The 72,089-nt window shown below is 33.9% G+C and overlaps 4 protein-coding genes across 4 annotated transcripts; all 4 read left to right on the top strand.

Annotated features, from left to right (window-relative positions):
- Nucleotides 1–18,584: 18,584 nt before the first annotated feature.
- DEFB112 (defensin beta 112) lies at nucleotides 18,585–25,679 on the top strand. The gene is given in 2 exon segments (XM_039465147.1): nucleotides 18,585–18,642; nucleotides 25,453–25,679. Coding segments are annotated over 2 exon segments (285 nt in total).
- A 10,737-nt stretch (nucleotides 25,680–36,416) lies between these two features.
- Nucleotides 36,417–39,666, top strand: LOC101031633 (beta-defensin 110). The gene is made up of 2 exons (XM_003923106.2): nucleotides 36,417–36,531; nucleotides 39,396–39,666. The coding sequence occupies exons 1-2, from the start codon at nucleotides 36,477–36,479 to the stop codon at nucleotides 39,542–39,544; spliced, it is 204 nt and encodes a 67-aa protein (XP_003923155.1). The 5' UTR covers nucleotides 36,417–36,476; the 3' UTR covers nucleotides 39,545–39,666.
- LOC141579935 (beta-defensin 110-like) lies at nucleotides 39,547–49,089 on the top strand. The gene is made up of 2 exons (XM_074397097.1): nucleotides 39,547–39,591; nucleotides 48,928–49,089. The coding sequence occupies exons 1-2, from the start codon at nucleotides 39,547–39,549 to the stop codon at nucleotides 49,087–49,089; spliced, it is 207 nt and encodes a 68-aa protein (XP_074253198.1).
- Nucleotides 49,090–66,605: 17,516 nt separating this feature from the next.
- On the top strand, nucleotides 66,606–67,590 carry DEFB113 (defensin beta 113). The gene is given in 3 exon segments (XM_039465766.1): nucleotides 66,606–66,663; nucleotides 67,365–67,534; nucleotides 67,537–67,590. Coding segments are annotated over 3 exon segments (282 nt in total).
- Nucleotides 67,591–72,089: the final 4,499 nt, after the last annotated feature.

Below are 72,089 nucleotides of genomic sequence, written 5' to 3'. Positions count from 1 at the left end.
TCTTTCTTCAGCCTCTGGGAAATACATCTTGCTGCCTCTAAGACACCGCTGGTTCTATATCCCAATGGCAGATTATGCACAATGTACCAAAATTCTCCATTCTCCTGAATCTCTTGTCTTTGTGTTTTCCTAAACCCAGTAACTTGGATTTTAACTCACTCAATTGTCCAAGTCAAAATGCTAGCAGCACTTTCTTCACCTATACTTTTATCTACCATCTTAACTCAAAGCACTATTTTCTTTCAATGAAATGATAGTAGCCTCCTAACTCATCTAATTTACATTACTTCTATGACCCATTCTCACAGTGTAGTAATAAATTATCTCTAGAAAGTGAAAATTATCATGCTAACTACACTCTTAAAAACTTCAATGGCTCTCAGTTGTCCATCCACTAGGTAAAGTTTAAAGTTCAAAACATAGCTACCAGGAAGTCCTAGCTAGAGCAATCAGAAAAGAGAAATAAATAAAGGGCATCTAAATTGGAAAGGAAAAAGTCAAATTATTACTGTTTGCAGATGATATGATCTTATATTTAAAATAAACAAAAGGTTTCACCAAAAAACAAACAAACAAACAAACAAACAAAAACGATTAGAACAGATAAACTCAGTAAAGTTGCAGGAATACAAAATCAACATACAAAAATCAGTAGCATGTCTACATGCCAACAGTGACCAATCTGAAAAAGAAATCAGGAAAGTAATCCTATTGACAATAGCTACAAATAAAATAAAATAAAATACTTAGGAATGCAGTTAACCAAAGAGGGGGAAAAGCTCTACAATGAAAACTGTAAAACATTGATGCAAGTAATTGAAGAGGACACACACTCAGAAAAAAAATATATGTATATATATTTCATGTTCATGGACTGGAAGAATCAATGTTATTAAAATGTTCAACTACCCAAAGTAATCTATAGATGTAATATAAGACCTATCAAAATACCAATGACATTCTTCACAGAAATAGAAAAAATAAACATAAAATTTATACAGTACAACAAAAGACCCAGAGTAGCCTAAGCTATCTTAAACAAAAATAAAAAACTGGAGAAAACACATTACATGACTTCAAATTAAGCTACAGAGCTTTGTCAAAAAAGCCTGGTACTACTCCCATATTTACTGTATTACTATTCACAATAGCCAAAATGTGGAAACAAACTAAATGTTTATCAACAGACCAATGGAAAAATAAAATGTAGTACATATACACAATGGAGTACTATTCAGCCATTAAAAAGAATAAGACTCTGTCATTTGCAACAATATTGCTGGAGCTGGAGGAATTTATGTTAAGTGAAATAAGCCAGGCACCGAAAGACAAAATTCACATGTTCTCTCACTTATTTGTTGGAGCTAAAAAAATTAAGACAATTGAACTCATGGAGAACGGAGAGTAGAATGATGGTTTCCAGAGGCAAGGAAAAGTAGTGAAGGTAGAAAGTGGGAATAGTTAATGGATACAAAATATAGTTAGATAGAATCTAGTACTTGATAGAACAACAGGGTGGTTTCAGTGCATAACAATTTATTGTATACTTAAAAATAACTAAAAGTGGCTGGGCGCGGTGGCTAACGCCTGTAATCCCAGCACTTTGGGAGGCCGAGGCGGGTGGATCACAAGGTCAAGAAATCGAGACCATCCTGGTCAACATGGTGAAACCCTTTCTCTACTAAAAATACAAAAAAATTAGCTGGACATGGTGGCGTGTGCCTGTAATCCCAGCTACTCAGGAGGCTGAGGCAGGAGAATTGCCTGAACCCAGGAGGCAGAGGTTGCGGTGAGCTGAGATCGCGCCATTGCACTCCAGCCTGGGTAACAAGAACGAAACTCTGTATCAAAAAATAAAATAAAATAAAATAAAATAAAAAACCAAAAGCGTATAATTGGATTGTTTGTAACACAAAGAAAGAATAAATCCTTGAGGTGATGGATACCCCATCTACCCTGATGTGAAATATTATGCGTTGTATGCCTGTATCAAAATATCCCATGTGCCCAAATAAATATATACACCAACTGTGTACCACAATGAATTACTTATAATTTTGTCACTAGCATCCTGCAGTCTTAGTTTTATAGATTCACACATATCTTTCTTCTGCCTAGGATAGCTTTTTCCTCTGGGCATATTTCTGCATGTTAAAGGCCTGGATCAAGTATTTTAGGAAAGTATTTTATATTTGATTTACAACTTAAGTATATGTGTTTTTGCACATATATGTGTGTGGGCACATGTATATTACATTATGTAATGTATATATGTTATGTATCATATATACATCTTACATGTTGTACTGTTTTACTCTTCGCAATCTTAAATTCTTAAGTTAAAATTTTAAATGGTCATATGGAATTACAGAGTTATATAAACTCAAGTTATCTTTCTTCATCTTTAAATTTATTGTGTTAATATTGTTTGTTGTTTATACACAGGAATATCTTGCACATTGGAGTTGAAGGCAGTGACTGAGTTTGAAACAAGCTCAGAAGATTCAGAACTGTTATAAACTTACTCTTGAAATGAAAGTGTATAATTGAGTTGAAGTGTGTACACACTGGCATTTCTCCACATTAATCTTTATATAGAATAAATTGTTTATTGAAGGACAAGTTTTAAATTAGATGAGGAGAAACCTAAATATAATTTGAAACTCAACAGAATCTGTAGCAATTGCTTAGAAAGTAGATCAAAAGGAAGGGCACAGGTGGCTCAAGCCTGTAATGCCAGCACTTTGGGAGACTGAGGCGGGCGGATCACGAGGTCAAGAGATCGAGACCATCCTGGCCAACACGGTGAAACCCCATCTCTACTAAAAAATACAAAAATTAGCTGGGTGTGGTGGTGCACACCTGTAGTCCCAGCTACTTGGGAGGCTGAAGCAGGAGCATTGCTTGAACCCAGGAGGTGGAGGTTGCAGTGAGCCGAGATCATGCCACTGCACTCCAGCCTGGTGCCTGGCAACAGAGCAAGACTCTTCCTCAAAAAAAAAGAAAGAAAGAAAGAAAGAAAGAAAGAAAGAAAGAAAGAAAGAAAGAAAGAAAGAAAGAAAGAAAAAGAAAAGAAAGAAAGAAAGAAAAGAAAAGAAGGTAGATCAAAAAAGATTTTTCCAGTAGGGATATTTTATCACTAACATTGTTTAGAATTATTGGTGTATGGTGATAATAACAGTTGAACTTTGTTGTTTTAAAAATTGTTTTTAAATAATCTACAGGCAATGTATCCTTTCATGGACTGAATTATTTTAAATAATCATTACCACCTCTACATACTTGGCATTCTACACTGCCACTCAGTCTTTCTCTCTTCATGCATAATTCTATTACCTAACTTTTAGATTATTTCCGCTGTAGCTAACTTCTACCAGTTTTTCATATCACTACTACTTCTTATGGAATTTTTCCCTAAATTGAACTCCCTGAATAATACTGAATTAGATGCCTGATATTACAAGCTCCCAGATTCTGGCATACTCTAAATTTACATTACAAGTCATCCAGCCTCTATGTAATCATCCATTTCTTAGTGTATTTTTTTCCACAACAGTACAAATTCTATAAAGACGAGGACTATACATTTTTCTCAGAATTAGACAATCACTAAAGAGTGCTGAATAACTAAACTTCAATTCTACTTCTTTGTCAAGTAGCCCAGATCCTAACAAGTATGGACTGACTGGCTAGTTTTCCTCAAGCACATCATCAGGATATATCTTTTATACTCTTTTTATGAAAAGCCCATTGAAGCCATATTATGCCCACTTTTTGTGATTAGGCCATCCAACATAAGGTTGGGTCATCATGAGTAATACTAATCAATACCTATGTGTCTATACCTGAGACCAATCCCAGAACACAGCAGAGGGAAAACTTGGGGCATCCACGCTAAGAAAAAAACTTTTCTTAATGTGCCCTATTCAGTCAGTAACATGTTCCCTCTTTTCTTCAGCTGATTAAAAATTGTTCATATGAGAAGCTTTAGGTAAACTGTCTTCACCTACAAGACATATTTTAAGACTCTCCCTCATATTCCTTGTCCCTCCTGAGTATTCTCAAAATATTATTTGCCCACCCCTGTTAAAACTCTTACCGCATTTTATTAAAATCACTAGATTTTTTTTTCATATTTCTCTCACTATATCATACTCTCTTTCAGGGCAAGGATCTATTTTTAATTCATGTTTGAATTATAATCCTCTATTCAATATCTTTTCATAAGATTTGCTGAATATATGACCAATGAATTTGAAAAAGCAGAGTGGAAGATCATCCATCTATAATGTTACTTGAAGTGACCCACAGTGCACACTGGACTATTAGGTAGGCAGTCATCAAACTATTTTCTTTTCATGTCTATAGCTCTCTCATCAAGGCATACCCCTGGAATACCTTTCTTAAGACAACATTACTTTCAATAAACTCTTCTTTCATTTGCTTAAATTTCTTCCTCCCTGAATTTGTATTCCATATGCACAATGGAGTACTATTCAGCCATTTAAAAGAATGTGATTCTGTAATTGCACCAACATGGATGGAACTGGGGACATAGTCCGTAGCAGGAAATTCTGTCGAACTTGGTCACTGAGGTCTTGAGTTTTAAGAAGATGACTCTTGCAAAATGAAGACAAACAATATCCCAGAATAAATAAACTTCTTTTTAGATAATACTTGTATTCATGGTGGCCTCTTCCTACATCTATGATCAAAATTCTTGTCTCAAGATGCCATAATTATCTATCTAAGAAGACAATATCTTTTCAGTTCTCTAAGTATCCTGTAGAATGGGCATAGCATTTCTTATTTTCTTTCTTACAAAACATTCTTACATAGAGCTCGATATGTACCTCCTTATTTCATTCACAGCAGGGGGTCTGCTCCATGCTGGTAGCTGACTGAATGAAAGCAGACAACACTTTGAAACTAATTCTTGAAGTTGATGGACGACTCCAGAGCCATTTCCACTGGTGAAATAGTGTTATGTTTTGCAGGTGTTTTCTTCTTTTTAAATTAAATGCTCTGAGACACTTGACCTTTCTGACAAGAGAAAAAAGTCCACATTTCTTTATAATTCATAGAAAATAATTCTTTTACTTTTGGAGCCATAAAATACTTCCCAGCAAGTTCAACATATCTTTGAGCTTAATTTTATATAGGAGACTCTCTGTTCTCTGTGTGTGAGTTGACCCATAACATTGAGATGCTATTGAACATTTTCTGGTTAGTCTCCTGTACATTTTGGAGGTTATCACTTATCTGGATCTGGATTTTTCTCCCCCAGCAAAGAAACAAACATACTTTCTCACTGACTGACTATCATGAGTAGGTTCTGTATCTGCCATGAGCACATCCTAAAGCGATGGACTATTTATTTTATCATTTGCAAACTCAAATGATATCTTGGGTAGAAAGCATTTATTTCATTTATTTTTTAGCAGAATCCAAAACAGTGTGAAAAACAATGGTTATCACTATGTTTAGCATCTACTGAACATTTGGAATGTGAAGGCGCTACACTACATGCTTTCTATATAGACATTCCACAGCATGATGTAGATGAGAACACTGAGGCACAGAAATGTGCAGCAAGAGCGACGATACCTTGTTGAAACTCAGTTGTACTCCAGAGCTTACCTAATATGCCTCCAACTCTGCAGTGTCCTCTTCAGGATATGTTATATTTCTACAAGGTAAATGTAACTTTCTGAATAGTAATGACCACATTTTTGCTTCCATGTCCCCCATGACGTGCTTTGCACAGGCCCCATGATTTTTATTTTATTTTTATATCATAGCTGAAAGGATTAATTATAAGTTTTTAAGGCAAAATTTGTCATATATTAGTACCTTGCCTATTGCAAGACAGAGCCAACAACAACAAAAAAATAGATTTCTTTAAGCTTATTGAAACAAGCTGTTAAGAGAAAAACATTTTAAAGAGGGCACTTATCGTCAACGACAACTTCAGAAAGAATGGTATACTCATATGGGACCACAGAAAGAATGACATAAAGATAAATAACATTTTCTAAATACCTAATATGAGCCAGAATATCCATGGATTTTCCCATGTAATCATTGCAGTAACTCTCAGAAGCCATTTCTACAATGATTCCCATTGTCATCGATGGTAAACTGCATTTTAGAGTTGCTAGGTATCTTTCCAGTTTACATAGCTTTCAGGTAGTAGAGGCAGCGTTGAACCTAAACTATCTATTGTCAGAGTCTGTATTCTTCATCACTTATTGTGATACAACGCTGAGAAATGCCTTTCCTCTCTTCAGTAAGTAATTCTTTTTTTTCATGACTTATGATTTGTTTTCTATACTCTATAAATTTGATACATTCTTATGGACCAGGTTCATAAAGGCGTGATTCTGGCCCTTCTTTGGCACTCAATGTGCACGCTTTCTGTCGACCACAAGAGGGCGACGGTCACGTTTTTAGGGCAGGCTAATTCCAACCAGTAATGCTGACTGCAAAATAAAGTCAGGCAAGCACTTTTAATGTTGAAATAAAATGTTTAATTATTTACTGATTCCGCATATATTTGTGTGCCACATTGAGAACAAAGATAGAGACATTCTACTTCAGGAGTTTATATTTGGGAAGAACTATGAATATGTAACAAATCTAAGTAAGTAGTGGGGTCAATAAGACTTACAGATTTAAAAGAAAACCTTACAAACTAAAAAATAATATTGCATGATTACAGGGCACTTTAAAAATTTCAAACCCATTGTTTCTACTTACAGGATTCTTACACCTTTATATGAGAATGTGTAGTTATCTCTACCTCACAGATGAGAAACTCGAGACGAAATTTACGGACTTGCCTCAGTCGTTGGTTTGCTATTAGCTCTGCTGAAACTTTCACTTGCACTGTCAAACCTACTTCCGAACTATTGCTTTTTTTAATTCTCGCAGGAACTCAATGTGTGATGATAAAAATGGATCATCTCCACCAACTTAGTGATTTGGTAAATTGTTCTTTTCCCCAATTATTTTCATATATCTACAGATAGTGTATTTTTTGTTGTCATTTGCAGAGTTAAAGTATAAAATGGCTGAACAGATCAAACATATATGTGTGTTTTTAATTTCAGTAAAAAAATTTAAAAACCCACAACAGCTCAGTTATATGCCTCAGACCTTGTTTGTCAAGTTTCTACAAGGAGAGAATTTTTATGGTCAAATTATAAAACCCTGAAAATAGGACTTCATAATGGAAATGCTGATACAACCGTAACCATGGTATTGCAATTGCATCACTATAAGAAAATTGGTTTAGATAATATACCCTTCTGGAATGAATGCCATTCTAAATGATTCTGCATCTCCATAAATCTAAGCTAACTCAGTAATTCAAAATTACTAAGATTTAAGTTTAGTACCAATAAACAATAAACTTATGGCTACTGCTATAATAACTGTTGGTCGCTACCCCCTTATTTCACAGCAGGTGGTCTGCTCCATGCTGGTAGCTGACTGAATGAAAACAGACAACACTTTGAAACTAATTCTTGAAGTTGATGGAAGACTCCAGAGCCATTTCCACTGGTGAAATAGTGTTGTGTTTAGCAGATATATTTTTTTAAAATTAAATGCTCTGAGACACTTGACCTTTCTGACAAAGGAAGGGCATACACAGCTTTAACTCTCATTTTATGTCACAATTATGAGTCTCTAGATATTTAAAATTGTCTTGAGCAGATTGTTTTTAGTTCATAAGCTATTATTATTACTACTCCCATTAATAAGGGAAAATAATTCACGTCAGTAAATAGATTTCTTTGAGTCAAAAATGTAAGAGAGAGCTTTATTTTGTTCATCTGTATTTGACTCTAGATGAGCAGTCCAATAAGTCTTCTTCTCTTATTTCTAATATCTTTACAAAACTGCATAATTTGTTTAAAATGTATGATCAGGTCTTGCAAATTAAAATGTCCAGTTTTCAATGATAAGTAACATTTGGAAAAGGCTTTCTTTGCAGTTTTTTTAAATATGGGAAATTCTGTACTTCCTTATCTAGAATAGTCACTAAATACATCTTTTTCTCATTTCCTTACTTTGATGAAAATGGGGTACACTGAAAAGAGAAAGTAGCATTAAATATAAAAGAGGGTAGATTGGTGAAACCAAAATATGATGGCAATTACTGGAAATAGCGAAGAGCATAGGTTAAAACACCCAAAGAAAATACAATATTGAATAGGAAATAAAAATAAATTATTTAAGTGTCATGGATTCTCACAAAACAATTAGTATATGAAATAATTTTACAGAAAGTTCAGTTGAAAATAATATTCTCTTTAGCTAAGATTTTTCACTTTAACTATAAACAATTAAATATTTAAATTAATTTTAATATAAAAATAAAGTATATAATTCCCATATTCTTGGACAAGGAAGCATATTTTTATTTTTTGAAATTTGTTATCAGTATTTTGAATTTAATAATCATAGTAGATTCTAACATGTGGAATAACAAAGATTTTTAGGCTGTGTTGATAACAAGGAACTTTCTGGAAGGTTTACCAGTTTCTGAGCTTTGATAGTTCACTGAGATGCATTTGTTATTGTCATATAAAGTCACACATTAGCTCACATTGCACTAAGATATATAAATAAATTATATTTTCTTTATATTTCACATAGCATATGTAAGAAGTATCATTCTACTTAATGGGGAGCTCTATTCTCTGCCACTCCTTTTGGGTAACTCAGCCCTTCATAATAATTTAGAACATCTCAGTAGGAAAATGCTTAGCCTTTCAGAGTGATACTCTTTTCTTCTGCTCAATACAAAGATTATATCTGGCTGCATGGAGAAAAAGGGTTCATGTGACCATATTCTAGAAAAGTAGTGGCTCTGAGATTCACAGTACCATCTTCTTGTCCCTCTGGCCTCCATAGTGATGTTCTACACCTACCTGGTCTATTTGCCCTCCTGGACTTTGAGTCTTAATTTTACAACTATTATATTAGTGGTTTATTTTTCTTATTTGTGGCTAAGTGGTCCTTCCCACTTCCTAGGGCCAACCTCAGGTCTCATTGTCACTATAGACCTTTGCAAATATAACTGCAACTCTCTTTAACTTCAAGATCTTACAGCCAGTGAATTCAGGATCAGTTTTCTTCTACAAGAGTCATATTTTTCTGGCAGCATTGCATTCAGAGTATTAGCTACTTCTGTGTCCCTCTTCACATTCCTAAGTGCACAGGGAAAATTCTGGGTCTCCTCTCAGAGACTGATATGGCAGCTTCAGCACCTGGGAAAGCGGCGTCTTTTTCCCAAGTGCCTAACTGGCCTAAGTGGCAGTATCTTTTTTTTCCCCTCTGTTTATGATTGACCCCAGGCTGTTACAAAGATATCCTGAGTGGGATCTCTTCCTTAAGTATTGAAATGGGGGTAAAACATCCACGCTGTTGATCGTCTGTCTTATCAATCCATCTTGCCCATGTTCTCTCTGATCATGTTGGAGACTCTGGAGGGAAGTCTGTGATACAGGCATCTCTCTTCTACTGTCCGTTTTTGTCCCTTTTCCACATTAGAGGGGAGCTAGCAATAACTGGGTTGTCTCTCTCTTCTTGCCAGGATAGAACACTTCTGTGTATTATGCGTTCCCCCTTCCTTAGGTGGGAAAACACTGCCCTTATTCCCAGGAGTGACAATGGTAAATTGCAAGGAAGGAGAATACAGGTTACTGTTAAGAGAACAGAATGAAAGTTAATTTTTTTATTTTCAGCTTCTTTATTTTCAGCTTCTCACCTGTAACTTCTTTTATTATCAAAGTGCCTACTGGTTACATTCCATTAGTATACTTGGATATAATCAATTTACTTGTTAAAATGTTGAAACCCTTTTACAGTTGTTGGTAAATAACCACTGTGCCAATTCTCCAAATACTCTCACTGTCACCCATGGGATTATCAGCCGTCTCCTGAAATGTCCAGACTTTCCCAGGAAATAGTAACAAAAGGGTTAATACCTGGCATATGGGGAACCTCCAGTACCCTGCTTCAGCATCAAGATAGAATTCATTCTGACTGGTCACGGCCTACCTGTGTCATGCATGTAAAATATGATTAATATCATCCAGGAATATTTCTGTGAATTATTATTATTCTACTGCCTCCGAAATATTCTGGGTTTAAGTGCCAATCAGTATACCCCACAAGTTCTACCGAATTTACTTGTCCAGTAATGATATGATTAAAATCAGCCTGAACTCCATCTTCATAGTGTGGTGAAAGTCAAAAACCCTTCTCGTGATGTGTTACTGTTTCTACAACTGGCATCCCATTCTTCTCTTTCTCGTTGTGCTCACTCATCTACATCTCTGCATTTAACTGAGGTTTAAAATTCATTCCCTGCCCTAGTTACTCAAAATTCTTTACTCACATTTAAATTCTATTTAGACAAAGTACATTTAATTAAGATTTATCAGTCATAAGGTAGTTTCACATTGTGTCACATGTAGACTGCTACTCCTGTTCTAGGTGTTCAAAACTCAGCTCCTTGGAGCTATAAATTCTTTCTTCTTTCTTGTGAAGACATCTCAATTTATATTTGTGCTAAGAGAATCTGTTTATACTCAGAATGGACTTTTCAGAGAAAGTAATCAGTAATGACAAGATGTTTCTTCTAGAGACAAGTCATATCAGTTTCTGAGAAAACATTATCGTATCCATATTGTTAGACAAATGTTCTAAAATCATATGTTAAGTCACATGCATTATCTTCTCTGTTTCATCTATATTTTTGGATGTAGCTGGAGTTAATTCATTCTCATCATGATTTTACCATTATTTGGATGAACTACAATTTATTCATCCTCCTCTGTGAACTTTTGTTTTTAGTGTATTATTATGATTATTCTTATACATGTTTCCTGAAAGATAACATGTTTTAATACATCACAGCAAGCCGTGAGAGAAAGAACTGCACAAAACCAGAAGATCCTGGACTCTTAGATGGATGTTTCATTGAAATGGATTTTGAGCTGTCTCCTTTGAGAAGGAAGGAAGTTGTTCTATATGTGAGACAAAAATTTAAATAGATACTTAGTGACTAAAAAAAAAAAATGTATCGTATTTCAGATTGGCTATTTAATGATGCATTTTTTTCTTTCTCCTGAGAGCACGGAGAATAGAAACTAAACTACATTTTCCAGACTACCTTATAGTTAAAAGTGGCCATGTAACCGATGCCATTTCACACTGGTGAATAAAAGGAATGCTGGTGGAAATGATGTGCACCATTTTCAGACCCAGTTCATAAAATACTTCGATGCAAGATTCTATTTTGCTTCCTTTTTCTTCAGTGACCTTGAAAACCACATGTTGAAGGTGATGGAATTCTAAGATGGAGCAAGAGCTGGGTCCTTGAATAAATAAATGCTTGAAGGAGAGATTCATAGAGATCAGTGTTACCTGTTTTGACATTATATGAACAATAAATAAACTTCTTTCATGTTTGAGGCATTATACATGTTTTGGTTGCTTTATTATAGCATTTATTATCAAATAATATCCCCTCTATGAATCTAAATTATCCCTTATTTAAAATAAAGATAGCATTAACCATCCAGCAAGGTTATTGTGAGAAATAAACAGACCAAATGTAAAGTGTCTAATGTAATACTAAACATTGGTGTTCAATAAATGCTTTTTTTTAATGTGAGAAAGATTTTGAGTATAGAAGAAAAATTAGAACTCTTTCTAGCCAACTTACCCTCTTTCAATGGGAACATTGAGATGTATAAAGGATTATTACATTTTTAAAAAAGATTTGTGTTCTGGGACCACAATTATTGAGTAGATTTGTGAACATTTATTGTAGTATAAGCTAAGAAAAATATAATTGTCATCAAGGTTTTTCATTAAACTTCTGAGAACAGTCTATATTTGGTAAAAAGAGAAATGACTTTGTTGCATATCTGTTTACAAGGATGAAGAAGAAACTGCTTCCTGAGCCCTAGTGGTATAGTTTAAATGAAAGAGAAAAACATTGATCTTTGTCATGGTTCTTCTGCTTCTACCCTAACATTCTGAGGCTTCATACTGGTGAACAATTTTACTCCCATGTGTGTTGGTGACTTTGAGCTGAGAGGAGTTGCAGTAGTGACTGAGGAGAGCAAAAAGTAGTCACAGATTAATATTACCTATACACAAAGCTTAACACTGTTCCTTACCTTACTCTAGAACCAATTTTCTTTCACTCTTTACATAAATAGTGGAATCTGTAAATAGAAAAATGTTTCATGACCTTTTCAAGTCAATTTTCACATTTTCTATTTTCCTAAGCTTCAACACTGTTCCTTACTTTACTCTAGAACCAAATTCCTTTCACTCCTTACATAAATAGTGGAATCTATAAGAAGGAAAATGTTTCAAGACCTTTTCAATTTTCACCTTTTCTATTTTCCTCTGTTCCTTTGTGAACCAATTGAGTTGACTTTTTTTTCCCTTTTGGTCTCATAGAAAGAAAAAGCTTTTATTATTCCCATTATGTAATAAAATTTTATCACTAATCTAATGACTACCGCTACTTAGAATATCAGTGAAGCATAGATTTGGATCAAAGGGAGTGCAGCATTTTAATGAACAATTTTTTTCTGAAACAGAATAAATTGTTCTATTTCAATGAGAAATAGAACATGTTGTTGGGTTGAACTGTTATATTCTGTTCAGCAAGAACTTCCACGTTTAATTAATTTCATCATCTGTTCTTGATCTTACAGGATGTTCTTGGGTCCTCAACCTTACAAATTTCACCTTATACTCTGTGTGAGCAGTTTCCAGTTTGGGGATCACAAGAAAACATTATTAATTCAATGTTGCTTAAACCTCTTTCTGCTGCATCAGTTACAGGCAAGGTTCCCTTCACCTTGAACTTAATTCTCATTTGGTTTCCATTTCTTTGAATTATCTTACCATTTGTAGTATCTTTTTCTTTTTTCCAAGTGACATCATAACTATCCCAGCCTCTTCCTAAAGAAAGTTCTTTTTCCTGCATTTGCAGATTTTGTGAAGTTACATGAAGTGATAAGTATCTTCATTTCATTTGAAATTTGTTCTTGCTACCACCTTATACATACATCTTATTCTTTATTGTCTGTTTCCTTGAAAATAATATCTTCTCCATTTAAATCACAAAATCTAGGTCATATTTATTTTTCCACTTTTTTTTAATGCCATTGGACTTAAAAGGCCAGCAAACCCTGGCTATCATCTATTCCTGGAGATTGTCCTTGAGAAAGACGTTCTTGAGTTGCAAAACTGACAAGTGCCTTGGAGAAGTTTGCATCTCAAAGAGGTAGAGAGAAAATTTGTAATTACCTATTTTGAAAGAAAATGATCTAAGAAAAGGGAAGTAGGGGGCCCAGAGTGAAAAAGAAACGTAAATAAAGTTCAGTCAGTATGAGAAGAAATGCTAAAGCCAGTTTGATCAAGAGTCTCTATGCAAGAAAACATGAACTTTCTGTCTGCTAGGTCAAAGGCAAATAAGATATGCTTTTTTGCCTCTTAGGTGACCTCAGTATTGACCTCAAATAAGGTGTCTTTATAGCCTCTTACCTGTCTAGTAAGTTACTAGAATAGAAATGACTCATAATCTCTAATTTCTCCTCAGCAACCCAGTGCTATTTATAAAAATTCTTCACTAGACGTAAAAATTTCTTTGATAAAAATAAGTTTTAAATGGAAAATGTAGAGAGAACTCATAGGAGGGGTATGAATAGGCCCCCCAAAAGATGCTAGTATAGTAGTTCTCAAAATGAGTTTTCTATAGGAGCTAGAATTATTACTAAATTGTTTTCAGACCACTACAGGGATAAGGGGATTTAGAGACCTACAACCTCTTCTCCTGCAGCTTGATTTTTATCATCAATTTTATTACAACAAAATCCCTAAGTTACGAAGTTTTAAAATTGCCAAAAATTTCCAATTACATATCTTAGAGATGAGAAGAGAGAAAAGAAATATTAAGACTTGAGGAAACTCTAGTTTCTATGATTATATATTTAAGATTACTTATACCAGGGTAAGAATTCTAGTTTTTTTGACTTGTTGTGTGATCTTGGGCAGTGATTTACCTTCTGTAAGATGGAGAAAACAATATCTGTCTTATAAAGTTATCGTGGATAGTAGATAAAATAACATTTCTAAAGCATAGTCTCTAACTCATAATAAACTTTCAAGAAATGATAGAAATTGTGATAATTTTAACAATAGTTACCATTGATGTGTTAAAATATAAATTAAAGATTGTGGAAAGAAAAGCCTGGTTATTGCAGAGATAAAAATTACAACTTCAAATTTAATGATGCCCTAGCTTAACTCACTAGCTTAGAAAGTTAAGATCTTACTTTTCTGCACTTTCCAGGCACTCTTGAAGTGTCGTGAAAAAGGACTAATTAATTTCTGTTTTCACCACCAGTATCTGGGAATAAAGATAAATCTTTATACAATAGATTATACAAATTTTACACACTAGATTAGAAATAATAGTAATCTAGGAAAAAAGTCAAAGTCATGAAGTCTGGTTTAAAAAAGTGAAAAATTTCTGAATTGTGGTAAGTCCCACTTTAGGAAATTTTATCAAAATAGTCTAAAGTTGGCTAGGCAGAGTTAAAACTACTGGTGAGTCTATTTTTAATAAATTATAAATAATATATAACATACAACCTAACCTCTTTGGGTTTCAATGTCTTCATCTATAAAATTTAGTATTGTTTACAATACTTCAAATTAATTTGTTATGACTCAGGTATCTCTGCACATCAAGATTCAGCATTGACAGTCTTATTTTTTAAAAATCTCAAGGATCAAATTGTTACAGCTTAATTTTAAAACTGAGGTTTTAAGAATCAAATACATCCCTTGTAACTGTAATGCTTGTCCTCAAGATGGTTTAATTGAGTTTATAAAAAATAAACAACATATTTTGTGTGACAATGCATTTTTTTCTTTTCTGACCATCAGTTCTTTGAATGTTGCATTATTCAACCCAATATATATTATTTTATGGGTAAGTCTCAGTAATCAAAACTATTAAGGAAATTATATAAATGAAGGGGTTCTTTTGTTTTCTTAAGCAACACCTGAACCAAAAAAATCATCAATGGGCTTTTTACATCTGATAAATAAATTATTTACAGTAAAAGTTCCTTTCTTTTTTCTCTGTTTTATAGTTATTGAATGTAAATACTCTCTTCCAAAAGTATAGTTTTTGTTTCATTCTTTTTTCTCATGAAAATATTAAATTATATGTCTCAAAAAAACACAAAATTAAATGTTATTTTTAAGAATAGTCTATAAAAGTGAATGGCTTTGCAGTGATAAAGGTGCTATTATATTCATTATTATAATATAATATTGGAAAACTGGGTAACAGATTTGATCAAACTCTAAATTATGAGCCTACACAGCAACCAATTTACATTTAATATGTAGGTAAAAATTAAGCTGTACAGATGGCAGGGACATCACTACTATCTGCTTGTTAAGGCTTAATTAACATATAGGTTTGCTAAATTTCACTCCAGTCCTTGTTTCAACGAATGAGTGAAACAGAGAGCAAAGAGGATTTGGTGACTCATGAATTCATATTCTATGGAGCTGACGTTCTTCACAGCGACCACTAAAATTCGGTTTAAAAAAGGTTATTTGATGATCACCTAGCTATATCATTTCAAGCAGAGTTGTGTTCTTACCAATATTTAGTTGATAAATGACAAGGAAACAAAATGGCTGTGTAGTTAATGAAGATGATATTTGAATATGAGCGTAAGCATAAGTACACTCAACATCTTTATATATTTTCCTCTAAAGTATTTGGAAAAAATGAAAGTTGTTTTCTTAGGCAGTGAAAAATAACAATCTATTAGGAACGAAGAACATCTTAATTGGGGACATTTTGTTTATGCAGAGGCATCCTCAGTGTTCAAGTGGGCGTTACTCTGCTCATTGCTTGACTTGCGGGCAAGTACATTCTGTGCATCGTCATTATCCAGGGTGATGGGGTTTTTGATAAACCTAAATATTGAAGAAACCAGTCACTCACAAATTGTATTAACTAAATGTAGAAATAGAGAGTAAAGAGAAAATAAAGAATAAAATATTTTCTTCTGCATACTAGTGTTCACTTTAATTTCCTCAGGACAAGGTTTCTTATTAGAGCCACAAAATTTCTGGCCCAGAATCCTTACAATATGCAAGCTTCAAACATATTTAGATTTATCTGTCCTTCAGTAAAAAAATACTATACTCAGAAAACACATGAGAACTATTGTCATACAACATTCACAGCATTTATTTTATTCACTTGTCATATATTTATTTGTATGTCTTTACAGAAATAATCTGAGTTTCTTAAGGTGGTGAAAATATTTTATTTATCTGTTTTCTAAACATCTACAGTGACTAGGAGGTGGCCATGAGATCAGTGAATCCAAGTATTCCTGCATAATCTCATTATTTGTTATTTAAAATTCTTAATTTATTCAAAAGAAAGCAATTTAAAGTGTATGTATTCTCATGTCCAAGTACAAAATGTTGAAAGGCATAGTCTTGTTCTGTTTTGTGGTGTAGATTCTGTAGAATGTATTTAATATATTTGACATTTATAATACAGGATTGATACTTACCTGTTCAATAAAAGGTGCAGTTTCAGTGTTCTCCATGGGTCACAAAGTGCCCTGAGTGAATCACCTGTAATGTTTTCATGTTGCTGTTTGATTGTTCACCCTTTGGATTTAACAAATTAAATATTCAAAATAAAATTTCTAAATGACTTTAGTCCTTGCTGTAAGGCAGCAACATTGCACCCCTGTCATGTCTTTGGAAAGAGCTAAAATTAAAAATCAACAAGACATTTCTCTTCTCTGCTCTTCTTTTTTTGTGTTTATTCACAGAAGTTCTGGTAACAGAGAAGGCATAATAATGCATAAATAAATTTGGGTTTTGCTTTCAGTTTCCAATTACTATTTTGTCTCATCCAGAACAATCAAATGCCTTGTCCTCTTCACAGTTGTATCACAGCAACTTGAGCAGTAACAGGAACGTGGTAGGTGTTCAGTTAATATCTGTTTACTTAATCTGACATAGGGATGTGTTTAAATAATCTTATACTATGTCAGATTATAGTTAAATCCTCTATTAAGAGGACCCCCATAAGTTCTTAGCTTTTAGTATAAATTCTTGCCCTTTTTTTTTTTTTTTGAGACAGGGTCTCACTCTGTTGCCCAGGCTAGAATGCAGTGGCAAGATCATGGCTCACTGCAGCCTCAGCCTTCCAGGGCTCAAGTGATCTTCCCACCTCAGCCTCCTGATGTAGCTGAGACTACATGTCACCACTCCTGGCTAATTTTTGTATTTTTTGTAGAGATGGGGTTTCACCATGTTGCCCAGACAAGTCTTGAATTCTGGGGCTCAAGTGCTCTGCCTGTCTCAGGCCCCCAAAGCGCTGAGACTACAGGCATGAGCCACTGCACCTAGTCAAGTCCCTCACTTTTAGTTCATGTTTTATCAGTGAAGAATTTGGTTGTAGAAGGAAAAAATTATTGATCATATCTCTTTATTACTTTGTTCAGGAAGCCTTGCCAAGTTTCTGATTATTTGTACATGTTTCAGTTGCAACACCTTTGTAAATAACATTCTTATAAATGTAAAATAAAGATGACTTATATTCACTGGAGCTTCTTTATACCCAGATTCTTAGTGCTTTCTTTGAGTGTAGTAAGAGGGATTCAGTGGATCATTACTCCTTATGGGATCTGGGGAACAATATCAACTCTTGATCATGTATCTGTTATAGCAGATTTTGGAAACCTTACAAATTAGCTCAGAAATAACTTCTAAGTATGTAGAAAATAACAAGAAGCAGAGAAATGCATTCTGGGTTCATAACATTGAATGTTTGTGCAATGACATTCATAAATCCTACTTGAGGGGACAGACCTTTCTTCGTGGTATAGATAAGCTCGATAGGATAATATCCATAAACATCAGAATATTGTCATGATTTATGTTCATACATATTTTAAATAAAGAAGGTATAGATTATAAAATTACCTGACAAATCTGGATCTCAACACTTTTATGTGTAAAATTAAATATTCTATATGACAATTTCAGTCTAAAGTTCTATGGTTTGGATTTCTTGTTACATTGAGACTCATTGTTAATATTGGGGCATTAAAATAGTAAATGGAATTATATAAAACTAGTACTTCTGGAGTATCAAGTGAATTGCTGCAGGACTATTTCTGATCTTGGTCACATAGCAGTTTATACCCATATTCTTGTAACTGTTAAAGTTTCCTAAAGAAACTGACTGCAAGAGAAATCAGCAGATGTGATTTTTTTGTGACAATGCAGATTTTCTAGCCACTATCTCTTTGAATCTGGCACTATTCACCAAGCATAGAAATGTTCTTGCTCTTAATAAGCTTCAGTAGTCAAAACTATGCAGAAGAATTCTATAAATGTAAGGTTTTTTTTCCCCTTGTTTCAACAACAGCTGAGTCAGACAGATGATCTGTACACTGTTTTATACCAAGAAATCATTTGCAATGAAGATCCTTCTCTTTTTCTGTATTTTTCTTTTCTTTGGTGTCCTCACTCCACCAGGTAATATGAATATCATTGCTAGAGGGGTCAAGGGGCCAGCCTTAAAGTAGGGTATCTGGGATATTTAAAGTAGAATTGACATTATAAAATTATTTTATTAATACCATAACTATGTCACATTACATTTATTCAAAGTTCTCAGATAAAAATATTTGAATAATTTTCAAGCACAACATCCTAGAAAAGGCTGTAATTCACCTTAATTACATGAGAATATACATTCATATATAAATTGTTAGAAGAAAATAATGCTGCATTGATTTAATCAATCCATGTAATGTTTATTTATTCCACACTCAAATTTAACGGAGTTTGATCTGTTAATCGATTAGAAACAACTGGGAAAGTTATGAATTATGCTTGGAAATCATTGAGCCCCACATTAATATTATTTATAGCAGAGGTTAATCAGATAAAATGCCTTGCTAAAAGTTTCAAATTGTATTATGTTAACGATTGAGACATGGCTGTGTTATCTACTCACTTCCAGTTAAATTCTCCTTTCTCTTTATCTTACTTCTTTCTCTGATTACCAAGCTATCTGTCAGTATTGAGATCAGAGGAAGAATCTTAAAATAAACCGGTATCAACTCATTCTTTTACTGCTACTCTGCCCTAATATTCAAGCATAAATAGCCTGTTAGCTGACAATTTCTCACCAAAAGGGGACAAGTAGATGAACTTCAATTAGTAATGTAAACCAAGAAGGGAAGTTAATTTAAATCAGAGAATACTTTTTCTTTGTTATAAAAATTAATTAGAGCATGCTTATTAAAATTCCCTCCATATTTAGAACTTTTCTGAGGTATGAAGAATTATATAGATTTCAATAAATGCTGATAGATTTTCTCCTTAATACTGATGTTAACAGCTAGCATTTGTTCTGCCTTTTGCCTGTATTAATTCATTTTTTCTAACAATAGCCATGCAAGGTAGACTTATTAGTATCCAAGTCATTTATTCATTTAGCTGGATATTTAAACATGTGTATGGCATGTTTATCCTTTTGTAAAACTTGTTATAATATATAGGGCCATTAAATAGAGTCAAATACATTTGTGTCCTTACTTCTGAAAATATATTTTCTTTTACTCTTAAAATATATATTTTTTTACTCTACAGTGAGCTCCTACCAACCTGTTAGCACTCCTATGAAATTATTGACAACCGTATGTAGACGGAAGCTTGAAAAAATGTACTCAGAGACAAATACGTCTTCCACAATATTTGAAAAGGCACAACATGGGACAGAGAAAAGCAGCACAGGTAAAATAAAATAAGTAGAATTGCGTCTTGCACATTTTAATCAATACTTATTGACTGAAATGAAGTAAATATTCTGAGTATATACCCTACCCCAGTCCCTGTTTACTTATATGTTCTTGTATTTCACCTCATAGCTTTATAAAGACTAAATTTTCATGCTTAAAACAAGAAAGAAATCTTATTTTAAAGTTGTAGAGGCTGATTTCTTTTGATGAAATGCTGACTAGACAAATGTCCTTATTATTTACATGAAGAAAGATTCTCTAACCATTGTTTTCAGCAACATTATTACTTTTTTAAATGCTGTTAATGCAATTGTGCTTAGGAGTTACACTGTTGCCTCAGATTCACTTCTACCTGAAGCTGGCAAACTATTATTGTTATTATTATTATTATTATTACTATTGAGATAGAGCTTCACTCTTATTGCCCAGGCTGGGGTGCAATGGTGCTATCTCGGCTCATTGCAACCTCCACCTCTTGGGTTCAAATGATTCTCCTGCCTCAGCCTCCAGAGTAGCTGGGATTACAGGTGCCCACCACTGTGCCTGGCTAATTTTTGGTATTTTTAGTACAGACGGGATTTCACCATGTTGGCCAAGCTGACCTCAGGTGATCCACCCAACTTGGCCTCCCGAAGTGCTGGGATTACAGTTGTGAGCCACTGTACCTGGCCACAGCAAAACTACTTTTATCAATCACCACTGTTAAAAACCCTGAGATTTTTAAATATAAAAAGTTATCATTATATGAAAAGAGTGATGAAGGTGTTCTGTTTCTTTTAAAGTATGATTTAATTAAGATAATTCGAAAAGGCAATTGAGCAACAAAAGTCTTAACAAGGGACTGGAAACTTAGTTTTAAAAAAAATATTTTTGGGCCAGGCCTGGTGGTTTATGCCTGTAATCCTAGCACTTTGAGAGGCCGAGGCGAGCAGATCAAGAGGTCAGGAGTTTGAGACTAGCCTGGCCAATACGGTGAAACCTCATCTCTACTAAAAATACAAACAAAACAAAACAAGCAAACAAACAAACAAGCAAACAAACAAACAAACAAAAAACTAGCCAGGTGCGGTGATGCATGCCTGTAGTCGCAGCTACTCGGAGGCTGATATAGGAGAATTGTTTGAGTCCAGGATGCGGAGGTTGCAGTGAGCTGAGATTGTGCCACTGTACTCCAGCCTGGGCAATAGAGGGAGACTCCATTTAAATATATATATATATTTGACTAAGTTTCACCAAATGTCGGGATGATGTTGGAATGGGGCTTTTCAGTGTTCCTTCCTTTACAGAATCATCAATTTGAACAATTATTCGTGCATGAAAATGCCTTCACAAGAGCTACAGAAACCATGTGAGAAATTACAACACCTTGGTAGAGTACAGAAATCAGAAAACACATATTATGCTACCTCTCCCCTAAACCTAGATAGCACAGCCTGGAGAGAGACACCATCCCTGTGAAGTAAAGAGAGGGAAATGACCATGGAACTTTGCCCAACACTTGGTGGCCTCTCCAAGTAGAACCCAGCACTGGGCAGGCCCCCATGGCCTCAGACTTCAGACCAGTACCTGAACACTGAGCTTCTAAGTCTGCTCTGGCACCAGGCTGGATCTGACAGCCTCTGGCTCTAAGCCAGCCCAGCAGACTCAGAGTCTGGGCTCACTGCACCTCTAGGCCTGCCCAGTACCCCCAGTGCTAGTTCAACCACCACAGACTCGGGCTCTAGGCTCAATAATCACTCAGTTTCCAGAGTTTCTCTAGAGCTATGCTGGCCCCCATGTTCCTGGGCTCTGGATCTCCCCCCGACCCCCACCAAGCAAAACCCTGCGCTTCAGGCTTGTCTAAGATCAGGTGAGCTCCATAGCCATAGTCATCAGGTAAGGACCTGAGGACTCAGCCCCGAGGCTGGCCACTGTGAATACAGGCTCCAGGTTCACTCAGTACCTGGCTAGCTCCTGTAACCCCAGACTCATCTTCATTCCAAACCTATGTTTTAGGATCCACAGCATTTAAAGGTTCTTCCCTCTTGGCCATTGCACCACTTGACCAGTCACTTCAAGGGTAAAATTTCCTTCAGTTCTTGTATACCAGCTTAGTAGAGTCAGAGAGTAGAATAAAAAAATTGCTACATATGTAACTAGCAAAGGGCTTAAATCTAGAATATATTTAAAATTCTAATAAATAAATTTAAAAGGCTAGATAATTCAGTAGAAATATGGGAAAAAAAAGATTTATGCAACTTAAAAGAGTGGATATACAACTTCTTTAAAGTGCTCATCCTCACTTGTAATCAAGAAAATACTAACTCAATCCATGATAAACTCCCACCTTATATTCAACAGAATATTCAAAACTTGAAATCTACCCAACAGATTATTAAATATGCTGCAAGAAATAGTACAAGAATGTTAAAAGCAGCCATATTCTCCCTGTAGCAAGTAACTATATGATTATCTAAAGTGTATTAGAAAAACAAAGTGAATGCTATGTATTAATGAAAATCAGTACTGCCAAACTACATCCAACCACATAGTTGAAGTACATCAATATAAATTAAGAAATCCAGAAGCAAACGAACTGTGTGGTTCTCTCTCTCTGGGATACACACACACAAACACAGCGCCTCAATTTATGATGGAATTATGTCTTGATAAAGACATTTTGAGTTGAAAATATTATGAATTGAAAGTACATTTGATACCCCCTAACTGGCAGAACAATATACAAACACAGCGCCTCAATTTATGATGGAATTATGTCTTGATAAAGACATTTTGAGTTGAAAATATTATGAATTGAAAGTACATTTGATACCCCCTAACTGGCAGAACAATATAGCTTAGCCTACCTTAGTTTAAACATGCTCAGAATACTTGCATTAGCCTACAATTGGGCAAAATCATCTAACACAAAGTGTATTTTATAATATATTATCGAATATCTCATGGAGTGTATTTGATAATGTACTAAAAGCAAAAAACAACATTGTTGTATGGGCACTTGCAGTATGGTCTCCACTGAATGTATATGTTTTTTACATCATTCTGAAGATGAAAAATTGAGTAAAACCATTTTAACTTGGGGACCACCAGTATAAACAGTCATATGCTGCAAAACAGTGTTTCAGTCAATGTCAGACTGCATATAGGACAGTGGTCCCATACTTAAAATACCATACTTTTACTGTTCCTTTACTATGTTTAGATACATAAATACTTACCATTATGTGACAGTTGCCTAGAGTATTCAGTTGAGTAACATGTACACGTTTGTAGTACTGGAGCAATAGTCTATACCTTATAGCCTAGGTATGTAATAGGCTGTGCCAACTAGGTTTGCGTAAGTACAGTTCATGGTGTTTGCACAAGGACAGAATCACCTAATGGCACATTTCTCAAAACATATCCATATCCTTAGATGACACATGATTATATACACATATGTACACATGTATTTGTGTGTATGTATGTATATATACATTTGTGTGTATATCTAGATTTATATATATTTTATGTGTATATATGTTCAAAAACAGAAGTAAAAAATGCATACTTGAGGGATACACATATTAACATAAGGCAAAGTAAGGAAGTCAGTGCTTAATTCAGGACAGTAATTACTCTTAGCCAGAGGGAGGGGGTTATGATGTGATGAGAGTGTGTGGAGCTTCTGGTATTATCTTATTTCTTGATGCAGGTAGTAATATCATGCTATTTCATTTACAATAATATATCAAGCTCTGCATTTATATTTGTGTCCCTTCTTTTTTTTTTTTTTTTTTTTTTTGAGACGGAGTTTCGCTCTCGTTACCCAGGCTGGAGTGCAATGGCGCGATCTCGGCTCACCGCAACCTCCGCCTCCTGGGCTCAGGCAATTCTCCTACCTCAGCCTCCTAAGTAGCTGAGATTACAGGAACACGCCACCATGCCCAGCTAATTTTTTGCACCTTTAGTAGAGACGGGGTTTCACCATTTTGACCAGGATGGTCACGATCTCTCGACCTCGTGATCCACCCGCCTCGGCCTCCCAAAGTGCTGGGATTACAGGTTTGAGCCACCGCGCCCAGCCTGTGTCCCTTCTTTCAGAAGGAAATACCCTTGTGAAATGTTGCTTTGTGAACAGAACTATGCTGAGGTTATTTGATTATGAAATATAACTTTCCTATTGCAGGTTAAATATTGGGCTTAAATTATTATTATTATTACCATTATTCATATTACTATTAATATTTACCAGTAATATACAATTATGAGCAAAGATAACTGCTCAAAGTACTGGCTCCTAGGTTACTGAGTTCACAACACTGCAAATCCAGAGTATGGTAAAAGGAATGTCCTTTGATAGTGTAGTTTCAAAATCCTCAATTATTTTAAATGCTTGCTGCAAACTTTGTGGGTAACATTACTACTATATATAAAATGATATATATGTATTTTATTTAAAAAGATGGTCATGAAATTGGTTAATTATAGAATAAAAAGGTTTTTGAGATGAAAGCATACTTACAGACATCAGTGGTAAGAACTTACTCATTTTCATCCACCTTCTGAAATATGTCCAGCAATGCATGCTTATATTAGTCTAGTAATGGTAGATATGTACTTCCTAAGACAGTCTCTTTTATAAAATTTTTAATTAATAAAAAAATTATTATGTGGTTTTAAAACCTGGCTTTCCAGTGATCTGTGCCATTTCCTTGTAGTTTTATTCTGTGGAGATACAGGGAATAGATGAATACCTGCAACTACCCATCAGAACTTCTGTTAGTGATAGAAAGACCTTATATCTAGATATATATGTCATTCCTTATGATTGTGGAAGTTACAGAGTCGAAGGAATTATGGTGTAAAGTGAAATTCAAAATGTTTTTAAAAGTTTCTATAGCATTGGAAACTTTAGGATGAAAGAGAAAAAAGGCAAGCTAGCACTAGAAAATTAAGAACCTTGCCGAAATGTTCACTATGTCCACAGCTTGTGGTTATTTACTATTTCCTTATTCTAATTACTTCAAAGTGTCTATATATTTTTTAGCAGACATCTCTTGTGCTTGACTCTAGGGTTCAGATCCAAGAGGAGATGAGATATCTAAGGAAAATAAAATTGCATCTTTCAATATTTTAGAACTGCTCAAGTCAGGTTAAAAAGAACAATGGAATCTTAGAAAGGAAGAGAACATTTACCACAGAACAGTACTAAAAATGAATAATAAATGAGAGGATGGAGATCATCTCACTCATATCAAATGGTTCTAGACAATGAGCAAGACAGACAGAGGAAGGTGTTAATAAATTGCAAGCCCTCCAGAAATTCCTTATTGAGTCATGACAAAATTATTCAAAATGAGTAGGAATGGAACCTCTAGTTTAGGAACTGTATACTTATTGATTTCCTTGATCTCCTCTGATATGAACAAAAATAATTAAGGCAAATATTCATTTTTAAATTTCTCCTTTGTTGTCTGTGATTACTTCCATGTATTCTTTTAAATCTCGGCAGTTCCTCCCTAGATTATTAATCCCAGCTCTTCATGGCTTCTTTCAGGCAGAAGTAAAGGGCACCATACAACTTTTAATTGGTGGAATGCATGTATAATGTTTGGTGGTCGATGTAGAAATCAATGTCATAATAGTGAATTTAGGATGGCATTCTGCAAAAGACCTACAACTCTCTGCTGCATAAAAGAATGTGACCCTACGGACCCAAATAATTGAATCCCAAAGGACTCAGTAGGAACTGAAGAATGGTACCTGAAAGACTCAAGTCATTGAAGAGATCCGTCTACAAGAAGATGATCCAATTTAACGAAGTTTTCTCATTATTTCATCACTTCATTTATAACCTCTAATTTCTGTGCATGCACACCAATATTAAATAAATAGTTAAATAAAATATATTTCAGCCTGAAATGTTTATAAACATTGTGCCTGCTTGGAAGAAAGACTCAGAATACAGAGCAGAGATTTGAACTCAGAAATAGAAGCAGTCTGGAAAAGAAAGTCCGTGATGGGACTACCAAGTTTAGTGATATTCTGGGGGTAATTCCTTATTTAGTATGAAAAGCATATTATGAGTCGTTAGTGAAGTATTATCAAAAATTCTTTGAGAAGTCTCTGGAGTGAGGACAGAGTTGATAAGAGATGTGATCCCTGAACTAGTAAAAATTGTTGCAAGAAATTTGAAGGACTATGAAACCCACATAACTTTCCCATATTGATTATACTTCCTGATTATACTTTTTCTCTCTATTTTGAAATAATTATGAAAATAAAAACTACTTTTTTTCCCCAAAATGATCCCAAAAAATAGAATCGAGGGAGGCTATATTGAGGAGGAAAAAGAAGTATGGTAAATCCTTGTAGTTCATGGCAACAATAATAAGGTGGAATTATGATTAACTTCTTTGCTTTGTTTTACTTTGCTTAGTGTTTTTAATATGTTTCCATGTGTTATCAGATTATTTTATCATGCTAATTATTGGTGTCTTGGTAAATTTTAGGCTTTTTAAAATAATGTAATAGAATTATATTTGTGTGTATGTATGCACACACATATAACTTCTATTATAGAAATTTCTGTCATAGCCAGGGATTATGTGGCAACGATGTGTTAACAAAGTCTAAAATGTGGCTTTGAGGGAAAGTGTCAGATTATTACCTCATCTAGATTAAAGAATTTCCCCTTATTCAAACATTTTGAAATATAAACTCTAAAAATAGGCGATGACTTTGCAGGACCTGGTATGTGCTAAATATTACTTAAAGAATGTTCTTTAAGCTGTGTCCTTGGCTGGCAGCTTATTTATTATGTGACTTATAACCTTGGACTAAGGCCACATAAAGAAAAGGGAGCTAGTCACTTAAATTTATGTGGTACCAGGTATTTAAGTTGAGTCAACTTGTACCCAGTAGGTTTTTTAAGCTTCTGTGACATGTAAACATGTCAGCTTTGGTTAATATAACCAAAGCATATTCTGTATACAGTTTCTGGGCATATAGGAAAATACATTGAGGTTTCCAAAGTAGACATGATGTTTCTGATATGTATAATACTATGCTCTCTAACCAGTGTCAATTTGGAGCTAAATAACCGTATTTGCATCTTGTGATTTTGATTTATGATCCAAACTCTGAACCCCACTTCAGGGGTCTCACAGCATACTGTAAAATAATTTAATGTATCTGTGGTAGAATAGATGAAAATTATGAGTAAAGCTGCTATAATTTTATCAACATGTGCATTCATTATTAGTGGTTATATACCTAGGAGTAGAGAAGTTTCAACATAAACTATTTGTATTCTTATCTCTAAGATATATTGACAGTATAAGATGATTATGCCAATTTAAGTTCCCATAAGCAGTGTACCAGAGTTCCAGCTGGTTCACATTTTTTCAAATTTTAGCCCTTCTGCTGTATGTTTAAATGAATATTATCTTGGTTTTAATTTCCTTTTTCATCTCCATTAACAATGTTGATAGCTTCTCCATAATTAGTGTTGATACTTACTGGCCATTAGACATGCTCTTTTGTGAATTTATGTTTGAGTCTTGGGCACATTTTTTTTTTCTTAGTGGTTATATGATTTTTTCCTATTGACTTCAAAGAGTTATAAAACATTAACTCATGATTTAAAAAATCAGTAAAGTGAGAACAGAGGAATCATTTTAGATTGATAATGTTTAACTATACCAAAATCCACATTAAACTTCATATTTTACAGTGGATTATTGAACACTTTCACCCAAGTTCAGAAGTAAACCAAGAGTGTTGTTAATTTATCCATACTTCTGTACCTTATACTAGAGGACTGCACCAATACTATAAGTTAAGAATAGGACAAATAATATAAGCACTGGAAAGGAGGAAATAAAACTGTCATTATTCACATGTAACATGATTAGATATTTAAAATGTTTAAAAACCTAGAAACTAATACAGGTAGAATAAATATATCAATTCAGCAAAGTCACAAAATAAAATCAATACAAAAAGGAAGTTACATTTCTAGGTACTAGAATCAAACTGAAAACAAAATTGTAAAACATGATACATTTTATATCATCGTTAGATTTTTAAAAATAATTCCCACAAAAATGGTATCTCAAACTACAAAATTTATGTATAGAAGATATAGACATAAATAATTGAAGAGATATTATCTAAAACAGCCCATATTCAAATTTTCCTAATTTTTCTCTAACATCCTTTGTAGTTTTGAGGCTTTTACTCTATAGAAAGTGAAAGAAAAAAAAAAAAGAAAGAAAGAAAAGCAGAAAAGCAAAGAGAAATATAATAGTTGGCCATTTTTTTTGTCGTTTTCTGTAAACATTTCTCCAAACTCTATCAGCCGCCTGAGCTTCTGAAACGTGAATTTAAGATCAGCAGTGAGTACTGGAACTCTGGAATTGGAGAGAGACAGCACACAGCTGGCGACTTCAAGGAAAAGGAAATGACAGAGAACTTTGGTGAGAGCCTGTTCTCTTATCCATTAACTGAGTTAGACCCATGTGGGAGAATAGGAGATCTGATGTCATGTAGCTCTGCTTGATTTAAGGTAAGGTAATTGATGATAAATTAGCTTTTTCTGCTTTAAGCTAGCTTTTTCCATCACAAGCCAGTTGGGTCTTGTAAGCAAAAATAAGAGTTATTGCTGAAGTTCCTCATCTTTAGAAAAATATATCTATCTACACTATTTTTTCCAATCATCTTTCTGTTAAGGGATTGCTAGATTTATCTTTCTACTCTTTTCTAAAAAGTCTGCTGTGCATTTTTACTGAGATAAGGAATAATGGATAAAGTAAAATAATAATTAATATGACAAGTAAATAGAATTTCTTCATTGTTCTAAAGGGAATTCCATTCTCTAGTTGACCAGTAAAGATAATATACACATCATTTTCACCATTTTTATTATACAGGAAAGTGAGATTTTGATAGGTTCAAAATAATTAGATTCCATATTATTAATTGACTAGAACATTTCTTTATCTTACAGTTAATGAAGAGAATCCAGTTTGTTTGGTATCAAACATAGAGAGAAGGAAAAATAAAATAAGAATTTTAAAAGTAAGAGGAAAAAAGACTTTTTCAACCTTAAATTTGACATGATAAAACAATTTCTAAATCTTTGGGAGTTTTAAATTTAATAACTATATTCTACTTAAATTTGAATGATATTACTTTACATTGCTTTTACTTATAATACACTTTTCCAAGACACCATTCAGCTTGATCAGGAAGAACATTTCAATTAAGAGATCAGGAATTAAAATACCAACACTAACACTTTTCCTTCAAATCTACAAAAGTTACTTATATTTATAAAACACTTATTTTTATTTTTATAAATAAAAATGTTTTTATTAAGCTCAAAGGGTTAAGTGAAATAATGTACAAAAACCTACTTTGTTACCTGGAAATTCTTTAACATTCACTAAAATCGTAAGTAAAATTTGGCAACCTGAGCACACTGTCCTCAGTGTTCAAAGATTGGCTAGAACTTAGACACTTGGTGTTCAAATTCTGGTTTTGCCTTTCTTAGCTGTTTAATTTGTCAAATCAGTTACTTTTTGTGTGTATGAATGTCCTCATCTGTAAAATAAATCAGAATATTCTTATCTCACAAAATTAATAAATGTAGCACTGTATCCAGTTCTGTAGCTTGGTATTCCATGGACCTTATATTTCTGACAGAGGGGAATCAATTAAGTCAGCAATAAGATAATAACATTTTAAATTTTGTTCATTCTTCCATACAAGTTTCTTATCTTATAATAATAATAATATGTAATTATATGTAAAATTTAAGTGGAGCATGACTTTGAGAATATATACACACACAGCTGCATAAACAAAAATCCTCAAACAAAATCACATGCACAGTGACAACTTCCTACGCTTCCATGCGGACATACACATAAACACACATCCAAACCCAGACACATGAAGACACCATGTGAAGAAGTATCAGCTCCACACAGTCATCGGCTGCTAATATTGTGTGCCCCAGTTTGTTCTGCTCAGCAAACTGACACAAGAGCAGAATTCTCAACAAGACAAGGGAACTAAAATATAGGAAGACAATATCTATTAATTCATGAAAGAAAATAGCTGCCAACCTACAAACATGTATCAACCTACCATTGTGTATCTGGTATCATTACCATTTGAGAAGAACCAAATGAAAATACAGATTAATAAAACATGAAGGTTTACCACCAACAGAACTTCACTAATGTGAATTCTAAATATTGTACTTAAAAAAGAAAAATAATTTTTGTATATGGTGATAAATAGGGATCAAGTTTCATTCTTCTGCATATGGATAGCCAGTTATCACAGCACCACTTAATAAATAGGGAGTCTTTTGTCCATTGCTTAGTTTTGTTGAGTTTGTGAAAAGTCAGATGATTTTATGTGTGCAGCTTTATTCCTGGTTTCTTTAGGGGTTAAAGTACCATTCAATCCAGCAATCCCATTACTTGTTATATATTTAAAGGAAAATAAACGGTTCTACCAAAGGAATAGATGTACCCATATGTTCATCACAGCACTATTCACAACAGCAAAAATATGGAATCAACCCAGATGCCCATCAACAACAGATTTGATTAAAAAAATATGTGATACATAATGTTTCATGGAATATTATGCAGCTGTGAAAAGAATGAAATGATATTATTTCCAGCAACATGGATGCAGTTGGGGGGTCATTAACCTAAAAGAACTAATGCAAAAACAGAAAACAAAATACCACATGTTCTCACTTAAAAGTGGAAGCTAAACATTGCATACACATGGACATAAAGATGGAAACAGTAGACACTGGCTGCTAGAGGGATGGAGGGGAGGAAGGCAAGGGCTGAAAAACAACTTATTGGATGCTATGCTTTCTGCTGGATGACAGGTTCAATCATAGCCCAAACCCCAGTGCCATGCAATGTACCTTTGTAACAAACCACACATGTACCATCTGATTCTAAAATAAAATCTGAAAAAGAGATAAATAATAATTGCAGAAATTTGGTCTAAGATATGTAAGGAAATATAGAACAAATAAAAATTTAAAATTATAATCCAAATGAATCTAGTCTATGTAAAAATGATAGAATAGTTGTTGACTTTAAGAATTATTCAATTATTAGACAAAATTGCATGGAAGTATACATAGGGTGTGAAGTTTGTTGTTGAACTGTTCAAAAATCCTTTTACTGACTATTCAGGAGCAGGTTGAGATATTAAGACTTTAAAATTAAATCTGCATGTTAACAAGAATAACTAAAAGAGGCAGAATACATACATAGTAGAGAACAGTATACAAAGTATTATATTAATTTTTATCTGTAATAAGCAACACATTTTGATAAACCAGAAATAATAAAATTGTTACATCTCAAGTGATTGATTGAATGAAATGAGATAAACATAAGTAACAGAAAGATGGAATTTCACTGAGCATTTACTTTTCATGTAGCTTTTCTTTCTAGATATGTTAACATTTTAAAAATTTGAAACATGAAATCAAATCAACATGAATGACAAATAATTCTAAACTTGGATTTAATGAAATAAATATAAAAATATTTTATTAAAATAACATAATCATTACCTCAAATGCTCATTTTTTAGTCTTGAGAACATTTGAAATTTACTCTTAATTTTGAAATGTATGATACATTAGATACATTTAAATAAGATTAACATAAGATAATATTTTTCATAGTTTGCTAGAATAGCAGTAGAAAACCAATAGAGGGTTGCCTCAGCTACATCTATAGTTATTATTATTTTTATTCATAACATTGTTCATCTATGCATTCATTTTGTTTGATTAGTCTTAACAGAGTCTTAAATTGTATTATTGTCATCAAATAACCAATATTTAATACTGTAGTTTTCTTATTATCATTATACTTTAACTTCTGGAATACATGTGCACAAAGTGCAGGTTTGTTACATAGGTATACATGTGCCATGGTGGTTTGCTGTACCTATCAATCCGTCATCTCTAAAAAAATGTAAATTTAGCCAGGCATGATTGTGTGTGCCAGTAATGCTAGCTACTCTGGAGGCTGAGGAAGGAAGATAGGTTGAGCCCAGAATTTGGCCACTGAAGTGAATCATGATGATGCTACTGCACTCCAGCCTCAGCAACAGAGCAAGACCCTGATCTTAAAAAATATAGAATTGTAAAAGAGTACAGTCAATGCAGAAAACAATAGGTACTTTAACATGGCTGACACATAGATTATACATTTGGAACCTGTAGGAAATACGAGAGAAAAATTAGAATTAAGGTATGTTTTGGAGTTTAGATATTTCTTGTAGATAATAATGGATAGCTTTTCTGGGAATATAAACAAGAAATTTAATGATCAAACAGGATTTTAATACAAGCCATCTAGCAGTTTGAAGAATTCATTGGAGTGTATTGAGAGAAAAACCCAGAAATATAAATTCTGGTCATAAAGATTGCTCTTTAAATTCAGGAATAATGAGCACCATGACAAACACAGAAACACTGGGAAAGGGGATAGGATGAATTTAAAGTCATATGGAAAGAACCTATTCCAGGTTGTATTAGTTTCTTCAGGCTACCATAAAAGTACCATAATCTGGCTGGGTTAAAACAACAAACATTTATTCTCTAAAAGTTCTGGAAGCTAGAAGTCTAAAATCAAGATGTCAGCAAGGCCATACTCTCTGTGAAGTTTCCAGAGGTAAAATATTCAGAATCTACCATATTCACACATTTCCAGCATGCCATAAAATAGTATTAACTATAGTCATTATGGTAACATTTAAAAAAAAAAAAAAAAACCTAAAAAACTAGTGGAGTTTCAAGATGGCCAGGAGATTCAGCCCAGAAGTGCTGCTCCCACCAGAGAGATCAGGATTTTCACTGAACCAGCATACTTTGAAAAACTTTTCACCGAGAAAATACAGAATATGGACAGAGAAAAGTAGCGTGTGCTGAGGCTAAGGAGAGTACGTTGGGGACCCCACATGGGGTACCTGAACACTAGGGCTAGTTCCTGCCTCATATAGCTTCTGGGGTAGGGGTGAGAGACTGCCCACTCTCACCTTGGACCTCTGGGATCCTGTCTGCCAGGGATTCCACACCTGCATGAGGTTTGAGCTGGCAGGGGAATCTTCCCAGAGGTTAGACAGAGATGGGGCTTCAGCAGGCACGAAGCCAGACTTTTGAGTATGGGAGAGCTCCGGTTGAGCTCTGCTATGGATGCCCATCCCAGGCCTCCGTGTCACTCTGAGAGGCTCTGTCCCTAGCTAACCACAAGAACGGGAGATAGCAGAGCCAGCTTCTCCATAGGAATGGGCCTTTAGGTCCTGCAGCCAACCCGCTCCCCTCCCCCTCGCATCCTCCGCCCCAGGCCCACCAGTCCCTCCCAGGGCACCTGCCTGGCCACCCTACAGAAATATAGACACAGCACGGCCTGGGTGCTTTGTTTCAAATGAATGCATTCTGGAACCCTTCGGATCCCCCAAAACACCTGGAACCCAAACCTGAGAGTTCAGAGGAGGGAGGAGCCGCAAGCAAGTCTTGATGTTTCAGGGCTGCGGCCTGCAGCTAAGGAGTGCCTGGGATGTCTGCCAAGCCCTGGAGGCAGGGAGAAGCTCACATGCACAAAAACTGAGACGGCTGAGTTTCGCAGGTTGGCCGGCTGAATACCTCAGCATCTCAGTTGTATTAAACTAAAGTGAATCAAATACTTAGTCTTGAACCAATACAGTGTCAGTGAATTTCATGCACCATTTTGCTCATAGTAATCATCCATGAATCAGAGTAGATTTATTAATACCCAAGATAATCTAATACACAATAGGGTATTTTATAATGGCTGCTAATTGGAGGCAACCATCAATGTCAATGATACCATCCATCAATGACCAGAATATATGCTTTTATTGGGCAATGAACATTTTCTAACTTTTATAGTTGTAATATTTTATATAATGTAATTAATATTCAGTTTTCCATAGTTTTCTGTTTACTACCCTATTATAAATTGTGGAGCATATTTTATTATAGATAAATTTTTTCATTGCTATCATTTCTATAAATTAGTTGCTTTGGAAGCAACTATGTATGATAGTGTTTTTATTTTGGTTTCATCCAAATTGCATAGGCAATTACTTTATACAAACATAATATTAAAAATCTTTTTCTCAAATATATTATTATTTTTTAAATCATGTAGATACATTTCATAGTTTTTCATCATCACAGATTGTCATCTAATTTCTTGTTGATGCTAAGCAAAATGAGAATCATTTTATGTCATAGAATATAAGAATTACAAAGAATTATTAAGCTCATAGATCATCTTATCCAATTTCCTACATGTTAAAGTATTATAAATAAAAATATATTTTTGTCAGATTAAAATTTCTTCAATTTTCACTAATTTGGACTTATGCTAATCTTCTCAACTTTTACCCTAAACTGTTATTATAAAAACAAATATCTAAACACAGATTTTATACTCTTCACCAAATTTAATTCAAAACGGATCAGACCACTACACCATATAGCCTAGCCTAGGTGTTTAATAGACTATCCCATCTAGGTTTCTGTAACTCTATAATGTTTGCACAATTATGAAATTACTTAATGGCTCATTTCTCAGAATGTATCCCCATCATCAAGAGATGTATGACTGTATGTGTATATATGTATATATGTATATGCACACACAAACATTTATGGAAATTGGCTCACAAGATGATGGAGACTAAGAAGTTCCATCATATGCCTTCTGCAAACTAGAGAACTAAGAAAGCTAGGGTTGGAACTTAGTCCAAGTCTGAAGGCCTATGAACTAGGTGGGGTGAGTACAGGTTCCAGAGTTCAAAGCCCTAGAATCAGGAACTCCAGTGTCCCAGAGCAGGAGAAGATGGATACCCCAGTTTATGAAAAGTGACAGAAAATTAACACTTCTCTGCTTTTTTGTTCTACCTGGGCCCTTAATGATTGGATGCTTCCCCCTCACATTGGTGAGGGCAGAACTTCTTTACTCATTTTGCTAATTCAAACACCAATCTTTTCTGGAAACAATCTCACAGACACAGACAGAAATAGTGTTCACCAACTGTTTGAACGTTCTTTACTAGTCAAGTTGACACAAAAACCTAACCATTATACTAAAATGTGAAATCAATAACTGAACTCTGAGTTTTAGTGTTCAATTATATTTGTTGAAAAAATGTTACATGGTGATATAAAGAAATTGTCTTCCTCCTATCAACTAATGCTGCATTTTCCATTTTTTTTTTCTCTCCCAGAAAGGAAATACAGATAAATCAAGTTCCTCATTTTGATTTAATTCAAAAGTTTTTCTTTGTATTTTATAATGTGAAGCATTTGTTGTAAAAATAACAATTATTAGGGAAATAAGTTCATATACCTTGATTTCACTTTTCTCACCAGTAATATGAGTATACTTCATTAGAAACTGTAAGCAGCCTTAAATTCTTTATTAATATATGCTGCAGATTCTATGACTCTGAAATATTTTTCTTAGATATTATAGAATGAGTGAGTTAGGTTTCCTAGACTAATATGTGGCCCCTTTCAGCAGCATTAGCATTCAATGATCTTGTTAGAAAAGCAAGTTTTAGTCCCTATTCCAGACCCACTAAATCAGAAATACTGGAAATGGGACCCTGCAATCCAATTTTAGCACACTTTCTAGGGGATTCTGATGCAGCTGAAGTTTAGGAACCACTGTCCTAAAAATTGTATTAACTATGTGGTAGGAAATAATTGATTAATTGTTTTTCATTATAACATCAGCTTCTGGGTACTGGGCAAAATTTCCGTCTCTTTCTCACATATCTGAAATAATAGGTTTTTTATAAGCATGCCATTTAGATCAGATATGAAACTTTCAGTTCAGTAAAAAGAATTTAAAACATTGAACCTGATATTTTGAAATCAGATAATTATAGAAAATGGATAAATCATACTTAAAGACTTGTATAGCATATTCTCCACACTTATTGGTAAATCCAGAATTTACTGATTATTTAAATAATTGCATATTATATTAATTGAAATAAAGTCACATAATCTCCCTGATTCTCATTATTTTATCAGCAAAACAAAACTGATCTCAATGCAGGCATTTTCCATAAAATCTTATGATTAAGGCATTGAACAATTTAATAGTAAGGCATTATAATATTTAATATTAAATATAACATAGAATAGAGAAGAAGATTACTAGAACATTTAGCAATCCAAATACATATCTCCTATAAATGAAAGTCTCTTAAAGACTATGTTTTTATGAAAGTCTAGTTAAGGTTACACAGCAGGTTTTACTTTTATGAGAAACATTTAATAACACTTTTTGAGTCCATGTTCTTTGAGGGAGGCACTATTCAACCAAGCATATAAATGTTCCTGCTCTTGACAAGCCTCAGTAGTTAAAAGTACTTCCCAAGAGAATCTATAAATAAAAAGGATCTCTGTTTCCTTATTTCAAAACAACTGACTTGAAAAGGAAGGTCTATTGACACTTTTTTTTTAAGAAGCTCTCTACCATGAAGATTCAACTTTTTTTCTTTATTCTGCTCTTTTGGGTCACAATTTTACCAGGTAATATGCAAATATTTATGGGGATTTATGCTAACAAATTTGAGAAGATATATGTTGTTTCTTGGCAAAAGTATGATAATATAGGGATTAAAATATCATTTTACAAAAATATAATGTGGTATTTTGGATTAGACTCCAGAACAGATAATATAAATAACAGTGAAAAACAGACAAAAACAACAAGTGTGAAAACTGGTGAAATTTAAATAAAGTGTAGTTTATTAAATAATACTACATGAATATTAATTTCTCAATCTTAATAAACATTACCAAGATTAGGTAACATGTAGCGTAAGGGGAAACTGGCTTCCACCAACTTTGCTATTCTTCTGTAAATCTAAAATAATATTGTAACAAAAAGTGCTATGAGAGAAATGGTGGGAGATTTTACTTTGCTGAAAGTGATGATCAGAGACTTCAGACAGAAGATTGGACTTTAACACTGTATTTGAGAGCAGAAATAATAATTTTTGATATATCACAGTATCTCTAGACCAGCGGTTCTCACTGAGGAGTGAGTTTGTGCTCAAGGGAACATCAGGCAATGTCTAGAGACCTTTTAGCTCATCACAACTTGTACTACTGGCATAGTATCCATTGTAGATAGAGGCCAGGATGCTGCTAGATAGCCTACAATGAACAGAACAGCCCCTTAGAGCGAAAGATTGTCCTATACAACAGGTTAATATTGCTTAGCGTGAGATGCTGTGCCCTTGAGCTGGGCATCCAATTGACAGGGAGTATATTTAATTGATACTATTTGAATGAGGAGCTGAATGCTTGCAAAGGAGATTAGCAATCCAAGAACACAAGCTGGAGAATACAGGTAGAGGTCAGAATGAGGAGAAAGAAAACAATAATGTTTTAGAAAGGTGAAATAAGACAAAGAATGAAAGAGAAGGGATAGCGTCTGTTCGAGGTGGAATCTTGAACAACAGTGCAAAATGCGACAGAACTCTTGCCAAAAGTGAGTATAATTCAGGTGTCTTTCACTGGCAATCACATATGGGTTTGCATAATAATAATAACTCCTCTGAAAATATAGAATAAGTAGTGATCTTTAGAAGTGAATGTTTAAACTGTGCAGATTAACCATATATTCTTCTATGCTTTGTTTAAGTTACTTCATACTCTGAATTGCTTCAGTTACATTGGGAAGAAAGCAAACATTAATAGTAGGATGTGGCTTTATTGCCACTGTACCAATGACATAGATAATGTATCTCTGAGTCTATGTATTAGCTAACAGGCATTACTACTCACTATTACTTGTCAGCTGTTGGAAATGCAGACAGACTGCCTAGGCAAGAAGGCTTGGCCTTTGAGAAGACTGATTGGGACACCAAGCACTAATTAATGTGAGGAAATGATGGCATAATTTATTTGCTTTTATATATGAAAATATTTAAGTCTGTCCTTTGGTCAGCCACCTGAAAAACATAGAATTCTGCCAAACTAGTTCTCCTTAACCTCAACACATGATTAGAGTAGTTACTTATGGAAATTGATTTGCATACACAAAAGAAGTCTACAAGACAAAGGACTTCTGAAAATGCACCAGCCAGGGTACAATTTAAAATATAAACTAAAAAAAAAATTGATTTGGAATAGATCACATAGTCTATCAAACCAATGTCCCCACACCCCTGAATATATTCAATTCTAAATAAGAAACCTCAAGTGAGAGTTTATCTTTAAGCTAAAAAACACAACATATATATTTTATTTCAGCTTTGACTGTTACAGAGTTATTTTTATATTTTGTGAAATGTTGTGTATCTTACGATGTGCAAATTTTAGTTACAGTTTTGCTCTCCTGGACATGTCTTCTTGTGACTCTGGCTGCAAATTTCTCACTCATTCTTTCATGATTGATGAGAAAAAATAAATTCAGAAAAGGAGTTAACAAACTTTTCCTAGAAATAAGTGAGACAACCAGTAGTTTAGGCTTTGTGAACTCTATGATCTCAACTGCATTATTTTAATGCAAAAGCAGATACAGACAATGTGTTAGCAACTGGGTGTGTCTGTGTGCCACTACAATTATTTCCACACAAAGGTGGCAGGCTGGATTTGGCCCCCCGACAACAGTTTATTGATTTATAGCCAAAGGGTTTAATAGCATGAAAAGTAATTGGAAGAAATTCTTTGTAACTTTTTACTATTTTAGAAACTTTGCGATGGAAAAAGAAAAAGGTAACCCTAGTAATTTTAGAAATCATGCAACGGCCGCAATGGCTGCACTTTTTTTTCTTTATCAAGGTTGTTATTAGACACATGTCTGAATTAGATAATTTCTTCAGGAAAATAAACCCCAGATACTCAGGGGAGTTGCAGGAATTTAGACAAATTCTTTAGTGTTGCCTAACTCTCAACATTTTAGAGAAACAAAATCAAGCTACTGTGAAAATCTCTTGAAGAAGAATTCATAAAGCACAACATTCAAACTAAATAATCTTAATAAGAGCAGAAAACAGGCAGCCCAAACGCAATTAGATGATCGTAGAGAGAGAGCCTGACAAAGGATAAATTATGATCAGTTTTTTTTCCATTGACTTTGGGAACCATCCCTGGGTGATTGCCCAGTTTCTTGTAAGGCAGAAAATAGAAACACCTAACTTTGGTCCAAGACCCTTTTTATTTCTACAATGTGCCTTACACCAAGATAATGTATCTCTGAGTCTATGTACCTCTTGCAGCAAGGTACATTGTAGAAATAAAAAGTTTAAATTCACTTAAACTTTCCCCAGTAGGTAGGTGGACATTTTCACTCTATAATCTTTTGTTTCATGGACTTTCTCCTTTTGAAACATGGATATGTCATAGCTAGGTGGCTAATTTTAGTCATTCTTCCCTTCTTACAGCCAAAAAGAAATATCCTGAATATGGTAGCTTGGATTTGAGGAGAGAGTGCAGAGAGGGTAATGGTCGGTGTAAAAATCAGTGTCATGAAAATGAAATTAGGATCGCTTACTGCATAAGACCTGGAACTCATTGCTGCTTGCAGCAGTAACGATGACAGAAGAAAAGAGTCACAAGCTCCAAGAAGAGAAGACCAATGTTACTAAGATTTCCCAGCTCACCCCTCAAGGCCTTGTGTACACAAAATAATAAAAATTAATGCTGAACCATTCAGGAGTGGTCAAATGTCATGCTCACACCTGGTGCCTTTACATTACATTTTCTCTTGATTTCTTGGTACCAGAAGTAGCAGGACTTGTTTTATGCAAGTTCCTCAAGTTTTCTGTGTATCGTGTTTCACAAGTTCCACAAGTTTTGTGCCTCGTGTTAGTTACCATAAGCAATGTTGTGGGAAACTCTAGGCCAAAGAATTGGGTAAACATATTTCTAAGATACAAGCTTCCAGTAGAAATGTGCTGTTATTTCATTAGATACTGTTCCACAGATTCCCGCCATAGAAATATATAATTCCACTGGGCTTGGGAGACTGGACATTGAGAGGGCAGATCTTTATTGTGAGAGAGACAGAGTTGAAGTGAAAGAATCATGAGGATAAGAACGGAAGAGCAGAGAAAAATCACAACCAGCTCCAACTTTTCTTCATATTTGTTATTTAGTAAAGAAAAATGTGTGTCAAGAAATAAGAGAGGGACTAAAAAGAGAAGAGAAGAATTTCAGAAAGGAGACTGTGCATTACTAAATATTTAGACCAAGGAAGTGAAAAACTAACACTAATAGTTTAATCCAGCTCTTCAATCCTGAGAGATGACTCTGAAGAGATACATGACAAAAGGAAGCAGCAGTCACCTTCACTTTTCAATTTTACTCTGCCTCAGTTTCTCTCCTACTGCCTCTGAGGATCCACAGTATTCCTCCCTAAAACATCTCAGTGATATATCTGTACCATTCGGTTTCCATTCAGAACAGCTAATTCTGTTATTTTTTGAGTTTAGGAATACAATTTAACAATCCATATTAATTCAAAATTCTTAAGAAACATCATCAATACCACAACATAATAATACAACTAAATCCTTTCTTCCTACCCCTCAAAATAAAATTAAATAATCTTTTGGTAAATTAACCAAAGAAAAATGAAATGTATTAAATCATACATATGAGTCAGAATTAGACTCAAAAAAAGATGATAAATCAAAAAATTCCAAGGAATTTCTACTCTCCTGGTATTTTTATTATGTCCTCTCTGTGGATCCATTTTATTTTTCAAATGTAAATATGAGATCTAAGTATGCTCATACTAAGCATTATCTACAACAAGCTATGAATGGGGAAGTAATTTTTCTCTTAGATAAAATTTAAATAGTCTTTGATCATTCAGTGTGTTTTCTTGCAATGTAAATATCTTCAAATGTATTTTTACAATATTTGTTTATAACCGGGTTTCTCAACCTTGGCACTGTTGATATTTTGGTCCATCCAGGTAATTTTTTGTTGTGGGAGCTATTCTGCTCATTAAATGTGTTTCAGCATCCTTGTCTCCTACCCACTAGATGCAAATAGCAACCCGTCTCCCAATTGTGATAATAAAAAATATCTATCTATATTGCCAAATATCCTATACAGGGGAGGGGACAAATTTACACTTGACTGAGAACTACTGATTTATAAAGTCAACCACCCATTCTCGAAAAAATTTAAAAGAAAAATGGAAACAATAAAAAAAAAATCAGTGAGATTTTTAGGTGACCAATTACATTTTCTGTGTTTTATGAAAAATAGTTATCTATTTAAATTTTTTATATATTATTACATATGGGCTAGAGGTTATAGATATATTGGTGGCTCCAGAAAAAATAATTGGCCTAACTTTTAGATAATGAATATATTAGCTATGTCAAGAAAGAGATTAGCAAAATAAATGTTTAAAATGAAAGTTATGAAAGTTTGATTTGTATTTATTTTACTTAAGTAGAGACTGAGCCATCTCTCTATCAAGACCTCTAATGCAGAATTGAGAGACCTAATATACTATTAACACGGGAAAAATAAGAGTTGAGCTTGTTAGGAGCCACCAAGAAGATGAGAGGTGTTCTAGAAAACACCTGACACATCTCTGCACATAAACTAAGCTGTGCTAAAACTACTGGTGTACCCTCTATCTTTCAGTGCTTGACAGAGAGCACCAAAACCATCTCAATTTCTAAGATGGTCTTTACTCGCGTTCAATACATTTAAGCCACCAGCCTCTGCCTTCAGCTCAAGGGACAAATTAAGTAATTGAAGGAGAATGTAAACCTACGTGCATCAACCTCAAAATTAATATTTTCTTCCTGAGGAAATTTTTTAAGTGTTTTCTGTGTGAAAAAAAGTGAAAACTCTGGAAGCCCCTTTGATGAAGTTCTTCAGCCTTCTTCCTTAAAAAGACAAAGGTATTACTAATTATTCTGCTCCCAATTTACATGTGTCTAAGTTTGTAATTTATTAACAAAAGGAAGGCAAAAAGAAAAAGAAAAAAAGAAAATGCTTCAAAAAAGAAAAGACTTCTGCTGATTTTCTTGCTGATACGTTATAATCTTTACTGTGTGAACTTACAAAAGAACTAGATAATCTTAAACTAATTTGTTCTAAAAAACTAAAAGTTTTATATTTTTTCTTCCTATGGCCCACAATATAAATTTTCATAACACTATATATTTTCCTTCACATTCAGTTTCTTGTGAGTCTTGAGTAGTGACTCTGATGAAATAGACACCACCAAATGTTGGAAATTGTTGTTGTTATTTGGTATTCAATACCCAAATGAATCAATTAAAAGCATTATATTGAAATTAGATTTATCACCATCAAATTCCCACATGAACTAGGAAGACGGAAATTAGAGTTCTACCTGATATCACATATTCAAACCCAACCTATTTCCATATTTATTTTACCTCAATGTCCTTGGGCAGGAACAAAATCTAATTCCAATTAGCAATTTACTTATTCAGGCAACGTTTTGTAAATGGCTTACTTCTTCCCAGGCTCAATGTCATGGGATTTGAATTTGGAGACTGAAAAATTATACCTCCTGGCTTAAGGAACTGATATTGATGGACTACAAACTGATTTTTAAGTAATATCTAATTTGCTAGAGTTCACAAATGAATAAGGCTTGGAATATTGTTCCAAAAAGATCAATGTCAATGTATAACATGGATAATACTTAGGTTAGACACTATATTCAATCTATTATCCCTCATTTATTTACCAATTCAATAAATATCTATTGAACACCTACTATGTGTCAGAGTGCCATGTGACTGGGGCACATAGAAAAACAAAGCTAATAATGTTGTCTGTTTATTGGAGCTCAGTATAGTGAGTGGATACAAATATAAACAGTTAATACAATAAATAAACAAAAATTATCTATTCTAGTAGAAGGTGATAAGTGTTAGAGAAAAGGAAACAAAGTAGAATGTAGTGGCCCATAATCCTGGGCTACAGTAATTTTAAATATGATTTTTCATAGAGTCCTGTTATAAAACTTGAAAAAAGTGTTCAAAAGAGCACACCTGAAACGTGTAGGGAACATCTGTGAGTAAAGTAAAGAATTGCTGGAAAAGAGTAACTCAGGAGGAGAGTCCTGGGAGAGGAAGTAGAAGAGAAAATAACTTGACAAACTGATTATCCAGGAGCTAGAAAAGATCTTGACTTTCATTCTGAGAGGAATTCAAAGAGTTATAGCCAGAGGAGAGACATAATTTGAATTTTTTAAAAGGTCTCTCTGAAGTTCTTTAACAAGTTCAAAAGTTATTAAAATAAGTAGTAAATAATATAGGTGATAAATTTTAGTAGCTAATACAAACAGTGAAGAATGGTAGAATTCTGGATATGTTAAAGGTAGAGTTAGCCAGATTTCATGAGAGATTAAATTTTGGCCATGCAGAGAGAGGGGCCAAGAATGATTCCAGGATTTCTTGTCTGAGCAGCTGGAAAGATTGAGTTGTGCCATTGACTAGAATGGGGAAGATATTAGGTGTAACAAGTTTGGGTTGAACGATTGCTTCAATTTTGGACATATAAAGTTAATCGGATCAAATAGATTTGGCAAGTGGTTACAAGAAGAGGCAGTAAAGGAGAGTGGAGAGAGTAATCTTTTGAGTTGGCAAGACAGGGTAACATCTAATGCAGAGATTGAGAGATTAGCTCCTCATTAGAGCATGTAGATGCTTTTTTTTCATTCATAAGCAGAATGTGTAGAATACACAGAAGTAGATTCTGACTGGTGGGTTAATTTGGTGGTGAAAGTCTGTGAAGAGTCTCAGGAATCTCCAATTGGATCATTGAAGTGAAGAGAGCAAGATCATTAGCTGACAGTGAAGATGGGAAGGATGGTTCAAGGAAAATATAAGTTGAGTAAACTCTAGGTATTCTTCACAACTGTCCTGTTTCCGGCATCTTTCTCCTGTCATTTGTAGATGATTTCATTTCTTCTTATCTATTTGGACACATTATGACTTTGCCATTTTTGTGAGTCAAATTTTCTTAAAAATTTTACCCACCGTATATGGTTCTCATTAGTAAACACAAATATACGCGTCTCTTTTATCTTACAAAAAACCTCCTTCACTTTGTTTTTTTTTCTTCAAGCCACTTTCTAATCTGCCTTATTCTCTTCTTCACAAAATATCTTGTAAAGAATCTTAGACTCATAGTCTCCACTTCATTAACTCTTTTACACTCTTCTCATCATACATTCACTCACATCAATTAACTGAAACTTTTCTTGATCATGTTATAAATGTTTTTCTAAAGCAAACTCAAAGGTTTATTTTAGTTATCTTGACAGACTTATGAATACATGCTAGAATTGATTGCTATTGTGACAATTATTAATTGAATTATCTGTTTTTGATAGTCTTCTAAATGTCAATGGTCTGCAATGTTTTGTCTCTGAATCTGTTTTCCTCTTGTTTTTATGTGCTTTCTCTATATTGTTAATGCCAATGACTTCTCCTATCAAAAGACATTTTCTCAGTCTCCCTCTTAAACCACGAAACCATTATTTACTGCCACTTAGGGAACTTACTGGATAGCCTCTAAATTCTTTAATCATGATTTGTCCAAAATGAACTTATGTTACACACAAGGGCTAAAATCTGTCTATTGTCTTTTATTCCATTTGACTATCAAACTTATGTCTGAAAGGCCAAAACATTGTCATTTCATTATCAGTCACACAGTCTTACAAGCCAAAACACTTCTGATCATTGTGACTCTACATCCCAGTTCTCTTCACCCCCAAATCCAAAACTCATCAATTGTGCTACTTCTCATTCAGAAATATCTTCTAGATTCACTTTCTCCTTTTTAAGTACCACTAACTTGATTATCTAATTCATCATTTCCTTATTTATACTATTTTAATAAACTTCCACATAGATTTCTTGTTACAAAAGTGTATCTACTTCCCCTCTTAAAAGAGAGAGGAAAAAAAAAAGGAAGGTGCTTAAAATCTCATCAGTTTTACCACTTCATTTTTGATAATATACAACAACTTGGCTTGGCAGGGCCTTTTGCCACCTGTGCCCAGTTTGACTTTCTAAAGTTCACATCCATATAATTTCAATTATGCTAAAAGCTCATATGATTCTGCATAGATCACACATTCTTTAAAACACAATATCTATGTTTAGGATATATTTTTTTGCTTGTAAGACCTTCTCTGCGCTTTCAGAAATATATGCTTTTATCTTTTGAAGATCCAGCCACCTGTCATCTCCTCAGTGAAGCAATGAAGCATGTACTTATTGCTTTTGGGTCCAACAAACCTAGCTTTGTTTCCTACTTCCTCTCCTACTCCCTCTGAAACCTTATGCAGAGTTAATTTAAGTCGTCCTTTTACATGAAATGGGAAGAGTTATTGGAGGACTAAATCAGATAATAAATATAACTGGCCTAGAAAATTATCTGAAACCTAGGGAACAGTTAATGAAACACAGCTATTAGTAGTGGCTGTGGTAATAGCAGTTAAAGTAGTAACAGTCAAAATACACTATTCCAGGAAGAGTTTACACCTCTTCATTTTGTGATTTAAGGACATTTTGCTTATATTTCAGAATTGTCTTTAGAAGGGATGCATTTTTTTCTCATCTATGTCATCATTTCCCAACAAATAGTAATTGTCTTTGAGGGTAAAGACCTTAAATATTTTATTTATTTTCATTCCCACCTAGCACAGGACCAAGCACAACGTATTTGCTGATTAAATGTGTATTGTATGAATCACAGAAAGCATTCTCTTCATTTAACAGAAGTGAGAGAAAAATCTGTAAATTAACAAAAGGTTATCTTAATCTGCCATAAATCTGCAAATGACTCATTTACAGCGATGATGAAAACTTCATAAAATTATGGGCCAAGCAATATTTCCTTATCTGTTTTCTCATTTGATTGCCACACAATCCTCTGAAGTATTATTAAATGCATTTTTCAGTTCGGGAAACTGCAAATATAAAGCTTAAGTCATTTGCTGAATTGAAAGGACATAACTGATGAATAGTTTGTAATAAAGTATAGAAAGTTTTTATTATATAATGTAAATTAGGCTCCTATAACATATGTATTCACTGTCTCTTTTTTTAGTTATTTAGCATATTTATTGTATATATTGTTTCAAGAATTTTCAGCACATAGTGATGCTATATGCTGAAATAAATCAGTGAGTGAGGTATACAGTGGGCCTGCCTACTGTAACTTTAAGACCAGAAGTTTGTGCTAATCTATAGCAAAAATGATAGCAGGGATTAAATACTAGTAACAACATGATGGTGGGGCATAAACAGTGAGTAACTGCTCCACTTAGGGTAAGACTTTATAAGGTTTTAGTGTGAAATCCAAAAGACAAAGACAAAGTGAATGAGAATAACCTGATTTTTGAAGGCTTATTAATTTTTTAACACTGTAAGAGCAGCTCACGTATTTTATCTCATTATACCTTTTGAAATTTCACTAAAACCTCAGTTTAATGAGGAAACTGAAATCCAAGGATCTAAATAATTTGTCCTATATGGCAAAATGATAAAAAAAAATATTCAAACATGAAACTTCCATCCAGGAAGAGCAAACATCCTCCTTTTACTTTCGACACTGCCTCCCTCTACTTTCAACTCTGCACTTAGGGATAACATTTCCAGGAGTATCATGAGGTGGGTGAAGCAGTCACCCTCAGAGATGTTTTTGCTAGGAGATAGAGAGATACATGCCTGACATTTCTCTTGGGAGAGTGAAAAACTGCCCAGAGGGCTTGGAAAAACTAACATTGAATCATGAAGAACACTAAGCTTTTAACCCTTAGTTTTCTAAGAGATTTGTCCCTAACTATGTGCTTGCAGGATTGTGATGATGTCCACAGCATATCTCCACTCTATTTATGGTACCTAACTCTTGATGAGACTCCCAGAAATCTTTTGGAATATATTCTTGTGACTGAGGCCCCAAACTAGCATTTGGACTTCTCTCTTTTTATGAAAAATAGTTATAATGGGCTCAATTTCTCCAGTGATGTACAAAATGTGCAGAAGTATGAGTGAAAGTGATACTATCCATCTTTCCTCCAAACAATTTGTTTTTACGTAGTATATATCACCCAGTTTCATCTCACATAGATACTCACACACTTATTGATGACATTTGCAAAGCGTTCAACACTTTAAAATTGTTTTTATACATACTGTATAATCAATTTTCATGACAATACAAAAAGATGTTAGTTTCATTCGTAATCTACACATGACAAACCTTTGATTTGATAGTGAGCCATATTTGTGAATAAATAATAAGCATTAGAACCAATTTTGCAATGCATGCTTTTTGTTTTTGTATGGTTCCATAGATTTTCTCATAACTCAAAACATTCTTATTCTTTAAAATAATTAGAAAGTCAGAACAAAATTGGTACATTTTAAATGCACCTATTATTTCTGTAAGTCTATACCTTTTCCTGATTTGAATATATCTTAAAAACCACCATAGATTTTTTGAGTTGAAAACACATAATGGCTCAGGAATATTGATTGGCTTAAAAAAGTTTCTATCCTAGCAACAGTTATAAAAAGTAAAATGTAATTATGCATCATTCTCTTCCTGACTTCAAATTATATGAACTATCTCTGAAATGACTTCAGATTTCAACAAAATTCACCAGTGGTGAGGATTCTGTCATCATAAATTATTTTATCATTCACTAAAATGATATATATGTATATTTACATGTCAAAATCCACCTGACAGTCTCTTCCACCTTATGTTTCATTATTTTCTACCAACTTCATTAGGGGTAATAAGTAAGTGCTTTAAAGATTTTCTCTGGTCTTTCTCTAGTTCTTGACCTAATGCCTGGTGAATACTGGGTACTAAATGCCTACCATTTTTAGTTGAAGTGAAATATCTTTCTAAATTTCAGTCAGATTCTATGTAGACAATTAGGTTCTATGGGTGGATATAATTCAAATCTGCATTCAATTCAATTCATTCTCTAAATTTTAACAAAAGTGTCTTGCCTCATTGTTTCCTGTCACATATACACACGTAACAATATTTAATATTCAAGTTTATTTCTGATAATTATGTTTATCATATTATATTATCCAGATAGGTAGAAAGACAGACCAAAGATAGGTAAATAGATTGATAAAATTGAAAAGCAAAAATATGCCTGACTCCGAAGTCTGTTTTCTACTCTCAAGGCATTATCAGAGTACAGTTGAATGCTTAGGAACAATAAAACTTTAAAATAACAAAATAATTTGCCTCCATTTACTATAGTTTAATGTTTGAACGTAAAACTAATTTTTGAATCTCAGAACATCTTTCTTTTCACTGTCTTAGATGATTCACAAGAAACTATAATAGAATACTAATGTGAGACTCCTCTTTTTACTAGATATGTAGTGTACATCAAAATTATGTTTCTCCATGTATAACTAAAGTACTGTAGCTTTTAGTTTTCTTAATCGATTGCCCTATCAGTAAAGTTAGTACATTAAAAGTCTCACCTAGTTTCTCTCCATGATTACTATTTGTGAGACGCCTATGTCCAAATATGAAAGAGCTAAAGAATCAAAATAAATTATACCTATTATAGAAGGACTTATATATTTAGCTGCAAGAACAAAAGTATCACAATAAATGTTTGACAAAAATACATATAATTAAGTACCAAATTGTGTGTTACTTCCTCATTGTTTCTGTAGACTGAGTCAGCTAAAGTTTAGAATTGATGAATGCTGCAAGATAAGGTCATACACATTTTTACAAGTAAAATGTTAATAGCTCAGTCATTTTCTGAAATGATTCATAAATTCTGCTACAAAACAAATTGATATTCCATTCTCTCCATCTTGAACACATATGATGTCATAATGAGAACAGTTTTTGTCTTTCTTTAGCAAGAAAATCCCTAAATTAATAATAGACTAATAACTTTAGATATTTTTCTTAATTGCAGCCAGAAGCAGTTTTGAACCACAACAACCGAAGTATAGATTTGAGAGATGTGAAAGAGTGAGAGGAATATGTAAAACGTTTTGTGATGATGTTGAGTATGATTACGGATACTGCATTAAATGGAGAAGTCAGTGCTGCGTATAAACTCTGGAAAAAAGAATTAGTATTCAGCATCAAGTCTGGAACAGAGATGCATGCTTTTCCCTCAAGAGTAGGTAAAAAAAAAATGTTTGCAATATTTAATGAAAATATGCACTTTTAAATTCTAAATATATCTATTTACATACAATTAATTTAGTCTCTACTTATTCATTGGGGATTTTTGCATTTCAAATGGATAAACACATTAAAGAGACAAGAAAACATACTCTAATTATGTTTACAATCTCTTTATTTCCACTTTGACACTCAGATATTCTTATTACTTATCTGAGTTAATCTGTTCCCTCTCTAAATATGTATATGTGTCCCTATTGCCAGATTTACTATGAGGATCATGGTTATCTTCATATACCTGGTTTCCACACCAAAATCCCTCTAAGCCGTCTACATTTTTATTTTTTATTTTATTTTATTTTATTTGTTGAGACTCTCTCTCTCACCTAGGCTGGAATGCAGTGGTGCGATCTGGCTCATTGCAACCTCCACCTCCGCCTCGTGGGCTCAAACGATTTTCCTGCCTCAGCCTCCCAAGTAGCTGGTATTACAGGCACCTGTCTCCAGACCTGGCTAATTTTTGTATTTTTAGTAGAGATGGGGTTTCACAGTGTTAGACAAGATGGTCTCGATTTCCTGACCTCACAGTCCACCCGCCTCGGCCTTGCAAAGTGTTGAGATTATAGGCATGAGCCACCGCTCCCAGCCGTATCTACTCTTCATTAACAGAAAATGTGTTTCTTCCCTTTCAAATATGGTAGCTACCAATTTTGACCTGTCTGATGTGTTTTTGTATACATTTAATGAATTACAATGCTTGTGAGATAACACAATTTATCAGTGCTCTCTCTGTAGGGCAATTAAGCACTATTCATAACACAAAGGGATGAATAACAAGATCTGAGAGATAGAGCCCCTTTTAGCAGTGTGATTCTTTTTTCAAAGAAAATCTCCTAAAGAAGTTTAGGAATAGGTAACTTTGTCCCAGCAAAGTGGGGCTGGTGTCTGGCCAACTCAATTTTATGCCCTCAGAGAATGTTTCTAATGAAGGAATTTCGATTTGATTGAGACAAGACTTAGAATTGCATAGCTATGGAGAGTTTTGCGTAATGAACCTCAGTTAGCTGATGAGTAATCCTGACCCACAACTCAGCACAACTCCTGTTCCTAAGATCCGTCAGGAAATCTAGTTGAGTCAGTTTTGTCTAACAGGATAATTTTAGAAATATTTGTAGGCATGTTTTAATTTTCAGAAAGAGCTCTCATGGCTGTGCAGCTGATGTTCATATGGAAAACTTGGGAAATGTCACAGTGATCTTATGAAAGATGAAGATATAGGAAAGACAGAGGTTATGTAATAGCAAAAATGAGGACTTTCTTGGTCACGCTGGGGACAATATTATTTACCCTAAAAATCCTCACTGAATAAGGATGTCTTTTTTTGTTTCCAACAGTTGTGCTGTGGAGGTCAGAGATGGGGTGATGCTATCTAGTTTAACCAGATATTATTGTTATTCTGACATGCACCATGCACTTATAGTTGTCTAGGTTACTCTAAGTGAAATATTTAATTTTTTTACATCAATGTAGAGATATAAAATACCATCTAATCAAGACAAGCAGTAAATTTCTGGATAGAAGGTCTACAGAAAAAATCTTACTGTTTTTGTGAAAATACAGTAATCTTTCTTACTACTTACCCTTTGATGATAACATATTTAACCAAGCATAGAACTCTTTTTATTCTTAATAAGCCCCAGAGAGGCAAAACTTTTCTGTTCCCTCATTTCAACACCTTACATGTGAAGAAATGTCTTTTAATACCTTTCTACTAATAAATTTTCTACCATGAAGATTCTTTTTTTTCTTTTCTTAAAATTATCATGTTCTCTTTTAAGATTAGAATTCCACCCGGTAACATAAACTTTTACTTTTATGCAGGGATATTTGTATTGCTGAATTAGAGAAGGAATCACTTGTTTATTTCTTGACAAAATAATTATAATACTCTAGGCATTAAAAGATCATTACATTAATTATATTGCTATTATTTAGTTACAGTTATTTAGACTCTAACATTGTTGACACTGTAAAGTGCTGGAGAAAATATTTGAATATAGCTTTCAGCACCATAAATTTAGCCATGGTAATAGGGTATAGATAGAGTAAGAACTATTTAACCTCTTCCTTATATTTACCCTTATTGTTAATGAACCAATTCCTATTAAGAAAAACACCTTATTATTCTCTTCTGGGTACTACAGGTATATCATGTCCATTTACTTTTCTTTGAGAACAACTTATACTACTCTACCAACTATAAGGGAACTGAATATAGAATGTAATAGCTCACGTAAGAGCTATCGTTTGGTGAGAGTTCTTTTTTTTTTTTAAGACAGAATCTCGCTCTGTTGCCAGGCTGGAGTGCACTGGTTGATCTTGGCTCACCGCAATCTCTGCCTCTTGGGTTCAAGCAATTCTCCTGCATCAGCCTCCTGAGTATCTGGGACTACAGGCTTGCACCACCATGCCCAGCTAATTTTTGTATTTTTAGTAGAGATGAGGTTTCATCATGTTGGCTAGGATGGTCTCGATCTCTTGACCTCGGGATCTGCCCGTCTCAGCCTACCAAAGTGCTGTGATAACAGGAATGAGTCACCTTGACTGGCCAAGATTCCTTTACCTAAAAAATATGTCATCAAATCAATTACTAGATATCCTGAATTAATGTACGAGTACTAATTATCTGAAAGTACATATAAGTGTTGAAGTAATTTTTATTTGAATTTTTGTTGTAATTGATGACTCATACTTTCTGATATGTTCCCTGATATACCACAAACTTCTTCAAAAATCCCTGGCAAGTGGCGTACACTTAATAGACAGCTGTTTAACAAATGTTGCCCAGAGATGTATTGATATTCCTCCTCCAGCTGGTCCTGAATTCTCTTTTTCTTTATCAGCAACAATGAGAACACATGGACACAGGGAGGGGAACACTACACACTGGGGTCCGTTGGGGGGAAATGGGGGAGGGATGGGGGGTGGGGAGGTGGGAAGAGATAGCATGGGGAGAAATGACAGATACAGGTGAGGGGACAGAAGACAGCAAACCACACTGCCATGTATGTACCTATGCAACAATCTTGCATGTTCTTCACATGTACCCCAAAACCTAAAATGCAATAAAAAAAATGTAATTCAAAACTGATTCAAGTTCCTCACCTTTGCTTAAATCTTTGTTCGTTTTTATTCTCTATGTTAATGATTTGTAGTTAAAAACAACACCAACAACAAAAAACTAGGCAAGTTATTTTATCACTTGGGATCTCATTTTTTTTAACCTGTAACATGAAAGGATTGGATGAGATTTTCAATGCATCTTCTTATGTTTATCTATGACTCTTTAATATTTAATGTTTCTGTATAGCAGTGAATAAAAAACTATAGCTCATAGACAGAATTTGGCCCTTCTTTCATATTACCTTTGAATTAAGAATGCTATTTGCAGATAAACATTTATAAGTGATTTGATGATAAGAAACAGTAATTATGAATGTCAAGCAAAGTGTTGAATAGGAATTCTCACAGTATATCTGTATTCAAAAAGATAATGTGAACCATCAGTATTAAAATATATTGATTGTCAATTGAAAATTTGTGGAAATATTTTTCTCTCATCTATTTAAATCTTTAAATAATATCCTCAGTTTTTCTTTGTTTTACTTTTATTTTTTATATATCTTTTATTTTTCCATAAGTTATTGGGGTACACATGGTATTTGGTTACATAAGTTCTTTAGTGACTTGTGAGATTTTGGTGCACCCTTCACCTGAGCAGACACTGCATCATATTTATAGTCTTTTATCCCTCATCCCCTTCCCACTCTTCCGCGAGTCCATTGTATCATTCTTATGCCTTTATGTCCTCAAAGCTTAGCTCCTGCATATCAGTGAGAACATACGATGTTTGGTTTTCCATTCCTGAGTTACTTCACTTAGTAGAGGATCTCTAAGATCATGTAGGGATTTAGGCTTACTATGACATATGCAACATTTAGTTACATTTCCTGTGGAAGCTATTGGTTATGAAATCTTAATTATTACATTACCTTACCATGCATAAACAGAAAAGAAACGCATGGAAAAGAAGACAAAGGGTGAAGCTTTCACATTCAAGAGGAGACAGGTCTTAGCCTGTTTTCTTGAGAAAGCAGTCTGCATCAAGGGTGCCATCTGCTTCTGAGGATATACTTCTTTGGTAAGCTTTACCTTGAGATCTCCAAAAGATGTTCAATTTCAAGAGCCTAAAGGGACCCACTTGAGTCGAAAAATGTGGATGTATTATTCAATATCCTCAAGTTTTCTTGCAGTGTGAATGGTAAGAACTTGATGTGGTCTCTTCCAAAAGTTCTCAAGGATAATCTTTGTTTTTTCCAAAAGACCCGCTTTCCATGTTCTAGACTGTGAAGAGTCTGGTTGTCGTCACTTGGTAGGTCACAAAGGGTTTCTTTTACCTAGTGAAAATACGCTTTTGCATAATTATGAAGCCTTACAATATTAAGTTATGTAAGAGTTTAGAAGAGTGAGAGATACATGAGGTTTTATTTTAAGGGCATAGACCTTTTTGTAACTGTTTCATAAGGGATAAATCTATTTTTTCCTGGTAGGAGTGAATTTGATTGTTATTGATTACTAGAATTTTTGACTAGAGCAATCAAGCTGATTCAGTTAGTGTTGACTAAGGCCATTGTGATGTGATACCCTACTTAACTATCCAGTGAAACAAGTACCTCCATCATTGGAGATTTCTGCAGAAAGGACTCATGAAGAAAACGTATTTTCTAATGAACTTTTATCTACCATTATAGCATCAGTCTTTCTGTATGGGAAACCTTCTACATAACCAGAAAACCAGCACCGAAAGTGGAAATAGAATGAAACACATCTGTTTAAGTGTCCAAATAATTCATGATGTGCCAGAAATGTACCACTTGAGATTTTTATTGTCTTACTATAATTATGAGTTTGACAAACCAAACATTGGTTATAAGTCATTTTGGCCATTTTAAACAGTAACTCTACCAATTTATATATATATATAATTTGAAGCATCTTATCTCTTCCATAGTAAGTCAAAGTCTGCAAAAATTTTAAGGATGTTAACTTAAAAAACTTGGGAAGGACCAGGCAGCCATCCAGGTTCTCCATGAATCCTCTCTTAAAATTGAATTTATGTTCTTTGAAATGCCAGTTTTGTTATACAATCAGGTGTAAAACACTGTTTATTGAATATGTTATAATAAGTAAATTAAGTTAGGTTAATCCTATAGAGTTTATTTAACTTGCGTATCTTAACAATTTCAGTACCAGCTGACTTAGCATAAAACTATAACAAAGCATGTTCTTTGTATTTAATGAATTCTTGTTTTGATATTGAGTTGGCAGTTTTATAAACCAATTTATTTCTTCATTAGAGTTCTGGAAATTCTTAGTGCAATTATCAGAAAGTAAGGTTATCAGAAACCTATACTTGTTAGAGATGTTTATAGAATCTTCTCAGAGATGAAACACTTTTAGGTTTACAGTTGCCTGAAATAACTTTCAGAAAAGTACCAGAGTAAAATAATTAGCTCTCTGTGAATGACAATACTAAAAATTTCCATGGCTATAGATCTGATGAGAATTTACTGAAACACAATTGACAAGGAAATTGTTGTTTTTGTAACATACAATATTCTAAGATAATAATTGTCACTGATAGCATTATGCCAGAACTTTCAGATCTCTAAAACTTTCATATAATTTATGAAACACATGTTAATAACATATCTATACAATTTAATTCAATATAGATTCAGTATCAATTATTATTTCACAATGCTTTCCATGACATTTAACATACTAAACAAGTCTAATTAGTTTAACAACTCTGAAGGAAGGAACTTTTGTGGTATTCCGTGACCCACTGGAAACTCCCAAAGTTAGTTCAAGGTCAAAGATGTTAATTGAGTATTTGATTTTGGAAAGTCAAAAATGTCATAGATTTAAAGGACTTGGTTAAAATAGAGTAAACAGTTTACTGTGAACAATAATCATTCAGTTAAGAAGAGTAAGAATTAAAGACTTTAAAGGCAAATATAAAAATTTACATGGTTGTAGAAAAGTCTCAGATCTTTCAATAGATAAGACTAAGTTTTCTTAAGTAATCAAAAGCCTGAAAAAAATAATATGCAGCTGCAGCCATGAAAAAGGATGATTTCATTTCCTTTGCAGGGACATGGATGAGGCTGGAAACCATTCATTCTCAGCAAGCCAACATGGGAACAGAGAAACAAACACTACATGTTCTCACTCATAAGTGGGTTGAACAGTGAGAACACGTGGATACAGGGAGGGGAACATCACACACCAGAGTCTGTCTCAGGGTGCAGGGCAAGGGGAGGGAGAGCATTAGGACAAATAGCTAATGCATGTGAGGCCTAAAACCTAGATGACAGAATGATAGGTGAAGCAAACTACCATGGTACATGTATAACTGTGTAACAAACCTGCACATTCTGCACAGATATTCCAGAACTTAAAATAAAAGAAAAAATAAAAAAATAACATGAAGCATAGCAGATCATCTTTGATAAAAATTGACTTTTATTCTAGGTCAATTACTTAAAAAGGTAAATAAAACCTTTTACAATTTTCTATTAAAAGCTGACTAATACTCCAATAAAACCATGTTTTTTTTCCACAGAGAGAATCGAATTCTATTTTTATATTAGTATACTTTTGATATTAATGCTCAATTTTAGAAAAGACTTATAAATAGTTTTTTTTCTAAACCTAGCTTGTTCACATATACAATTTATTTTACAAAATTCCTGTTCTACAAATTTTCTACAACTTGCTTATGTCTATTCAGTTTAGTCCCATATTTTCTCTTTCTCAATGGGAACAGCCAGTTTTTGTACTTCATGATAAAATTTGCTTTTTTCTTAACACAGTCAAACACTTTCCCATACCTTATAGCTTTGCTTACCAAAAGCATATCCTACTTTCTCATATACTGGCATATAAAGTAGTTTCCCCTCATCCACTTTTTGATGGACTTGTTTATTTCTTGTAAATTTGTTTAAGTTCTTCATAGATTCTGGATATTAGCCCTTTGTCAGGTGAATGGATTGCAAAATTTTTTTTTCCCATTCTGTTGGTTGCCAGTTCACTCTAATGATTGTTTCTTTTGCTGTGCAGAAGCTCTTTAGTTTAATTAGATCCCATTTGTCTATTTTGGCTTTTGCTGCCATTGCTTTTGGTGTTTTAGTCATGAAGTCCTTAACAGACACTTCTCAAAAAAAAAAAGACATTTGAGCAGCCAACCAACATATGAAAAAAAGATTCTTATCACTGGTCATTAGAGAAATGAAAATCAAAACCACATTGAGATACCATCTCATGTCAGTTAGAATGGCGATCATTAAAAAATCAGGAGACAACAAAAGCTGGAGAGGATGTGGAGAAATAGGAATGCTTTTACATTGTTGGTGGGAGTATAAATTAGATCAACCATTGTGGAAGACAGTGTGTCTATTCCTCAACGATCTAGAAATAGAAATACCATTTGACTCAGCAATCCCATTACTGGGTATATATCCAAAGGATTATATATCATCCTATTATAAAGACACATGCACATGTATGTTTATTATGGTACTGTTTGCAATAGCAAGTACTTGGAACCAACCCATATGCCCACCACTTGATAGTCTGGGTAAAGCAAATGTGGCACATGTATACCATGGAATACTATGTAGCCATAAAAAGGGATGGGTTCCTGTCCTTTGCAGGGACATAGATCAAGCTGAAAACTATCATTCTCAGCTAACTCACACAAGAACAGAAAACCAAACACTGCATGTTCTCACTCATAAGTGGGTTTTGAACAATGAGAACACATGGAACATCATACACTGGAGCCTGTCAGGGGGTGGTAGGGGGAGAAGAGAGATAGCAGGGGGATGAGGGGGCTAGGGGAGGAATAACATTGTGAGAAATACCTAATGTAGATGTCAGGGTGATGGATAAAGCAAATCACCATGGCATGCATATATCTATGTAACAAACCTGCACATTCTGCACATGTACCCCAGAACTTAAAGTTTTACCAAAAAAAAGTTGTTACTATTATAATTTCTAACAAATTTATTTACATATGTTCATTAGATTCTTAGTCATTAAAGTCTTTACGACTTTAATTTCTAAAAAACACTGGGAAGCAAGCAATTGTAAACTATGTGTCACACTAGCATCTACAGAGTAGATTTTAAAATCTGTGAATTTTAATTTCTAGGAGCATGTGCTTTTTCATAATATAATATTTCAGTGTGGCAAAAACTGTGTTTATTAATGGTCCCACCTATCTTTAATTTATCTGTAATAAGAAAACTGTATAGGAGGAAAAATTTGATCTCTACCCTCTTAGCTTTTTCAGCAAGAACTGACAATTAAATTTTTATTTACGCAGACTTCCTTCAGTCTTGAATTTCCATTTTTCAAAGAGGAATATTAAAACCTCCTAGTATAGGAAGGACATCTTTCAAATAGGAATCTTGTCATACATACATCTATTTAGTTCACTTGTTTTTAACAATTATACTTGGAATCCTCAAGAAGATGAAATATTAAACAGTTAGCTTTCCATCAGTTGGAGGTTTTTTGTACTCATGAATTTTCAAATGTAGAGGTAATATAAAATTACTCCCCATCCCTCAGTAGGCCTCAGTGTGTGATGCTCCCCTCCCTATGTCCATGTGTTCTTATTGTTCAACACCCGCTTATGAGTGAGAACATGTGGTGTGTAGTTTTCTGTTCTTGTGTCAGTTTGCTGAGAATGATGGTTTCCAACTTCATTCATGTCCCTGCAAAGGACAGGAACTCATCCTTTTTTATGGCTGCCTAGTATTTCATCATGTATATGTGCCACATTTTCTTTATCCAGTGTATTATTGATGGGCATTTTATATACCCAAAGGATTATAAATTGTTCTATTATAAAGACACATGCGCACGTAAGTTCATTGCAGCACTGTTTACAATAGTGTTCACTTTTTGATTAACATTGTCTTGCTTTAGCTGTATTGCTACAGAGAGATAATAGGCAGTGTTTGGAGTATGTGCATTGATGTCACACTGCTTGGAGTCTGATGGCCTGTGGACTAGTTGGGACCTATTCTTATGAGTCATGTAACCTTGAGCAAGTTATTTAACTTGTCTAAGTTTTGGTTTCCTACACATAAAATAGAAGTACCAACAGCAATTCCCAAATGGATAACACATGCCTGGCACAATTACTTAATATATGTAACTGGCAATATTTATATTCAGTCTGATTTTATTCATCTATTTGTCACCAGAAATAAAGAAGAAAGCGAAGCTAGAGTGATGAGTTAAGAAGTGAAGCAGAGACTGTACAATCAACCCTGCAAGAGCCATAGAGCCGTAGCCATATAGTTCCATGCAAGTCTGCGGATTGGCAGGAAACATTGTTTGGGATAGTGACATGAAAGATTATAGCTGTCACACCAGGGATGTGTATAAAAAGAAGAGTGTGTATTTGATATGTCATCTGAGAACCTTGAAAAATGAGTCATCAAATTGGTCAGAAGAGAGAGGCTTAGATTTCAGCTTGAGAAGCAATGACAGCAACAGAAGCATGGAGCAGAAGTGATCCCCACTATGAGGTAACAAGTGCAAAGTCATTAAAATAGCAGTGAACCTCAGAGCCATGAGCAAACCACAAAGTTGTGAGTGAAGTCAGAAGGTGGAGATGACTAGTAAGACCACTTCAAAAGAGAACATAATGGCCATCAAGCAGAACACAAAAGCCACAGCAGACTCTTCAGGGGATAGGGGAGACCTGTGGGCTGGGTGTCTAAAAGTAGAATGTCCATGGCTGAAAGAAAAATTGTTCAATAACTTTCACCCACATTGTTTTTTATGTTCCTACAAGTAATTATTAAAGTTGGGGAGATAATTTAAAAGAGTTAAGAAAGTTGTCTAAATGAAAACTAGAGATTCAGGGTGGACTGCCAGGAAATCGTTACGAAACTTAACAGTGTTGAGAACTACCAAGTTTTCTTGGTATGATAGCATACAGATTCTCTTTAATTTTTTTAAGTCATGCTAGTGAAATTTTTCAACTATACTCCTTCTCAATAAGCCATAGATTCAATTAGCTTCTAAGATTTACTGAATCAAACCATGTACCACACAGGTGAAATATAAATATAAAGGAATAACTCATCCAAACTCTAAATAGCTTCATAAATACAATCTCACAGTTTTCTATGTTAAGAAATCCCACCAGCCTACCAGGAAATTGCTATTTCTAATGTTTTCTATCTTTTTGGTACACATTTCTTCAAAAAAAGTGTAATATATTTATTGGAATTTTTCTTGAAAACTATAGAAGGGTATTCTTGAAGTTATTTGCAGATTATTATGCATAATCCAATTAAACATAGGGCTGGTAAAGGAAATTGCTATTTCTAATGTTTTCTATCTTTTTGGTACACATTTCTTATAAAAAGTGTAATAGATTTATTGGAATTTTTCTTGATAACTAAAGAAGGGTATTCCTGAAGTTATTTCCAGATTATTATGTATAATTCAATTAAACATAGGGCCGGTAAAGAAATGCTGATGCAGAATTAATGATTAATTCATCAGGACATTACCAAACTTGTGCCTGAGAACATCAAGCTTGAAAGAGGTTGTAAGGTGTGACTGGTAGCCCTAAGATTATGAGTAAGGTAGTAATTCTTTATTTTTTATATTTTTAACTCTAAACTGAAATCTAACTCTAAATTGAAATCATTCAGTTGTATTTATACTGGTTGTAACTCTTTTCTAGCACATATTCTTGTTAAACATATTCTTTTGCATCTTACAGGGAGAAAAGCCTAAGAGAGCTGTATCCTTCCCTGATTGATTTTTTTCTCTCTCTCTGAACTGCTACTCACTTCACTGATTGAAAGGGAAATTGTAGAATTTGGTTTTTAAAAACTGCACAACCAAAATTCGTGCTTATATGCTTATGATTTCGTCCCAATTCCATCATAACAAAAATGTACATTGAAGATGAATGAAAGAATAATTATTACTGCAACAATGCACTTCTAACGTGTTCTAGTCACCGAGTTCTGGGGGTTTCTTCTCTATATACGTACTGTGAGAGGACCAATCGCACAGCTGTGAGAGTGTAAGTACCTGCTTAGATGATGTGCTCCAGAGCCTCACTTCACAAAGTGTGCTTCACAGACCAGGAGCATTTCTACTAAAAGGTTGCTTGTAAAAACAATGATCATCCTAGTTCTGCCCCAGACATATAGACTGGAATTTGCGTTTTAACAAGAATCCAGGTGATTTACATGGACATCTCAGTTCAGGAAACACTGTTTTAGTGACATCAAAACTGCCTGCTTTCACTAATCAGTCTTTTTCTCTCTTCTTTCCTCCTCTCTTCCTCTCTTTTCTTCTCTCTTCTCTCTTTTTTTCTTCAAGTTTATTCTCATAATTTTTTTGTTTAATGTTTACTCATTTCTCAGCTAATCATGGGGGAAATATTCCCCATGAGGGTTTCTGTTTCTTCCTTTGTGTCAGATGGTAACACAATTGAGGGATGCAAATGTACCCTAACATGTACATTTATCATAAGATAAAAGAAAAACTCATGACTCTAAACTCCCACATGGCTCTATATCCTATTACGGAATTGTTCCTTCAGAAGACACAGAGAGTCCAACTCAAGGCTGACTGGAAAATGGAAGGAAACACAAGATACATATCAATGATTAATGATCAGATAATGGGTCAGAACACTGGAACAGGCTCTCCTAACTTGTGGTCAGATGTGAGACACAAAGGTTTGGGCAGGTTTACGTGAGGAGAACCCAGCAAACCCTTGGGGACAGTTAAGAGCAAAGGGAGAAAGGGGACAATCAGCTCAGAGAAACACCTTAACCAAGCTACCATCTTTTCTCTCATAGAACACTGCAGGAGTCTCCAAAATCACCTCCCTTTCTGACCACTTCTACTCCCCTCTGATAGCTCTAGAATTTGTAACCCTCAACTGCCATCCACTAAACTTACGATAAAATCCACCACTTCATCATGGAGTGAAATGGCCTGTGTGTTTCTAAACCTCACCCTACCACTTGCCCCTTTCTCACTAAACATATCTCACTGGCCTGATTTTTGTTCTTCACACACATTATGCTTTCAGAAACGTTTAACTTGATCTCTTTGCATGAGACATTCTTTGTTGGCCACCTTCTTCCTAGGATGATAGACATTATCTTTGATCACTTATGATAATGCCTTTCTTGATAGTCACTCTTTTTCCCACCACACTGTTGGATTCTGTGCAGAGTGATTCATATCTGAAATAACTAATTTGCTTGACTATTATGTGACTCATTTCACTTGTTGTAAACCCTACAAGGGCTGTGACCATGTCTTTCTTGCTTACTGTTATATTCTAGAGTGTCAAGTTGTGCCTACATAGAGTAAGAAGTCAGTATTCTTCAAAATTATTAATGAATGCCTTTTTGTCAGATTCATGCATAATCTTATTTATCTTATTTAATATGCAATACAACCCAGTAAGTTTGATGTTACAATCACCATTTTATAGATGAGGAATGGAACTTTAAAAAGATCACTTGGATAGTAAAATCATGTCTGAAATTCAAATCCAGGTCCTTCTAATGTCAAAGAAAAGGCTCATTATACATTCTAAACAGCTCATTTAGTCAAAAGGTATCAGATAAAGGTACTTGTCAAGGGTATGGATGCTCATAAGTAGGGAATTGTATTAAAGGGACCTTGGAAATACTTTACAAATCTTTTTCCTTCATTTGTGAGATTCTGGAAAGCACTTTCAAAGTGATATAAGCATGCAGTTGAAGACTCTATTCTGTAGTTTTAGCTCTTAAAAGTAAATTCTTATTTATAGGAACTTATATTAGAGGCTATGTTCTCAAATGTCTTATGGTATGTGGTCATTTTTAACAATATAGGGTCCTTGTATTGTGGAGTAATAAAGAAAAAATATGCTTCACATATTTCTGTAAGGATTGTGGACAATATAGACAACATTTTCAGATATTTTCAACTATTTTAGTTGTTTTATTCCTACTCTTTTTTCTTTTGCTTTTTTTTCCCAACTGTAAGTATAGTATACATTATTGTATACACAAACATACACACACACATAAATAATTTCTTTCATAAGTAGTCTTCTGACTCACAAAGCATAAGGAAATATCAAAGGAAGAAAGCTTCTGATAGAACTGTGGTTTAAGACTTCTGGAGCTATTAGTACAGTCAAATTAGAGGGTACTAACTTAAAGGGAAGAAGCATTAGTTTAGGTACCAGCTACTCTCCTTACATCATTTACTCTTCATTTCTTCAAGGTGACTAATTTTATTCCCAGTACTGCCAAGAAAGCTGATGATGAGAAAGGAAATATACCTTGCCTTACACACACCGCCAGAGATAAAAGGACACTTTTACTTTTTTTTACTCACTCTGGTAGTCTATCCGCAATCACATGCTACATTCATGCTTAGATTCTCTTAAAAACAAAAACTCCCAATAGTGGTTTCTCTTCAAAGTTTCTGCTTTCAGTAGTGTCCCTCAGTTGTAAAAATAAAAGGTGAGGCAATACAATACCACTCAGCCATGATAAGGAATAAAATTTTGTCATTTGCATCAACAAGGATGGAAATATAGGACATTATGTTAAGTGGAATAAGCCACAAAAAGACAAATATTGCACATCCTCACTTATATGTGAGTATAAAAATCATTCATAAGCGAGTACAAAAAAAAAAAATTAAACCAGAGGCTGGCAGGGATAGTAAGGAGGTGATTAAAGAATCAAAGATAGAATAAAGGGGATGATTAATGAGTATAAAAATACAGTTAGAAGGAATAAGATCTAGTCTTTGGTAGCACAATAGGGTTACTATTGTTAACAATAATTTACAATATATTTCAAAATAACAAAAAGTAGAATTGGAATGTTCTTGACACAAAAAAATGATCAATGCTTGAGGCGATGGATATTGCAGTTACCCTGATTTGATCATCACACATGATATGCTTGTATAAAAGTAGCACATGTACATCATAAATATGCACAACTGTTATGTATTCATAATTATTGAAAATTAAACATAAATAAATAAATACAGAAAGAGGACAAATAAATTACAGTATTCCCTTTATCTTGGAAACCACATATGTCCCTTATTATATAAGTTTCCTTGGAGTTCTAAGATAACTATACCAAGTGATTTATGGTATGTCATAATAATGGTTAAGCAGGTGGTCTCTGCAAATATAATGTGTTTAATTCCAGTTTCACCACTTACCAGCAAGCTGACTGATGTTGGGCAAATAACTTAAATCTCTTTGTGTCAATTTCTTTGTATGTAAAAATGGGGCTAAACATTATACCTATGTCTTACGGGTTTCATGAGTTTAAACATATTAGCACATGTAGATTATATACACCAGTGCCTGCAGGCAATAAGCATTTAATTGTTATAAGGTATAGCAGAATCAGGCATGACAGGAGCTTAGTTTTTCAGACTCATGAATTTTAAATATATGAACCCTCAACACTGGAACGTACATAAGAGCTTTTAGAGTAGAAAGAAGTAAAAGGTGTGGTAGAAGATCCAGCTACTGGCACCTATGCCATCTTTTGTTTTATTAGTAATTCTCAATAGCATCATCAGTAAAATAAATGTATTATTCTTTCAGATTTGAAAATTTCTCAAATTTCCAATCCATGTCACTGTTGCATAGAATTAGTCACGTAATAGATTCTTTTACTTTAGTTTTAAAGTTCTGTGGCTGTCAGTTCATTGAGATATCTGTGTTTGGGAGTGGAGAGGAGTTGGAATAATGCAGTGACTGGTAGTAAAGAACAAAGAATGGGAATGGTATTATGGTTTTGCTCTGCAAAGAGACCATATGTTGTTTTAGACTGTTATTCCTAAAATGTGAAAGCTGAGAACCAGTGACTGAATGACAAACCAATACTTTATGCAAATGACTTAAAGAAAGTATCAAAATTTTGATTAGCAACTCTCGTAAGAGAATAGCATTGCATTTGGTATATTCTTCTGATTATCTCCTCAGCATCATACCCTTTACTTGTATTCCCAACATCCATGTCTCGGCCTGGAAAAGTTTCCCTCGTAGGCATTTCTCGGTCCAACATCCACAAAGCCTAACCACCCTGTCTTTTACAGCTCCAAAAATCCTTACCACTAGCTCTGAGCTACTCAGTTACTGCCTACAATTATCTAATATTATAAGAAGAAAGATAAACCTCAAAAAAAAAAAAAACCTCAAACTCCTAAATTCTGATTCAAATAAGTAGAAACATGAAGGCACATCTGCCTTACTATTTAGTTCACACCCTTAAAGTCAGTTCTCTATTCTTAAAGACTTTCTCTGTACTTCTTCATTTTCCCTTTTCCCTTAATCACAAACCCAATCTCTTTCTCACACAGCTCTCAATATTTTTGTCTCTTTCTGCCTTAAAAAATCACAATCCCTTAATCAGAGCCCCAATCTCATTCTCACCCAACTTTCTCTATTTTTGTCTCTTCCTCCCTAAGAAGCAAAACAAAAGAAAAAAATAATAATTTTGTTTTTAGAAATCTAGAATCTGAATTTTTTCCCAATTGCACCATAAGATGCCTATTGTATGCAATAAATAACTGAGTTAACTTGCTTTCTATGTATTTTGTTAGGTTCTACTTTATGTATCTTGCTGGGAGAATTCAGACCCTTACCTTTGTTCAGTGTGATGCAGGCATAATTAGACCAAACTTCACCTTTAAAGACATAGGGGGAAATATGAAGTTTATGAGTTTAACTTATGCGCCAACTCAATATAGAAGTGGCTTATTTTATACAGATAAATTAGATATGGCTGCACTCAAGCAAAAACGGGCCCTACTGTCCAAGGTCATTTTCTTATGCATGGTATCACTATGATACTGCCCACTTTTTAAAATTTGCCATTGCTATTTTTCTCTGTTTATATACAATTAGTCTATTAAATTTCCAATGGTTCAGAAGGTTCTTATTAGCATTTTGTAGAGAGAAAATATTGACAGAATAGATTTTTCATGGTTTGGCTATAAATAAGTAGATAGCTTTTGAGTGAGAAATGAAGTACACAAAAGACAAGAGAACTGGATTGCTGCTTTTTAAACTCAGATTATAGAACGTATTTCTAATTTGTTTCTTTCGATGTCAGAGGGAGTTAAAATATAAATTAAGTATAAATATAAATAGTGACATTCTCTAATGATAAGACAATATCATTAAGTTGTAAGGATACATCTTTTTGGATTTAAACACCCAGATCTAGATTTGTAAAAGTGGACCAAATCGTTTAAATTCATTTATTGATTACTTATTATTTTTTACTTGTTTTCTACTTGATCCTTGCTATTAAAACTCTGAATACGGTTGGTCCTACCAATCTGGACTTCAAGAAGAGAATCCTAAGGCTTAGATAGATAAATATTTATCTCAAATATATAGATGGTAAACTGAAAACCAGACCTCAAGGTTAGTTTTCCCTATCTAAATCTAGTGCTCTTTAGATTCTTAACACACTGCTTTCCTCTACTAATAAGATCATCTCATGACTGAATCATCACTACATGGCACGTAAATAATGATACTGATTATTCTGGTACAACTATGATGATTGTTAATATAACAGCATTAAAACAGTGATATAGAAATATTTTATATTTGTAGAAAAATTGAATCCCAGAAACAGTGCCTGGTTCAGGCCATGTATACAGAGAATAACTACACGTGATAGAAACCCATCACACAGCTGTGAGAGTGAGGAGGGTGGAGGTTAAGAGAATGAGCTCTGTTATCATATAACCTGATAATCAGTCTCTACGCCACCAATGACTACATGTATAATTTGTGAGCCACTACATAATCTGTATCAGTTTTCTCAGTTGGAAATTAAAAAGTTCCTATGTTATAGAATTTGTCATGAGAATTAATCTATATAAAGTGCTTAGAACAGCCCCTGGTACATTATAAATACTCAAAAAAGCATGTGGTTGAAAATGTAAATTATATTGATTACGTACTTTCAATTAATTAGTGACCAAGAATACTTTAACCCCATTTTTTACTTAGAAAAATGAAAACAAATTCATGTGTGATTCACTGAGATTGTAACAGCACTAAACTCTCTGCTACACTTGTTTGCTATTTCACAATACTTACATGAATATGCACTCAATCTGGAAAGGCAGCATTAATCAGAATTGTAATCACTCTAAGAATGCTATAAAAACAGGAGCCCCTGTTTCTTTTACCAAAGAACATTTTGAACTCTAAGACATTTTGAACTCTGTCCCAACTTTACTTAAGGGTAACTGCATCAACAATGAAGATACTTTGTATTTTTCTGGCCTTTGTCTTCACTGTGTCTTGTGGTCCATCAGGTAATATTTGTTATTATAAAAAAGATGTGAAGGGCAAAATGTTATTATCAATGCTTTACTCCAAAAATAATAAAAACAAATAAATTATTGTTAGAAGATTTCAGATGAACTGCTTTTAAGGCAAGTTAGTCTGTTTTTTTCATGGAGGAAGAAATGAGTAGAACTGGTAGTGGAGAAAATAATTTAAAAAAATTTCCACAAGATGTAGAATTAAATCTATGTATTTTGTTGTTTTGTGTGATGAGACTGTAACTTTTTAGATACTTTCTACTGCCTTTGCTTCAAAATCAATTTTACAAACTGGTACTGTAGCTATTGTCAAAATTAAGCTTTTTATAGCCAACCTAATGATTGCTAGGGGTTGAGAAAAAGGGGGTTGGAGATGATTATTTAGAAGACAAAACATGTAGACTATTTCTTCCATGTCCTTTTCTCTTTACACTTGAAGAAGCATACACAAATTAGATATTTTTAAATGTTCTATTTACAAAAAGATAATTTAAAAAGCTAGTGGCAAAAGCAATATTGTTGGATAAATAAGTATATTGAACTAGCTGATAAAGGGAAAAATCTCAATAGCGTTGCTTGGTCATGATTTCAGAAACAGAATGGTATAATTCTCCATTTTAGAGTTTACTTTATTCATATCTGTATCTAAGGATATTAAATCTGGACTTATGATCATAGCTACTTTTTCCTAGTTCCACAGAAAAATACAAGAGAAGTTGCAGAGAGAAAAAGAGAATGTCAGCTTGTTCGTGGTGCTTGCAAGCCTGAATGTAACAGCTGGGAATATGTGTATTATTACTGCGGCGTTAACCCCTGCTGTGTGGTACGGGAATACAAAAAGCCAACCCCTGCTGTGTGGCACGGGAATACAAGAAACCAATCATTAACAAAATCACTACTAAACTCCACCAAAAATAAATTATAATTATGAAACACTATATACCATTACATCATAACAATGTTATTAATAAAAATGAATTTTTGTTATCAATCTATATTTAAGTGGTTGATCTCTGGCCTTCTGGATTACACAATTATATCATAATGAGTGAGTTCAATATTGGCTTATATAAGAAAAATAATTAAAAAAAAAAGAGTGGTAGCATGTTCTTCACTAAATCAGCAGAAATTTATCTCCAGCCACGTGACAGAGTACTTTTGATCCTTTACTCTTAGTCTCTGTCCTATTTATTTGCCTGGTAGAGAAATATTTATTTTCTTTTATGTACCTTCTCATAGTTTCCATATTAATGTGTTTTTTTCTTGGACACAAAGTTATACAGATACTAATCACAAAATAGCGAATGTAATAAAAATAATTTTAAGAAAGAGCTAACCAAACTGAAAAGAGAGTAAAATGAAATCTATTAACACCTTACCCATGCAAAAATACATCAAAAAAGAAAAACAGCAGGAGAAAAAACACTAAGCCCTAAGAGTAATTATGTTGAAGAGACGAGTTCATGGGTGATTTATTTACTTCTTTATATTATTATATTGTTTTACATATGTATTTATTATTTTATTATCAGAATAAAAGCAAATTAAAGCATTTTAAAAGTTTCTTAAAGTTTAAAATAATATGAAAATTTAGAACAATGCAGAAATGTTCAAAGATAAAAAGAAAAGTCACTTCTAATTCTAACATCCAGAGCTGACTATTATAATCAATCTTGAACATATCAATTCAAGGGTCTCCTCTCTTTGTCCTCAAGAATGTTATTTAACTTCTCTCATCTTACACATCAACACTGCACGCTTCTGTTTTTGTCCTTGTCTTCAACGAATTCATTGGGTTTCCAAGTTTCCACATTCCACATTAATTTCTATTACGATATTAAAATAATTTTAACATAAACTTTCTTATGAATTATAAATCATCAGTAAACCTTGGCATTCAGAATTTAAAGTATCCACTGAATGTATTTCTTACTTAAATCTATATCAACAATCTGGACAGTATAAAAATTTAGGGCGGAGTTCTGACTTAGAAGAAATCAAAGAATTTCAGTCAATTTAGGTTTAAGAGGAATAGACAACTTGCAGGTTTCTTACTTAAAATATTTGCCTAACAATGTGATCACTCATTAGAAAATATAGTAAGAGGAGCAAACTTGGAAAGAAACACTTATGACGTATTAAGTTTACACTTTCCTGCCATATTCATGTGGAAAGCACAAGAAAGAAGAATGTGCTTTTAATATAGATTTGTTGATCCATTAACTAAAGCAGTGAGATAAAATCACCCAATAAAAAGCTACAGACTGATGTGGAAAAGTCTGAAATCCTGTGGAATAGGATTTACATAATTCTATGTGAAAATTGGAACCCACAGAGGAGGATAAGAAAGAGTTAGCCAATATGAAATCACTCCTAGGCTGTGTCTTCTTAGGCAAGCTTTCAGACATAGAAGAAAATACGCAACCTCATACCCTATTATATTCTATGTTAATTTTTGTCACACAAGATTCATGAGCATACTAAAATGTTGCGTTTTTCTTAGGCTTTAAGTCATCTAGTTTTCAGAGTCGTTTATTGCACAGGAATATTAACCAGAACAGAGCTTAACTTTCAAATTAGAGAATTTTTGTTTGTTTGTTTGTTTGTTTTTGTTGTTGTTGATTTAAGTAGCAATAAGAAATAAATTATGGGCAGGGCTTCTGGAAAAATGGAGTAAAGATTTCAGAAAATCTGCTTCTCCATAAAAGTAAAAAAAATACTGTCATAAAATTGTCCAAATACACTTTATAAGGAGCTCTGTAAATTAACTAGACTTGCAAAAAATCCAAGGAGCCTTTATTCAAGAGAAATTACTGAATTTCAGTAAGAACAATGAGGTTTTAATTGCCTTACTTCCATTCCCCCCTTTCTAGCTCCACAGTAGCCTTGAAAACAGGCTGCCTCCCAACCGTGGTAACTGTTATTATATAAAGAATACAGTATCCACAACTAAAAACAAAATACACATAACCTAATATAAAAAGGTATAAATAGTTGAATAGCTATTTCTGGAAAGAAGATTTACAAATGTTCAACAAGCATATGAAAAGATGTTCCACTTTAATTGCAATCAAAGAAATGCCTGTCAATATTTCAGTGAGATACCACATCCCACCCACTATAATTAAAACAACAGATAATAACAAAAGTTGGGAAGATGTGGAGGACAAATTGGAATTCTCATACACTGCAATCAATTAAGTAGAAAATGGACACACCGGGGGAAAAAAAAAACAAAACAATGAAAACAAAAGCTGATTATTTAAAAGTAAAAATGGTCCTTCAGAAACCTCTAGCCAGATTGATCCAAAAGATAGACAGACAGACAGACAGACAGACAGACAGACAGATAGATAGATAGATAAGATAGAAAACAAGTTATCAATATCAGAAAAATGTCCATCAGTGATAGCCTGGACAAGGAAAATACGGCACATATACACCATGGAATAGTATGCAGCCATAAAAAACGATGAGTTCATGTCCTTTGTAGGGACATGGATGAATCTGGAATCCATCATTCTCAGCAAACTGACACAAGAGCAGAAAATCAGACACTGAATTTTCTCACTCATAGGTGGGTGTTGAACAATGAGAACACATGGACACAGGGAGAGGAGCATCACACACTGGGTTCTGTTGGTGGTGGTTAGGAGAGGGACAGCAGGGGGTGGGGTGATTGGGGAGGGATAACATGGGGAGAAATGCCAGATATAGGTGATGGGGGGATGGAGGCAGCAAACCACCTTGCCATGTAAGTACCTATGCAACAACCCTGCGTGATCTGCACATGTACCCCAGAACCCAAAGTACAATTTTAAAAAATAAAGTACTAATAAAAATTATAACTATATATGAAATAAAGTAGGAGAAATCATTATAAATGTAACAGGTATTAAAGAACAATAAGGGAATATAACAAACAACCTTATGCCAAAACTTTGACAACTTACATGAAATAAAAAAATTCCTGAAAAGACAGGAACTACTCAAATTCACTCAAGAAAATATTTGCAACTTTAATAATCCTATGTCTATTTTTAAAACTAATTTATACTTAAAAATTTTTTCTACATAAAAAATTGTAGCTACAGATGGCTTCATTGGTAAATTCTATCAAATATTTAGTAATGAAATTATATCCAGTATAACACAAACAATTCTGTGTAACTGAATAGAAGAGAACATTTCCCAAATTATTTTAGGAGGCCAGCATTATTCTAATACTAATATTTAAAAATAAATCACAAGGAAACTACAGATTAATCATCCTTACGAATACAGATTCAAAACTGCTTAACAAAATATTATGGAATAAAATGTAAATTAATGTCACACTCAGAAATCCATCATTATAATTCCAAATAGTAAAAGAAAAGAAGCAGAAAATTAAGCTTTAAAATGGTGAATTAAATAATAAGAGAGCTGAACATAATGACATATTGACTCTTTGAAGAGAAACTTGGAATTCACTATATCTAACACATAATTAGACACACACACACACACACACACACACACACACACACACACACAAAAGACCTCTCTATACACTGAAGACTACCTTGTTGAAAGGAATTTTTAAAAACAAATAATAAAAAGATAAACTTTGTTCATGTATTAGAAATATAAAATGTCAAATTTCATCCAATTAATATATAGATTCAACAGAATCCCAACAAAAAATCCAAAGGGCTTTAAAAATAGATATTGACATTCTGACTTAAAAATGGATATGTAAATTTACAGGACCTAAAAACTACCAAAATAATTTGAAGATGATAGAACTAAGAAAATTTATCGTACCCGATTTCAGGTTTTACTAATTACAGTGAACAAAAGAATTTTGTACTGACAAAAAAAAAGCAAGATATAGATCAATGAAACATTAGATAGAATTCAGAACTAGACCTTGACGTGTATATAAAATATATGTAAAATCAATTGACTTTTTACATAAATGCCAAAGAAATCCAAACGGATTATATCTCCATTTTAGGAATGTGTATTCTAATAACAATGTTGCATCTTGGAAATTCACTATAAAACCAGAGATACCGTTCTTCCCTCATGAGGTTTTTAGTTTTGTTTGAATAAAGTTACAATCGAATTGAATAATTAAAATCCTGTGGAGAGAGCTAAGATTTCTGGTATAGGAACTTTTGCCTCTGGAAAAATAGGAAGGTTTCTTCTTCAAGATATAAGAGTCCTAAGGCATTCTACTTGTAGTAGGAAGCCCATTCAGCCCACATTCACAGACTTTACTAAAAGAATTCCATTGCAGAGAGGAAAAGATGGGCATGACAACCAAGGAAATCCTACAATATAATTCAGTTCTTCATCCAACGTGCGAGTAAAATAAATAGCATAAATATCTAAGATGACAATGACAAACAGAAAGCTAGACCCAGAGAAAA

This window comes from Saimiri boliviensis, chromosome 4 (genome assembly GCF_048565385.1).
Source record: "Saimiri boliviensis isolate mSaiBol1 chromosome 4, mSaiBol1.pri, whole genome shotgun sequence".
NCBI classification, from domain to species: Eukaryota; Metazoa; Chordata; class Mammalia; order Primates; family Cebidae; genus Saimiri; species Saimiri boliviensis.
This window is presented reverse-complemented; position numbering and strand designations above follow the sequence as displayed.

Coding starts and splice junctions, on each gene's coding strand:
- LOC101031633 (XM_003923106.2), top strand. CDS start 36,477: ATGAAGATTCAACTTTTTTTCTTTATTCTGCTCTTTTGGGTCACAATT. Junction 36,532..39,395: donor TTGGGTCACAATTTTACCAG/GTAATATGCAAA, acceptor CCCTTCTTACAG/CCAAAAAGAAATATCCTGAA.
- LOC141579935 (XM_074397097.1), top strand. CDS start 39,547: ATGACAGAAGAAAAGAGTCACAAGCTCCAAGAAGAGAAGACCAAT. Junction 39,592..48,927: donor TCCAAGAAGAGAAGACCAAT/GTTACTAAGATT, acceptor TAATAACTTTAG/ATATTTTTCTTAATTGCAGC.